Source organism: Erigeron canadensis, chromosome 9 (genome assembly GCF_010389155.1).
Source record: "Erigeron canadensis isolate Cc75 chromosome 9, C_canadensis_v1, whole genome shotgun sequence".
Taxonomy (NCBI): Eukaryota; Viridiplantae; Streptophyta; class Magnoliopsida; order Asterales; family Asteraceae; genus Erigeron; species Erigeron canadensis.
In genome coordinates, this window is record NC_057769.1 from 29181843 (window position 1) to 29238235 (window position 56393).

Genomic DNA, 56393 nt, shown 5'->3' on the forward strand with positions numbered 1-56393 from the left:
TCATCCTTCATAGTAGGTTGTGCCTATGTATGGATTTGCATGGCCAAATCGCGTAATTTTATTGATCTTATTCTTGAAAAAAAGAACGACGACGACAATAAGTTTGAAGACGTAGAAGAAGCCTTTTTTTGTTATGCAAATTTGAGGGGTCGTTTCGATCCACCTGTTCCCGAAAGTTATTTTGGCAATTGTGTGGCGCCATGTATCACCACAGCTAAACGCGCCCTTCTTATAGGAAACAAAGGATTCCCAAAAGCCGTTGAAGTCCTAGTAAAATGTATAACAGAAACGGTCAAGAGTAACAAAGATTTGTTTGAAGATGCGGAGACATGGATGCAGAGGATTACTTCCTTGCGTAAACCGGCTATCAGCATGGCAGGATCTCCAAAGTTCAATGTTTACGACATTGATTTCGGATGGGGAAAGCCAAAAAAGCATGAGGGTATAAAAATAAACAGCAATGCGAGTGATGTGATCACAATTGATGCAAGCAGGGAATCACCACAAGATTTGGAGTTCGGTTTATCCCTTTGTGCTAAGCAGATGTCTGCTTTTATCGGTATATTTGACCACGAAATATCGAGCATCCTATCTCATCATCACTAATGATGGAGTTAGTTAATGATTTATATATGATGATTATTGTTTGTGTATTTGCTATATATTGATCTGTATGCATGTCAGCTAGCTCTCGATCGATCATGAGTGGTTTAATAAAGAAAAATTGCATTGTACTCATCGTATGATAATTAAAGAACCTAAATGGAAGCCAACCCATTGGTTTGAGCTTTAAAATTATAAAATGAAACACTACTAGACTATAAATAAAGCAAGCAAGACTTAGATCAATGTAGTTCAAACGGAGACAAATATTCATAGGTTTGATCCTTACTACGTACTCTTTCAAGGCCGAATGCCTTTTTTGTTTACCCTCAAACCCGAAAACATAATTCCTATCTTTAAGTAAGGATAAAATTTTCTTACATCTCAATTTCCATCCTTTTTAGACACTACCCGACTATCCCAATGCATTTGCAAATTCTCTCTCAACAAAACCCAAACATCCAACATATTACATATAGCGTCATAGGCTCATAGCCTAAGGCCTTATTGATGATAATGTTGGTCATCATTTCGTATGTGGTATCTCACCACAGCACACACACCATTTGTTTGCGATTTCTTCACTCTGACAAAATTGTTAGAATATGAACACATAGACATACATAATCACGAGTAAGCGCAACGGAAGAAATCGAAACATATATGCAATCAAATTAATTAACAAAGAATAGAATCGAAACGTGTACCTTATATGCAAAAATCCAATGAGTTAATAATAATAATGATATTATTATTGCTTAGCGTTTAAAGTAAAACCCCTCTACGATCGCACACTAGACACCCCGAATAATGTATGCTAATACCCCGATCACGAAACAAAAACAAATACCCTTAGAGCCGAAACCCATGTACATCGAAATCCCCATGAACTTCGAAAACCATTGTAGCCGACAACCAAACAATGAACAATTAATGCAAATCGTTCATTGTTGAAGTTCTATATGATTTCAAATCATTAATGCAAATCTTTATGTTATGTGGATTCGGCCGAACCAAATAAGGAGGAATAAATGGAGTATTACTTATGTGAATGAATGAAAAACCTAGGAATTAGCCTTTGTATTTATAGGGTAATTTTAGGTTAACATTACTTGGAAATTAAGCAACATTAAGGCTATGGAAAGCCTTGATGAAACCGTCCCATGTCATGGACCTAGGTCCAAGCCCACTTTCCAATTTTCACATTTTAATTCTCTTTTTTAATTAATTAAATATAATTAATACTTTAACTATGTTTAATTAATTATTTCATGATCAAACTAATTAATATATTACTTTAATATATCAATTGTTATTATCGAGTTACCGTGTCATTTCGTGTGACCCCGTAGGCTTAAATTATTCCCGAACATGCACATATAATAATATGATCATATGCCAACAAAAATAACATACTTCATTAAATATATATTCCAAGTAAAAACAATAAATGAAAGAGTAAATTACCGAGATGGAGCCACAGATGGTACTCGACAAATACTCGAAGTTACACCAGACATACTCCCCCGAGACATATACACCCACGATTTGCAAATATGCACACCCACCATGCATATTCCTCCCGTTAATGGAGCCTCACGGATCGTTAAGTTTAGTCATGTGCCGTTCACGTGAAGTTTGGTAATGCACACCAGACATATATATATTTTTTCTATATATATATATTTTTATTTTAATATCTCTTACGATACGAATCACGATACGATACACGATTTAAAAAGTCACAAAACGATTCGACAGATACACAATTAGATTGATATGTTATAAAATATTAAATTTGTAATTATATATATAATCTTTTTTGACTTTTAAGATTATGTAATGTTTTTATTTTTTACTTTAGGATTACGTATCTTTTTATTCTAGGACTATGTTTCTAATTATATGAAACAAATGATATATTTTTAGTTTAAAATATTATGTATTAAAAATAAATGTCAAAAAAATAATATGGAAATTGAAGAAGGATTACCGATCGGTAAAATCATTCCCACTATTTTGGTGAAGGTTCAGGATCTGGATGATTTGGATAGTTTTGAGTTAAAAGATCTTGTTTTATTGTTGATATACGTGCCAAATTTGATAAACTTCACGGATAGCTAACCCATTCCCTCCCACTACCAATAAGATTTATCGCTTTATTATTATTATTATTATTATTATTATTATTATTATTATTATATTATTATTATTATTATTATTATATTATTATTATTATGGTTTTGTTAGTGACAACCTTTAGGGTTGTCCGTAAAAACTAATTGGGTGCATTAAAATTTGTACCTTGCTGTTAGAAAAATCAGGGGGCGGTTTTTAGTATATAATGTACAAGTTTTTAAGCATGTAATATGTTGTTAGTGACAGCCCTAAGGGCTGTCATTATCATTTTCCTTATTATTATTATTATTATTATTATTATTATTATTATTATTATTATTATTATTATATAATTATAAGAGGATATATTTTTTTATTATATGACAATTATGTTTATTTGACACTTAGGATTTTTGCTTATGTGTCATTTTATCATGTTTTTTGAATTTTCATTTTTCCTTTTTATTGTAACATTAGTTGATTTAATATATATCATGCATGTTGCCATGTTGTAGTTATTTATTAATTATCAATTACTTTTGGAACATAAAATCCCAACCATTTAGTTAAATTAAAATTTTTTATATCCATGTGTGTCGTCATATTGTAACTAGGTTATAGCCTGCGTGAAACGCGAGATAACTTACAAAAACATTACATTTATACGTATAAAAAGCTAGCATAATGATATTAAAAAAAGACTTAAAATCTATATAAACCGACACAATAATAAATACTCGTAAATTAAGAACAATCACAATTAACCAATTACTTTTTTCATAAATCAAACATAGTATAAAAATAACTTTAAAGACTAAGGTTTGACACTGATTTCTCATCCACCTGTCAAGTGTATATTAATTTCGATGTAATATCACAAATGATTATATTTTTACATATTACGACATGTGCTTTTTTCCATTGAGTTGAAAGCTAAAAAGTTTGGCCCAATGTAAAAATGTAGTTAACTACGTATAGATGTATAGTCACAAAGTTATAAGGCACAAGCATGTAAGATGGATCCATGGTATAGATGTATAGTCACAAAGTAATAACTATATTTTTCAACCTTGATCATATATCATCAACTGAGTATATAGTTATACTTTAAGTTAATTTAAACTATAATCCAATACAACATTATTTGTTATTAATTATTTGTAAGAAAATCAATTATGAAAAATAAACTATCATGGAAGATGGATCATAATATTACTTGACACAAATCAAGAAACTCTACATATAATTGCTAATGCTTGAAAGAAATTTTTTGAAACAATCACTATTTGATAACAAATCAAGAAAATATAAACTTTTTTTATATAATATTAATCCATACAAAGATTTATAAGAAAATCAAATATGAAATCCAAATAAAATTAAAAAAAGAAAAGAAAAGAAGAAGATAGATAATACATGTCATATGAGATTAATAGCCAAAAAGGGTAACAAAAGAATTAGACATATTAATTTTAATATGATTAGATTAGTAGAATATATATTAACATTAATTAATATATGTATTGTTGGAGCATTTTATATATAGTTGAAGGACTAAAAGAGTATTTGACTGAAAGTTAAGTCAAATATAATGTCATCATGTTGATCTAAGGGTGGATAACGAAAGAAGGAAATTTAATAAATGGTCTAGATTACTTCAATTTTTATTTAAAGTTTCTCTTTTAATATTTATTATAGATTATATATTAACTAACAATTACTTTTGGAAAAATTAAATTTCAACTATTTATTTAAATTAATTTTCTTTTATTATATAACTACGAAAAAATAATGTTGCTCTTAACTGACATATAAAGTTAATTGTCACAATATTTATTTTATTTTTATGTCATGTGTATAGTCATGTCATGCTCATTAGTCCAAGTCATAAGTTAATTAGTTAAAAAAAATTTCAATCAATATCAATATAAAATCTTAAAAAACTATTTAATATAAATCCCCCCCCCCCCCCCCCCAAGTTTTTGTTTATTCACATACTAACTCAATTATACGTCATTTTTGCAAGAATTAAATAAGAAATAATTGATTTTTTTGGTAAAAAATGAGATCGTTATCAATTATACAACTAAAGTTATTTTTTCTTTTATAAAATATTAACGGATTTATAATTTGTATCATTATTTTAAGGGTTTTATTAAATTCATTTATTTTTTGTTTGTTACTTCTTTAATAATGAATTTAAAAATTCAAAATCATCATTTCTTTCTATATAACTTAATTATGTGACATTCCTCTTCTTTTGCCATGTAATATTTTTACTAACGTTTTGTTGTTAAAACAAATTCTTTTAAGTTATATATATGTAGTTATACGTGTAGTATAAAATTCAAATATCTACTGCTCCTTTATAATGATTATTCACCCCCTATTTTAGGAAATGGTTAGAAAATAGTTAGATAAGAAATTACTAGATTGCCCTTAATAAACAACCTTTAAGGAAAGGGTTAATAGATATTACCAAAATTACCCTTAACGAATTAATTTACACTTTAAATCTTTATCTTCTAAATTATCACTATCACCATTGTATCAACTTAAACGGTTAGACCACTCGACACCAATTGTCGATGTCATTGATCACCACCCGTCACCGACATCACTAAACCACTGTCGCCGTTACCGCCGCCGCATTGCGCGGGTACCATGCTAGTATTTAGTAATCATTCTAATGTAATAGATTTATTTACATTATAGTTTTTAATGACTGTAGGTATTAAATATAATATATATTATCTACAATTATAATATTTCCGCTTAGTTATTATAATGTTACCATCCAATGGACGGGTCTAATCTAGTTGAACCAATTTTCATATGTAGATATCCATCTCATTGAGTTGTAAGCTAGTTAACGAAGAGATAAAACTTATTACAAATTACATCTACAATTATTTAACGATTTAAAAGCTCAATTAGATTTTATGTCCGTGTTCAATATACCAAATTTGAAACGTTATCAATTATAAATGTTAATTTATTATGTTTTAAAATTTAGCATACTACTTTTAGTAACAAAAAATTGATCTTTATATTAAAACTTTGAGTTTTATATTGTGATTTTGATTAAAAATATGTTCATATAAGTTGTTTACTGTGACATACTTAATGATATTTAATAATTACAAAACTATAATATGTCCATCAAGATTGTACATTGTGGCATAATTAACAATATTTGAATATTATAAAATCATAACATGTAACTATCATTTTATTTTCTTTATTGTTATACATGATGTTTATATTCTTATTTTACACCATTAGAAATAATAATATCTTATTTTAGAATAAACATATTACTAAACTATGACAATGTTATATGTGTTTTCTATAGAGAATATATTTTTACATATTTTGTTTTTTTATATATGTCATGGCAAATATCAAAAAACTTGATAAAAAAAAACTTTAAAAAAATATAATAACACAATTACTTTTAAATTCTTAAAAGTAATATCATACTTTGTAAATCTTCAAATCTATTTACAATCAATTTTATATATTTTTGATTAATTAATATTATATTTTTATCATAAAAAATATGATTACGATATATATTAGCTATTTTATTGAATATACATTATTGATCTTTTTGTTGGATACATATTAACTATTATTCTATTGAATATATATTATTTGTAAATCTATTAGATATATATTAACTATTATTCTTTATTTATTATATTGAAATTATTGGTTAAAAAATGTAAATTTGTAATAGAAATAAAAAAAATATAAATTAAAGTTAAAATTTAAAACAACAGTCAACTTTAAAAAATCGAAAGATGTAATCTTAAATCAAGTGGTCAACTGGGCCCTCTTTGGGGTTTTTGGGGATGGAGATATTGACTTGCAGATCAGGGATCGAATATCAATTTTTCATAGCTTTGGGCATTTAACCCTTCAGACGTGTGCGGGGCGTGGTATCGCACCATTGGTCTCCAAGGGTGCCTTCGGGTTCCAATCACTAACTTTCTAACGTGCCCTTTTTTTGAAAAAAAATTGATTGATAAATTATTTAAACAACTATATTATATTATATTATAACCTATTTAAAGTATTTTCATGTTAGCAATAAAATACAATTACATAAACATAATGTACTATAGTCTTATTATTAGGTGTTACTTTTAAATTTAAACCCTAACTTTTTAAAATAAAAAACTAAAAGAGTCAGAGTCGCCGATGTTTTCTTGTTGTAAGGTTTTTATAAATGTACAGGGAAAATATAAACTAATGTAATGTTAGATTGCTTGGTATACAGTAGATGGCATGCTAGAAGTCCACAATTTTGAAAGAACAGGAGTTCGAATCTTGCTACCAATACAATTCATTAGATTTTGAAGAAAAAATAACTTTCTTTTCCTTTTTTTTTTTTTTTTTCATTTGCTCTTTCTTCATAAGCGAGCACATTTGGCATTATTTTTTATTTTATTTTTATGACAATTTTATATGTCGGAGGTCTCGAGTTCGAGACATAAAAGTCCTCCAGTGAAGCAAGTTTGAGTCCTGCAGAGACAGCGAGGTTTTATCCCACTTAAATATCATGCCATTGAGCAGTTTAATTTAGAGTTTCTCCTCCTACTATGTATTAAGGGTGAGGGGCTCTCTTGCGCGGACCCAGTTAAGACAACTTAAGCTAGATCCCCTGTTGCGAGCAAATAATCCACACCTTTCAAAAAAAAAAGTACTATGTTTTATAACACATATAAATTCGATGCTAAAAACATATTATGTGTTAATATAGCAACTCTAATATACTGTAAATATGTGTTTCATCATCGACTTTATAATCAAAATTGTATTTCAAGATTTACAGTGTATTAACTAATAAGTTGATAATTATTGACACGTTAAAGTGTAAAGGGTAGATTCGAGTCTATATCTTACGGTTATTTCCGGCCAACAACCGGGTATAACACTAGTTTTAGTATATTACAAAATGAAATGTCCATTGATGGCTCATGGTTATGTGTCAAGGTTTTTGCCACACATTTCTTTTGGCCATTGATTTCGAACGGACAGCTAATCAGAGTTTTTGCCACACATTTCTTACGGCCATTGATTTCGAACGGACAGCTAATCAGACGTGTTGGTATGCTCTTTACATTTTCCAGTGGCCTTTATTTTGATATGAACCGCTTCATTTACACTTTTACAGTGCAAAAGAAAATTTTTATCTTTCTTTAAAGCACGGATAAATAACCCCAATATATCCCTTTGTACAACAAAATTGCCTTGCACCTTGTACTTTTGATGCACGTCTAATTTGCATAATTTTAATGGACAGTTCAAGTTGGATTATATGTTTAATTTCTCAAGTTGGATCAAGTTTTTATAATAAAATATTATAAATGAATTAGCTAATTTTTTCTAATTTTAAAATCGGAGAGAACTGTATTAATCAAAATGGTACTCGCACTATAATTTTTAAGGGGTTTTTAAAATAACTCACTCTTGTATCTATATTATTCATCGAATTTTGTTTATAATGTCATTTTATCCTGTTAAATTACATGCATGCTTGTAATGAAACTCAAGACTTTTGAAAAAATCTCTATTAATACATCTTCACAAATTGAGAAGTGAAACTCAAAACTAAATGTATCATCTCAAAATCAATGACCTTATCAATGAGTTATCAATTCCATTGACTCATTCATCCACAAACATGAAAAGTGAAACTCGAACCCAAATGTATTCTCTCAAGATCAATGATCTAATCAATGGACCTTCAAACCCCATTAACTCATTCATCCAATTTGTTAATAAGAAAACTAAAGTGATTTGCATAATTAACATTATTAAAAAAAAATCAATCAAATTAATTCGTCTAATCAGATCTTATATATATGGTAAATGTACAAACAATTTATGCACCTTAAACACAGCCCTAAGGGCTGTATTTAGCAAACCTCTTATCAAAAATAGTAACACTAGTTTATGGTTTGATATATCTTATAGGAAAGGATATATTAGAAACCTTAAAAATTACAAAAACTTTAAGAATTTTTCCTTAAATTAAAACTAAAATTGTATTTTAATAAAAAAATTGTATTTTAAGAATTTTTTTGTAAAGTGTTCATATGCTTATCTATGTACATTTGATCATCAATTATCTTATAAAATATTTATTTACAAAATACTTGCATTATATGCTCATAACATTCTTTATACATGTATGATCATAAAATCCATGTCTTCACATAATTAAATAACAACAAATGATCCATGATTTTACATAATTTTAAAATATAAAATTTCACTTAAATAACTCAAAAAATAAATTCTATGTAAATAACAATCAATAGTTGAGGTTGATTTAATTTTATTATTTTAAGAGTTCATATATATTTTAGGAATTTTAATATAATTTTTCACTATTTCAAATGACTATAGTTTGCTACGTTTGATAATCAAATCTTATATATATATTCTTAATACTTAAAAATAATAATATAAAAGTTTATAGTTTTAACTACATATTGAATTTCGATACCACAAAAATGTGGTCCAAAAAATATTGTATGATAAATGCTTTCTAAGGTCCAGTATTACATATTTTTAACTTTTATTGTATTATTTATTTTATTATTTTCTTTCTTAACAACAAGTTAGAAGTTATTAGTTAGCAGTTAACATTCGAAACACTACAGTAACATCCAATTGGACTGTATATGAAACTCGAAACATGCATGTCTAGGATAAAACCCAAGACTCCCGAACACCCCCCCCCCTGACCCAATAATCCACTACTACAAATGTACGAAGTACGACTCGAACCCTAGTGGATTTCCCCAAAGCTTAAGACCTTACCAATAAGTTACCAACCCTTTAGCAAAAATAATAACAAATATTTATATTTGCTAGATTGTTTTCTCTTATGTTTTTACATTTAATGGTAAGAAAAACACTTTGTGACCTTAAGGTCTCAGGTTTGATCCCCACTTGGCACGAAAAATAATACCCGTTATCAATGAAATCTAGGCCTACATGTGAAGTTTAAACACGCGGGTTTGATCTTTTGGAGTGCCCAGATCATATTGGGATTAAGATGAAGGTGTTATACTTATATCATATGGCTCAAATGAAATGAATCGATGATTATCTAATTGAAATAACAGGGCTAAAATTCCCTCCATTATCCTTTTATTTTTAAAATCAAATATTTCGTAAACAAATTTTATATTTGACACGTGTTATATTTAGTATTTAGTACATCATTAAAAGTGATGATAGTACAATTTGGTTAGGGATCACCACCGACACTATATCTTCAATGCATGATACCAATTTATATAAACAACGTTGGCAGTACATAATAAAGTTTGATCGATACGTATAACTACCGACACCATGTACATACTCACTTATATGCGAGATGCGTCTTTTATATAATTTACTAGTCTTAATATCCCGTACGATATACGATAGCTATATAGATTGTAATATAAAAAATTCAAATATTTCTCACACATGATTCGTGAATATGTAATAAATTATGATTAAAGTAACTCGATGATCAACAGTAATGATAAATATAATATATGTGTAGTTAGAGTTTTGGATTATTTTAAATTTTTAGAACCACACATTAAAATCAGAACTTGTAAACATAGTGGATAATGACAAATAGTTTTGTGATTTCAGATCATAAACTAAATTTTTGAAACCTTAATAACTTATTATAATTAATATAAGTAATAGGAGTTGAAAAATTGAGAAAAAAAAAGATAATTTTGTTAATGAGAAAAAGATCAATTAAATAAGGTTGTTATGTATTTTGTATTAGTAAGCCAAAAATTAGAGTTTAATTATAAGTCTAATAAGGAAATTGCCCTATATACAACTAAAAAAAAAGCTAATTTAAGAAAATAAATAAATTAAAAAGACACGTGTCGATTAAGGAGTACGCCACGTGTCGATTCAAGAACATGTCAATCAAATTACTACTTATAACGACACATGTTTTTATAATTTATTTAATTTATTAAATTATCTTTTTAAATAGTATATAGATTCAATTTTGTTATTAGACTTAGACTTAAACTCTAACTCTTTGATTATAGCAACAAAGCACATTATAACCTTATTTGATTGGTCGTTTTCTCATTAATAAAATTGTCTCCTTTTTTTTTCTTAGTTTTTTTTAACTCCTATTACTTATATTACTTATAATAACTTATTAACATGAATACTTCAAAATTTTGAGTTTACGATCCGAAATTAAAAAACCATTTGTCATCATCCACTATCTATACTATATTATAAAGCAAATAGTCCATGTCTAAATTTTAAGTTTCAACATTTACTTTCCCAAAATAACTATAATACCCCCTTCTCTCTCCTCAAAATCTTAGCCACTCATTTTTTTCTCTCTCTCCTTTATAAATTATTTTATTTCTCTAATTCATTCAAAAAAATTTATATCAAAAATCATATATAGATAAATTTATAAAATTTATATGGGTGTTTTTAAAATTTCATGCTCTTTCATTAGAGAGGTTATTCGATATACTTTCGACGAGTTCCGATTTTGTGTCCGTACGCCTAAGGGCGGAGTCCCCATTATTGGCACCGCCATTACATCACCACCGCGTCATCACCTCAACAACGCGCGACTATCTTTCTCTCGTGCTTACAAGTTCCGATTTTGATGTGATTTTAAAAATTTAAGGTAAATCCAAAACTTTAACTAAACATATATTGTATTCATCGTTACTGTTTATTATAATTTAGTTTCGATCATGAGTTTACTTTAGTTACATTTTATTTCATACTTACAAATCATGTATGAGACATATTCGAATTTTTTTATGATACAATCAATATAGCTACCGTACATTTTACGGGTATTAGGACTACTGTATATATATATATATATATTAGGACTACTGATCCAAGTGTAACACCCCAACAAGGCGGAATTATGAGGGTTACATACTAAGCACAGCACAACATGAAAATTATGTAGAGTAAGTCTAAATGCATAAAAAGGATCAAGTAATCCATACGAACCATTCAATAATGCAAGTATCCAGATCACACATAAGCATAACCCCTAATTCGGGAAATGAATCACGGATCCAAGAAGTCCAAGTCCAAGGCTAGCATGATCAAGCAATCAACCATCCAATACGTCTATGTGCTAACCTATTCACCTGAAAAGTGTACTAACACGCGTCAACATAAAGTTGGTGAGTTCGTCGGGGCAAGTAATAGGAAACAAGTGTGTCGGGATATCAACCATTAACGATATACGAGGATTAGAATACCTAATCATGTTCCAAGGAAACCCTAAAAGGTTTCACGTTAGCACAATATCAATACAATCAACGTTTAACAACAACGATTTATATAATGATTAGCAACGTTCAATAACGTGGGCTCAACAACCCATAACGTGGATATAAAGATACCCATAACGTGGATATAGAGATACTTATAACGTGGATTCAACAATCCATAACGTGGATATAAAGATACCCATAACATGGATTCAACAATCCATAACGTGGATATAAAGATACCCATAACGTGGATTCAACAATCCATAACGTGGATATAAAGATACCCATAACGTGGATTCAACAATCCATAACGTGGATATAAAGATACCCATAACGTGGATTCAACAATCCATAACGTGGATATAAAGATACCTATAATGTGGATATAGAGATACCCATAACGTGGATTCAACAATCCATAACGTGAGTATAAAGATACCCATAACGTGAGTATAAAGATACCCAAAACGTTGCGACTTATATAATGAATAATGCGCTATATAACGTTGCGACTTATATAATGAATAATGCTCCATATAACGTTCACAAATCCATCATACCACAAATCATCCAAACCACCATGAACATACATTTCATACGACTTTACATTTAAGGAATCTTTGATGCTTATATATAGGGTCACCCGCAACCTTCCCACCACATCTCCAACTCATAAAATGTATCATCGTCTTCCATGTATGTACAACTATCCTAATCACATCACATAATCCAACATCGTATGCATATTCAACCAAATGACATATAAGTATACGTTGCACAACAATTACGTGTAATGAATGAACACGAGTAATGTCAATATCAACCCGTGTACCATATGTTTACGAAAGTCATAATGCATATCATAAGTGTGGCCATCAAGTCATCAACCGTCAGGTAATCAATCAAAACCATATCTCAATCAAATGATCAATCATACAATCAATAAGTCGTCAATAAAATCAACCAAACAGTCAAAACAAACACGTATGCGTACACTTTTCAGCCCGAATCTCAATTGAGTAGGGAGAGGTTTACGAAACTCACCTTTGTCGGAAAAAACAAGTTAAGAATGATCACAAGCGCACAATATTCGTCACACGATCCCAACCTATAGTTATACATATATGCATATCAATACACTTCATAATTTCATTATTAGGGACTCGTTCGATCATAAGAATCAGAATGATGTTTGTTGGATTGATACGAGATTAAAAGGATGTTAAGAATCGACTTGACAAGGATTACACGAGTTAAAGTCATAAAGGAAGGAAACAAGCAACAACATGGGTAAGAATGGTTTGACTAAAAAGTCAAACTGACCAAGAACATCCAAACCCTAATTCGACACTTAAATTCCGATTTTTGTGAGGTTCAAGACTCAATTTAACATATAATCAACATGATTGAACATAACAAGCATAACCCCTTTCATAATTTCGTTCCATAACATCACTTTAGACTCAAGAATCGTTCTTGACCCATTTTGGCCTCACAAAACCCTAATTCGACATAGAGCTTGATTTGAAAAGTGTTAAGACAAGTTTTGAGCATAATTTGACATAATTAATGTGTATGAAACTAACCCATACTTTAAAAATCATTCCATAACCTCAATTAAGCCTCAAATCCGATTTTGAACTAAATTATCCAAGTTGTCAACCCTAAAATCGACCCATTAAACTTTTAAATCAAAAATTGACTAAGGGTTGTTTTGGTTAGACTTGAAACATGATTATAAACATAAAATGGTGGATTTGAGATGAGTTTTACTTACCAAAATTACCTTCAAAGAGTCAAACCCAAAATGGAGTTAGATGAAAGGATTTCTTGGACTTTGACCTTCAAATCCTTGGTATGATGACCCAATAATGATGGAGATGGTAAACTTAATGTGATTCCAGCTTAAAACCAATTAATGATTCAAGAAATTTAGAGAGAGAAAGAGATGATTCTTGCAAGAGATATAAAGAGGGAAAGATAATATGGAGGAAATGAGTGGATAATTTTGATGGAAGAGTTAGGGATAGGGCCAGGGGTAAAATTGACAACTGCTACACTATTACCTTACGTAGATAGTCTCTTTTCGTCTCCAACTAGTCTAATTCCTTTCCTAACACTTTTAGACTATTACCCCTAGTAAGTAGCCTCTTTCTGTCCACTTTTTTCTTTTCTACCTCTTTTAGACTATTACCCCATGTGAGTAGTCTACTTTTGTCTATTTCCCATTTTCGCCACTTTTAGACTATTTCCCCAGGTATGTAGTCTTATTCTGTCTATTTTCCATTTTTGCCACTTTTAGACTATTATTAGAAATATGAGTTATACACACGAAGGATAAATCTGAAAAGAAAAGGCAAATGTTACATGCATAATTAACGAAAGTCAATTGGTCCATCACCACGAGTGTTACAATTAATCACATAGTCAACAAACGTCAAACATCGTCAAATAGGTCAAAATTCGCGAATGTTACACCAAGAATGTCAGAATGTAAGGTGTACTATCCTGTCCCCTTGTCCCCCACTAACTTTTTTGTCTTTTAGTTAGATCTGTAAATGTCAACACGATCCGCAAATCTTGAACATGATCCGCAAATCTCAAAAACGAAGGGAAAATGACGATTTGAGTGTAGTTTTTGGAGATTTTGGGATGTAAAAGGGTATTAAACAACTAGAAGATGAAATAAACTAATTTAGCTAGAAAATAAGGAACAAAAACAAGGAAATGAAATGATTTTGAGGTTTTGGCGTGATGAACAGTAAAGAAACGCGGATTGATCCGTGAATCTCTAAAACCGAGCAAATATCATGAATTTCAACCAAATTGAGACACAATTAGCTCACTCAGATTTACTGATTATGCTCTGATACCAATTGATAAACAATGAAATTCATGATCGAAGAGTAAGGATATGTAAATGTAAATGAACCTTTGTATATTTGTGTGTTTTAGAGAGAGAAATGATAAAAGATGGTTGGTATTATAAAGTGACAAAGGTTACAAAAGTAAGGAAGGGAAATGTATTTATACTAGTCTAGGAAACTTATTACATATAGGCCCCCTCATCTTTTCAAATGTACAGGTACATCAAAAGTTACAAATCACACACTTTATTATATCTAACATTAACACCTTTCTATTTCAAACGATATATATATAACTAAAGTTATGTAAATCAACGAACTTTTTTTCGTCATCCTAAAGAACCAGTTCACTTGACACAACTGAATATACATGACTTACAAGAATAAATTCAATGAGGGAAGTTGAGATCAATTGTTAAACAAACCAGAACAAATTGTTGTGAGTTGTGACCTTCAAATTTAATAGTAGCTAATAGTTTTCTGTTTGGGTTTGTAAGGATGATATTAAGTGAACGTATAATATCTCACTTCACGGTGTAACCCAGTTGCGATGTGTATACATATGTCTGTGTAATCAAAATAGCAGCCGATAGAAGTTCTTAGACTATCTTCAGTGTAATGCCCTTACAATGTCATTAGCTATTTATGAATATCTTTTGCCATTGAAGCTTCTTCAAAACTATATATTTGTTTTTTTGTGTATATCCTTACTTAAAGGCATGCCTCTAGGCTATCAAATACTTTTTTTTTATTGTTCGTATATGGATGTAAGGATATGTAAGGATGTTTGTACGGTTGGAGGTAAAAGTAAAAGATTTTAAGAATGTGTAAAGATTTGTATGGATATAATGTGAAAACTGAATGACGCCTAAAAACGTCTTTAGCATTGGAGATAACCTTATGTATTACTTGTATAACATATTTTACCGTTGTGGCCAAATAATTAAAAAGATCGGGTCAATATCAATTCCCTGTTTTCTAACATTTTTAGTGTGACACCCCGAGCTAGGGCTCGAAATATTACGAAAATCACATAGCACAAGAAGGGATTATCGTAGGCAACTAAATGAAAATAATGAATTTCGGTGAATTCATAACTAGTCAAATATTCATACAATGCACGAGGAGCAAATGACCATCAAAGTTTACAAAAGAATATTCAAAAGATGGCTATCAATCCTAAGCATTAGTCAAAAATGGGCGAATGAATCCTTGATCCATATAAGTCCATGCCCGAATCCCAAAAGCTAGTCACGGTCATACAACACGAGGTTGGTGAGTTCGTAGTGGTGGCCCAAAAGGAACCACCGACATTAACCACATATCATAGAAACAAGAACAATCATCGCATACAAGAAGTCTTACACGTCATCCAACCAATGCTTCACAATATCACAACCCGATAAGAAAACCCATGCAATGTCAATGTCACGATGCGAATGATATGTATGGCCATCATGCCATCTATGCAACGATACTCACATGTCATCACCATGACCAATGTGGCATCTCAAAAACATCAAAGAATATACGTCTATAAACCCGGATGACCAACACCAGGGTATACGTCTATACCTGGATAAACACATTTATCTCAATAGACAACCAAATCTCCTCAATGCAACCATCACAATGCAAATCCAACAATCCATCAATCCAACATCCAATAACCCAACCACATGAACAAACTATACATACATACACTTGAGAGGGCTTGCTTTCAAGAGTCATTGATGTATGTATACAGGGTGTACCAGCGGCTAACCCTCCACATCTCGAACCTTTTGAAAGCGAAGTCGACTTTCATGTATGTACACCTAACCTAAATATAACCTTTCTCAAAACCAACATGCACAAAATAATTCAATTCAACCATCAATCATCATTCGATCAACAAACAACTAATGCAAACAAATAAACACACAATGCACACTTTTCAGCCCGAATCTCAATAGATTAGGGAGATACAAACTCACCTTGATTGGCTAAGAGTAGATAATACAAGTTAAAAGCAATTAAAGTTGTCTTGCGTTCACCTCACGTCCACCACCTATAATTATAATATTATATGCAATTATTAATACGATTCATTCACGTCCCAATAAAGCAAGTACAATCCTACCGACTCCCGAGACTTGATAAAGTTGTGAAAACGCCTAGGTGAGATCCATATCAAGTTTAGGTAAAACTACAACATGCCAAAGCGTTAGTAACTTTCCCTGAATAAGACTTAGACTCAAAAGATTCGACCCTTTTTGAAATGGGGAAGGTTTCAATAAAAAGTAAGGTTACTACAAGAAACTAGACTCATTTATGAATCCAACAATAGGTCACATGACTCGATTGGACTTTCGGTTTGAAAGATACAAGCGTTTGAAAACAACGAACGAAAACTGGCGACCAGAAAAGCCTTCACTGCGCCGCAGTGAGGCTTGGCACACCTCACTGCGCCGCAGTGAGGTTCGAGGCCAAAAACAGACGCAAGAAAGGGTTGCGCCGCAGTGAGGCTTTGCCTCCTCACTACGCCGCAGTCCCACTCCCTGCAGCCCAAAACCTGCACTTTCTAACATCAAAGTCGACTCAAATCACCATTTAACCTCAAAATCTATTCCGACACTTCTCCAAATTAGTTATTATCCCACAAAATCAAACATAGACTATATTTAAACATAACCCATCTTACAATTTCATTCCATAACTCGATTTAAGCTCCAATTCATGAATCAAACTTCTTAAAAACCCTAAACCACACATGCAAGCTTTTCGACTCGAATTATGACCCAAACCCACTCGACATCAACTAGAAACAGGTAAATGAAGATAAAATAAAGGTTATTGAACAAGTTTAAGTTACCAAGCTCACCACCTAGCACCCAAATCCGAATTTTAACCCTAATGTGGTATGTTCTTGCACTTTGGAGCCCAATTCTTTGATATGTTGTTTTTATTATGATAAGGTTTATTAATCTTGAAATTTCCAAGCTTGAATTACCACAAAATAAGGATTAATCTAGAGAGAGAGAGTTAAGAAGAAGAGTGTGTGTTCTTTAGAAGAATTAAGAGAGAGAGAGAGATAAGAGAATGAGAGGTGAAAGGGATAAGGTGGGTGGGGAGGGGGTTGGGTTGACTAGATGTGTCATGGGTCAAGACCTTGATCCATGGGTCGACCCATCACTAACTAACTAGTTCACAATCCACGACATATCACTTAGCATATCGACAATCGACCCAACGAGTACAAAGTTAATCATTTAATCACAAACTAGACTCAACGATATCATTAATTTCATTAATTTATCAAATTACATATAGAGTCAACGGGTCAAAATTTACGGATGTTACATTATTCCCCCGATAAAAGGATTTCGTCCCGAAATCTAACAAAACACTAATTTCTAAACAAATCCGGGTACTTGGACTTCATGTGATCCTCACGCTCCTAAGTGAACTCGACCCCGCGTCTAGCATTCCATCTAACTTTCACAATTGTGTAACGCTTGTTCTTGAGCTTCTTGGTTTGACGGTCCAAGATCTCTACCGGATCCTCCACAAAATTTAAATTCTTATCCACCCGAATCTCATTCATAGGTACATGTTGTGTCGGGTCCGCCAAGCATTTGCGTAGGTTGCAAATGTGGAAAACATCATGTACTCCACCAAGTTCTTGTGGCAATTCTAATCGATAAGCGACCTTCCCAACACGTTCAAGAATCTTAAAAGGACCGATATACCTTGGTCCGAGCTTGCCTCTCTTCACAAAACGGATAACACCCTTCCATGGTGACACCTTCAACAATACATATCTCCCGCTTCAAACTCTAGCGGTCGCCGTCTCACATCGGCATACTTCTTTTGCCTTTCACGAGCCAATTGCAATGTCTCCTTGAGTTTGGAGATCACCTTCGTTGTTTCCACCACAATCTCCGATCCAATGAGTTGGCTTTCACCAATCTCCGCCCAAGCTAGGGGAGATCGAAAACCCTACCATATAATGCTCTAAAAGGTGCCATTTGGATGGTGGCATGATAACTATTGTTGTATGAAAATTCCACCAAGGGCAAGTGATCTTCCCAACTCCCGCTAAAATCAATGGCACACGCCTTTAACATATCTTCAAGCGTTTGTATTGTTCTTTCGGTTTGCCCATCCGTTTGAGGATGAAACGCCGTGCTCATATTTAGTCGCGTCCCCATTGCACGATGAAAGGCCCTCCATAAGTTTGAATTATAGTAACCGAAACTCCATGTTTAGACACCACTTTCTTGATGTACAAACGAGCTAAAGTGTCTACACCATCGGTCTCACGAATGGCCAAGAAATGAGCCAACTTCGTCAACCGATCAAACTTATGAAGTCGGCTGACGAAGTCGGTAACTTCGTTATGAAGTCCATGTTTAGACACCCAAATCGTATCGCGACCACTTCTTGTCTTCGGTAACTTCGTTATGAAGTCCATTGCAATGTGTTCCCATTTCCATTCGGGGGCCTCGGGTTGCACTAACAATCCGGGTGGCTTTTTATGATTGGCTTTCACTTGTAAGCAAGTAAGGCACTCACTCACATACTTAGCCACGTCTCGCTTCATACCCGGCCACCAATAGAAATCTCTTAAATCAAAATACATCTTATCCGACCCGGGCTGGACCGAATAAGGTGATCGATGAGCTTCATGCATGAGAAGTGTTCGTAGATTGCCGAAAATGGGAACCTAGAGCCTTTCAACTAGATAGAGCCCGTTATCACTTTTTCTATCAAATTGTTGCTCCATACCATCCAAATTCTCATTTCCAAAATTTTCCGGTCGAGTGGCTTGTACTTGAGCCGCAATGATCCTATCGCGAATGTTTGGTCCTACCGTGAGGCTCATAACCCTAGCACGTCTTGGCTTAATTCTTTCCTTTCGGCTTAAGGCATCGGCTACCACATTTGCCTTGCCCGGGTGATAGCGGATATCACAATCATAGTCTCTAAGGAGTTCAAGCCAACGCCTTTGTCTCATGTTCAATTCACTTTGATTAAAGATGTGTTATAGGCTTTTGTGGTCAGTATAAATCACACACTTGGTGCCATGGAGATAATGCCTCCAACACTTCAAAGCAAATACTACCGCTCCCAATTCCAAATCGTGTGTCGGATAGTTCTTCTCGTGTACCTTCAGTTGGCGGGAAGCATATGCAATAACCTTGCCCCTTTGCATAAGGACACAACCCAAACCTTGCCCCGAAGCATCACAATATACTACAAAATCTTCAACTCCATCGGGAAGGGTTAGAATGGGTGCCTCACACAACATGTAATTAAGAGTCTGGAAGGCTTGCTCTTGTCTATCACCCCATTTGAATTTTCGTTCTTTTTGAGTCAAGAGTGTAAGAGGTTGTGCAATGCGGGAGAAATTTTCGATAAATCTTTATAGTAACCCGCCAATCCAAGAAATTGGCGAATTTCAGATGGTGTTTTGGGTCTCCTCCAATTCTTAACCGCTTCGATTTTACTCGGGTCAACATGAATACCATCCTTACTCACCATGTGACCAAGAAAATGAACCTTCTCCAACCAAAACTCACACTTGGGGAAAATTTGGCATACAATTTCTCCTTCCTTAACAACTCAAGTACTTCTCGCAAGTGTTCGGCATATTCTTCCTTTGTTTTAGAATAAACAAGTATGTCGTCAATAAAGACAGTGACTGACTTGTCCAAGAAAGGGCGACACACCCGGTTCATCAAATCCATGAACACCGCCGGTGCATTGGTCAAACCGAAAGGCATAACGGTAAATTCAAAGTGCCCATACCGAGTTCGGGAGGCCGTTTTATGAACGTCATCTTCATGAACCCGGAGTTGATGATAACCCGAGCGGAGATCGATTTTGGAAAAGTGCTTGGCACCCTGAAGTCAGTCAAAGAGGTCATCGATTCCAGGAAGAGGATATCGATTTTTCACCGTAAGCTTATTCAATTCCCGATAGTCTATACACATTCTAAACGATCCGTCTTTCTTCTTGACAAATAGAATGGGAGCATCCCAAGGAGATTGGCTGGGACAGATGAAACCTTTCTCTTGGAGTTCTTTGAGTTGAGCTTCGAGTTCTTGCATTTCGGTTAAGGCAAGCCGATAAGGAGCTTTTGCCACGGGTGCGGCCCCCGGAATAAGGTTGATGCGAAAGTCAAGTTCACGAGATGGGGGTAATCCCAGTAAATCTTCCGGAAAAACATCAGGGAATTCACAAACAATAGGAACCGTCTTCAATTCTACCTTTGAGACGGTAACACTAAAGACTTTAGAATTTAAAGAGTCGAAAGTTTCACCTTGAACTCTAAGAATTTTACCGTTAGACAACGGTATTTTAACCACCCTTTCACCGCAATCAATAGTTGCATTTACCTCTGTCAGCCAATCCATTCCCACAATAACGTCAAAACTACCGATTTCAAAAGGCATGAGGTCGATGTAGAATTCGATATCGTTTAGAGTCAAAATACAATCACGAAGTATTTGACTAAGTTTTGCTTAGGCGCCATTTACCATTTCTATATCAAGCACATAGTTTAGAGCACACGGATGCACATCAATCAAAGGAATAAAGCGGGTGGACATAAAACTAAATCGGCTCCGGAATCAAATAAAACCGTTGCATAGTGACCATTAACAAGAAAGGTACCTGCAACAACATTGGGATCATTACGGGCCTCATTTGCATTGACCGCAAAAGCTCGGCCACAGGGTTGCACTTGGTGACCTTGTTGTCCCCGATTTTGGTTAGGCCCGACAATTTGTAGTTGGTTGGGGTGGACGACCACTTGAACTTGTTGTCCCACCCATTGAGGACAATTGTTACGGTAATGATTAGGGCTACCGCAAACATAGCATTCACCTCTTCTTTGGTTGACTTGAGGAGGAAGAGCTTGAATAGGGGCTACATTGAGTGGACCCACACCCATCCTTGGTGCCCTACATTCTTTCGCCATATGACCCATACGGTTACAATTGAAGCATGCCCTACATTGAACATTGGCGGGGTGGTGTCTATTGCATCTTCCACAAAGTGGGTGGGGACCCACATAAGGCTTCTTTACCGGCTCCACCACCGCCATTACCCTACCCCGATTAGCATTCTTGGGGTCAAACCTTCCCATCTTCCTTACACTACTAGCTTCCCTAACCTCCTTTCTCTTTGATGATGTTGATGATTTACTCAAAACCCCACTTCTTAACAAGTCTTTAGTAACACTATCGGCGCGGTTAATAGCCTCAACCATAGAGTTAGGCATAACCGGGTTGATGAGAGAACGGACTTGTGGAGTTAAGCCCAACACAAACTTCTCAATGGCCCGAGACTCATTGCTCACTAGGTGAGGAACAAGGGTGGACAACTCTTGAAATCGTCTAACATAACCCTTGTAGTCGGCCCCGTCCATTTTGAGATGGACAAACTCGATGGTCAAGTTTTGGAGCTCATAAGGTAGGCAAAACTTCTCTTTCACTTTGTTCTTGAAGTCGGTCCATTCCAAATTGTGGGTCCGACCCAAGGCCTTCTCTTGGTTCCACCAACTTAAAGCATCTTCCTTGAACATACCGGAGGCATAATAAATTCGCTCATTGTAAGTACAATGACTCCTTTCAATCACCGCCTCAATTCTCTCAAACCACTTTATACATTCCACGGGCCCACCCAACCCATCAAACTCCGGTGCCCCACAATTCTTGAAATCTTTAAACTGACAACCTTGGCGGTATACTCCATGTTGGTTATACATGGCCCTATAGTTCTCTGCCCCTTTCGGGTCCCTCTTCGTCATTCACCACTACATGGGCTTGAGCACCCTCAACATTTACATTTTCCGGGTTTCCAACATTTAGATGATCATTTGGTCGTGCCCCATTGTTCCCATCAAGAGTTGCCTCGACTTAGGCAACAATAGTTGGCATGATGTTGGTGATCGTTTGAGCGATCACATCCGCCAAATTTGGCCTTGGAGCCTCAACATGACCCCTACCTCGGCCCCTAACACGACCTCTACCACCACCTCTACCACCACGACCCGTACCTCTACCTCCTTGAGCTTCTGGTTGAGGTTCTTCCGAGTTAGCCCTATAGTTAGCCCCGGCTCTCCTTGGTGGTGCCATTTCTATAAAACAAATAAGATGTTGACCCGAAAGTTAGTCTCAATGCTCACATGTTAGTCACACAAGTTGTCAATACCCTCATGTCGGTATAACATACACATTTCATACCAATAAGCTAAGGCAAAGCGATAAATTTCTAAGGGCGGATTATTACTTAACATGCCAATCTCACTACAACCATTCACCACACAATCCAAGAAGCTAGCACGGATGGTTCAAAGTATAATCCGGATCCAATATGCTTTCTAGTTATCGATCGAGTTTGTATACAGGGTGTACCGGCGGCTAACCCTCCACTCAATCAACTTCCCAAAAAGCATATCGATTCCTTATTATGCTTTAACCCAAGCGTGTGCAATCCGTAATGTCATTAAGTTGCTATAACAACGGGTAACCATAAAATAGTTGATCACGCTCTTTTAGGGTTGCCACAATGTTACATCAAGTTAACGCCATAACTTCACTTTGCCCTAAATCAACAATTATTATCAAACAACAAGAATCCCTCTCAATCACAATCAAACTCAAACCAAAACCATATCGTACTCAAATCATCACATAATTGGTCTTAACTACGAACTCCCAACTTACACTTTCCAGGGTTCACACAAATCAAGTTGCACACGAAACTTCCTAGCCATGCATGCTATATGAAGAGTTTAACTTAAGCCGTAGTCTAGGTCAAACCACCTAATTCTCTACGATCTCGCATGGGCCACCATTCTGTAACACCCCGAGCTAAGGCTCGAAATATTACGGAAATAACATAGCACAAGAAGGGATTATCGTAGGCAACTAAATGAAAATAATGAATTTCGGTGAATTCATAACTAGTCAAATATTCATACAATGCACGAGGAGCAAATGACCATCAAAGTTTACAAAAGAATATTCAAAAGATGGCTATCGATCCTAAGCATTAGTCAAAAATGGACGAATGAATCCTTGATCCATATAAGTCCATGCCCGAATCCCAAAAGCTAGTCATGGTCATACATCACGTCCTTGAACCACTTGATCACCTGAAAAGTGTACTAACAAGTCAACACGAGGTTGGTGAGTTCGTAGTGGTGGCCCAAAAGGAACCACCGACATTAACCACATATCATAGAAACAAGAACAATCATCGCATACAAGAAGTCTTACACATCATCCAACCAATGCATTACAACATCACAACCCGATAAGAAAACCCATGCAATGTCAATGTCACGATGTGAATGATATGTATGGCCATCATGCCATCTATGCAACGATACTCACATGTCATCACCATGACCAATGTGGCATCTCAAAAACATCAGAGAATATACGTCTATAAACCCGGATGACCAACACCAGGGTATACGTCTATACCTGGATAAACACATTTATCTCAACAGACAACCAAATCTCCTCAATGCAACCATCACAATGCAAATCCAACAATCCATCAATCCAACATCCAATAACCCAACCACATTGAACAAACTATACATACATACACTTGAGAGGGCTTGCTTTCAAGAGTCATTGATGTATGTATACAGGGTGTACCAGCGGCTAACCCTCCACATCTCGAACCTTTTGAAAGCGAAGTCAACTTTCATGTATGTACACCTAACCTAAATATAACCTTTCTCAAAACCAACATGCACAAAATAATTCAATTCAACCATCAATCATCATTCGATCAACAAACAACTAATGCAAACAAATAAACACACAATGCACACTTTTCAACCCGAATCTCAATAGATTAGAGAGATACGAACTCACCTTGATCGGCTAAGAGTAGATAATACAAGTTAAAAGCAATTAAAGTTGTCTTGCGTTCATCTCACGTCCACCACCTATAATTATAATATTATATGCAATTATTAATACGATTCATTCACGTCCCAATAAAGCAAGTACAATCCTACCGACTCCCGAGACTTGATAAAGTTGTGAAAACGCCTAGGTGAGATCCATATCAAGTTTAGGTAAAACTACAACATGCCAAAGCGTTAGTAACTTTCCCCGAATAAGACTTAGACTCAAAAGATTCGACCCTTTTTGAATGGGGAAGGTTTCAATAAAAAGTAAGGTTACTACAAGAAACTAGACTCATTTACGAATCCAACGATAGGTCACATGACTCAATTGGACTTTCGGTTTGAAAGATACAAGCGTTTGAAAACAACGAACGAAAACTGGCGACCAGAAAAGCCTTCATTGCGCCGCAGTGAGGCTTGGCACACCTCACTGCGCCGCAGTGAAGTTCAAAGCCAAATCCAGACGCAAATATTGGCTACGCCACAGTGAGGCTTGGCACACCTCACTGCGCCGCAGTGAGGTTCGAGGCCAAAAAACAGACGCAAGAAAGGGTTGCGCCGCAGTGAGGCTTTGCCTCCTCACTACGCCGCAGTCCCACTCCCTGCAGCCCAAAACCTGTACTTTCTAACATCAAAGTCGACCCAAATCACCATTTAACCTCAAAATCTATTCCGACACTTCTCCAAATTAGTTTTTATCCCACAAAATCAAACATAGATTATATTTAAACATAACCCATCTTACAATTTCATTCCATAACTCGATTTAAGCTCCAATTCATGAATCAAACTTCTTAAAAACCCTAAACCACACATGCAAGCTTTTCGACTCGAATTATGACCCAAACCCACTCGACATCAACTAGAAACAGGTAAATGAAGATAAAATAAAGGTTATGGAACAAGTTTAACTTACCAAGCTCACCACCTAGCACCCAAATCCGATTTTAACCCTAATGTGGTATGTTCTTGCACTTCGGAGCCCAATTCTTTGATATGTTGTTTTTATTATGATAAGGTTTATTAATCTTGAAATTTCCAAGCTTGAATTACCACAAAATAAGGATTAATCTAGAGAGAAAGAGTTAAGAAGAAGAGTGTGTGTTCTTTAGAAGAATTAAGAGAGAGAGATAGAGAAAGAGAGAGAGAGATAAGAGAATGAGAGGTGAAAGGGATAAGGTGGGTGGGGAGCTAGGGGGTTGGGTTGACTAGATGTGTCATGGGTCAAGACCTTGATCCATGGGTCGACCCATCACTAACTAACTAGTTCACAATCCACGACATATCACTTAGCATATCGACAATCGACCCAACGAGTACAAAATTAGTCATTTAATCACAAACTAGACTCAACGATATCATTAATTTCATTAATTCATCAAATTACATATAGAGTCAACGGGTCAAAATTTACGGATGTTACATTTAGTTTTAAGTTTGAGGAATAAATTAACTTGGACTATTAAAAATTAGCCTAGCTAAAATTTTGACACATGACAAGTTTAATTCACTAATTTTTTTTTGTGTTCCTGATTTTTTATTGATCAAACTTGTTTTCCTTGTATTGTTAAGCTGATTTTTGGAACACATTTAAAAGTTGATTCATCATTTTCTAACAATTATTCAATATAAGTGATGTGATGTTTGAATGATAATCCACCACTCATTGAGCAGTCCATATTGCAATGTTTTATCACGTATATATGCATCTAACTTTACCAAAATAATTGATACAAGTCTGTCTAAATAAATGGCTACAAGAGGAATCTTCAAAGAAGTAAAATTGCCTGAGCAAAAATGCTACGAAAATGGCCTTGTCTTCCCAATGGTGTTATCCCCAAACACTAACAACACTAGTGATTTGAATGTATTTGAAGAAGCCATCAAAGCCGAGAAGCCATGGCTGGAATCTCATCTTAAAGAAAGGGGAGTCATTCTCTTCCGTGGCTTCAAACTTGAGTCCCCTTCCGACTTCAATGACGTTGTTGAAGCTTTCGGATTCCCTGAATTGGTGTATCTTGGTGGTCGAGCCCCCCGAACCAACGTTGTTGGCCGAGTATTCACCGCAAATGAAAGCCCTCCTGATGAAACTATTCCTTTCCATCATGAGATGTCTTATGTAAGTAATTAATTCAATAAATATGCTTTACTTAAGAAACTTCGATTTTTTTTTTATTTTTAAAACGTTCGATTTTGGTCAGAGACTGTTATTTGATATTTGTAGTTTCATATCATTGTTAATTTATTGTACTGTACAAATGGTACCATTGTTAATTAATCTTTTGGTTTAACAGATGCTAAACTATCCCTCCAAGGTATTTTTCTTTTGCGACGAAGAGCCAGAAAGCGGGGGAGAAACTCCAATACTATTGAGTCCTATCTTATATGATAAGATGAAAGAGAAACACCCAAAATTCGTCGCGAAACTTGAGCAACACGGAGTCACATACGGAGGTGTAGTAGGCAACGAGGATAACCTATCCCATGGAAATGGAAATAGCTGGAAGTCGATATATATGACTAATGACAAGAAAGTTGCGGAAGAAAGGTGTATAAGTATATATTGAAATCTTATATTATAATAAAAGTTATTTTATATTTGATATAATAATAAAATATCCACAAAATTAATTAAAATCTCTAATTAACAGGGCAAAAAAGCAGGGGTCAAGGCTAGAATGGATGGAAAATGGTGTAAAGGAAATAACCGGTCCTTTACCTGCCATCAAAGTATTACACGAAGAAAGCCAAAAGAAATCATGGTTCAATAACTTGACAAATAGTTACCTATCGAGAAAAAAGGGTATATTTTTCGAGTCGACGCTTGGGAATGGGGAAGGTGCTCCTGATGATGTCATGGAAGATTGCTTGAGGATTATGGAACAAGAATGTGTTGTCATTCCTTGGAAGAAAGGTGATGTCATGCTTATTAATAACTTGATGGTCATGCATGCCCGAAAGCCACTAATAAAGCCTCCACGCCGGGTACTTGCAGCCTTGTGCAAGTGATCCATCGACATGAAAAAAAAAAAGAGATTGATTTCGCTTTGATATATATATATATATATATATATTTGCCTTTGTTTGTTTCATTAATTAAAATAAAGAAAATGATTAATGTTTGTCTATCTGTTTTTAATCTACATGTCTAAATATGTGCCTAATAAGAGATACTTCAATTCGTATTGTGATTGAACAATGTGGATGTAAGTTAAAGTATTTAATTATATTATTTGTTGGTCATGACTTTATTGGCAGCTAAATATCGATTTTGGTGGTCAAATATTTATTTTTTAAGTTTTGTGATAGCCTGTTTAATTAATTAAATTGGTTGGGTTTCCAGAAATCACAAACTGACGTCAGGTCAACCTGAATCACAGCCCTAGTGCCGCGGAGGTGATCATCATAGCTTTGTGTGTCTAAATTACTACAATACTTAATACATATGGATATTTATTCTTTACTTAAAAAGATTTTTGGTAAAATACAAAACTCCGTGTGGCATATAATTTTGGCACTGCACGTATTAACCATTTTGCAAAAAAGAAAGCACAAAATCATCCCTATGGCATGTATATTTCCACCTTGCCTAGCTTGCTATCTGCCTTTTATTTGGGTTAACGTCACTCCATTAACTGACAATGGTGAAGAAGAAACTACAGTGGAGACGTTTTCACTTCTATGGATATAGAAACCGGGCTGTTTAGGAGAAGGCAATGAACTTTCTCCACCCAACATCGAAACAACAGACGGTGCGCTAGGTCTATCTTCCGCCAGTTGTTGGACACACAATAAACCAATGTGTATTGATCGCGACACTTCAGAAACGGAATACGATTTACCAAAAGATGTGTCAACTAGATCAAGAGACTTGCCTTCTTTGTAAAGCCTCCATGCCTAAATGAACCAAAAGTAAAACAATCACAAACTTAATTAGCAAAATAAATGAACTTACATGTTCGATATATGAACTTACATGTCCAAGAAGGTTATCATGGTGGTCTTCATTAACAAAACCTCTATTTTTCATCCCACTCACTATCTCTAGCACTAAAACCCCAAAGCTGAAAATATCTGACTTCACTGAGTGCATACTCTGGCGATATGTAGCCCCTGCTCAGTAGAAGTAATTAGGAACTAATTAGGACTCTATATGTAACTCAATAGACAAAAGAGATATGTAGGTTGTATCAATATATCAATATATATTCTCACAAAGTTCCCACAACTTTCTTTGTATTTGCTTCACTCTCGTGTTCTTTAAACATTCTAGCCAAACCAAAATCTGATATCTTGGGCGTCATGTTATGATCAAGCAAAATGTTGCCTGCTTTTAAATCTCTATGAACAACTCGAAGGCGGGAGTCTTGATGCAGATAAAGAAGACCACGAGCAATGCCATGGATTATATGGAAGCGTTGTCGCCAATTTAGTAATGACTTTCTGTTTTCATCTGCTAAAGTTGAAAAACATGAGTTTAAATTCATATTGTGTTCAGAAAGCAATTTTATTATAAACAATTTAATACAAGAGCAAACCCAACCAAATATAAAACTGTCTAGGCTATTGTTAGGCGTGTATTCATAAATTAACATTGTCTCGTCTCCCTGAATGCAATAACCTAAGAGCTTCACAAGATTCCGGTGTTGTAGTTTAGCAATGCAGATGACTTCATTCTCTAATTCGTTAAGTCCTTGTCGAGAGAACTTGGAGAGCCGCTTTACAGCAATCTCTTGTCCACCTTCTAGCACACCCTGAAGACGTACTTGTACCTCTATTATTATGTACTTATGTCATGTCTTGTTTAATACACATGTACTTTATCCTATCACTTACCTTGTAAACTTGACCAAATCCACCTTCTCCCAGCATGTTGTCGACAGAAAAGTTATTGGTTGCCTTAGAAACTATAAATAAGCTAAACAACGGCACCTCTATACAAGTTTCGTTGCTACCTCCGTGATTTTTATCAATGATCTTTATCGGTCTCCCTGGAAAATTATGACAAGACGATAAATCTTATTTCCAAAACTTGATAATAAAAGAAGTACTCCGTTTAAGCTTAGCTAATTAATTTTATGTATACCATTCAAATAACAAATAGCAATTGAGATTGATATCACTTGCCTTGTCTATCTGCATCTGATCTGATCATCTTCCTTTTACCCCAAAAAATGAGGCCCAACAAAGCCAACCCTGCTGATATCGACAAAGTAATTGTAACAGCTAGACGTTTCTTTCTGTTGAAGCTGGAACGGAGGCCTAAGAGATATATATTACAGAGTTCACGCAAACAAAACTTGTCAATTTCACGTTACTAATTAAACTACATATTCTTTGGAAGATACAAGTTGCAAACTGCTACAGTCTAAGTTTGTAAACCATAATGCTCCATCCAACATAAACAAATATAGAATAAAAAAAAAATGTAAGAACATGATTGAAAGTTGAAACTGAAGAACATAACTTTTTCCCTGTATATGTATAATATGTTTTTTTTTTTACGGCGAGTTAGTAGTTAGTGGTTAACATTCAGTGACATCCAATTGGTTAGGCAGTATGCGGAGCTCAAACTCCGCATGTTTGAGATGAAACCCAGGACTTCCCTCACCACACACCCACCCCACCAGTCACCACCACCCCCATCGCACCCCAATAATCGCTCCTAAATATGTAGAATGTGGGATTCGAACCCTGATGGATTTTCCCAAGGTATAAGATCTTACTAATGGGCCCTTTGGCATAAGCATTAAACATATTAAATTGGTGTTAAAATACGAAGCGTGCAAAGTGTCTTATATAGGGCTTACGTAATAATTCTGCAGCGGCAAGTCTGACATAAAGATCTTGTCCGTTTTGGGCATAGACTCGGACATCAATCAAATCGCCGAACCATCTCAGGCATCCAACTCCACCTGCAGTAACATTTGAATTTGCATAGGCCGTGCACGAGCAATTATCCTTGCAAGCCACCTCGCATTCCTGGAGGCTCATGTTGTCATTATATACGGCATTCTGTGTGTCTGGCAATTTTATACTTGAAACCTTTAAAAAGCCTTCTCCAGGCCCACAGTCCAACTCTGTACTCCAACGACGACAACCACTAGTATTATTATCAGTACTACTTCGTTCGAATCCTTTCAAGCACCCACAATTAGGACTAGTTGCAGTACTGCAGGTTCCATACGGTCCGCATAGTCCAAAGTTGTCACAATAATCTATAGGATAAGTGAGACTCTGAAACCATTCTGTGTTTGGTAAACTTAGTACGAAAATATCAAATTTCCCTCCAGGAGTTGCTACCATTCTTATGAATTGTGTAGTGCTAGTCGGGCTATAAGCAAAATACATCTCGTTTTGATTGATTACCATTTTAATGTCATTAATTTGAGCCGGGTCAGGTTTATAGTTTGGCTGGCCTGAAAACGCTATGCCATTATAAGGCCCGATCCTTGTTTCAATACTAGAACCTTTCATAATATATACTTCTGGATACTTGCCTTTAACCATCAAAAACTTGAATGTATAGTCACCTGGGGAAGGATCATCTGGACTCTTCCATGATGTCAGATACGTTTCTTTTCCAGTAATGAAATTCTTGCCCAGCTTCATGTGTTGTAAATAGGTGTCGCCCGGGTGATCAAAACTTTGCCAAATGAAATTTTCCATGTTGGCATTAGTTTCATCCCTGACCACCAGATTTCCAGTATCCAATATTTGGGCTACGGGCTTGGTGTTTGGGCTAGACGCCGAGAAATTGGATGACCACATAATGGTGCCACGACCATTTACTATAGATAGGATACCTTGGCTGTCCAATTTGACCATGCCAGAGGTATCGTTAAGGGGATGTTCCCGATTAGCAACCCAGGCAATCGTTGGTGGTGATGTGGCCGCAAACCATATTCCTAAGTATCGATTATTGGAACTGCCCAGGCTAAAGAAGCCTAGCTCAAAAATTGCATTCTTTGAGATAATAGTCTTACCATCCGAGATGTTTTGATTCACAGCTATGGTGTCTAATGAACCGTAAGTTCTTGTTAGTATTATCAAGAAGGTAATTAAAGGGAGTAGCATTTATGTGTTATTTTTCTTTCTCCTAGAAACTGATTTGGCGATTTTTATGAATTAAGATAAAGGCATGTATCATTGTCTTTATATTCCTTTGTTATATGTATGTTGCCCCAAGCATGTCTCTTATATTTCAAAGTTGAAAATTATTAAGAGTTGTCATTGACCTTCACAAAAAGCTTATACTTTCAATATCAAAAACTCAACTTTTAAATTATTATTATTATATATGATAAAAGTATAATTAGTGAATAGTGATTAGCAAACCCAATAATAAATACCTTTAAAAAGCTTAAATGTTATTATGTAATTTCTTTGCATATTTAGTAAACTTGTTTATTTTTATTTTCCAGGATACTAGCAAGTCTAATTAATATCAAACAGGACCAATGCCCCGTCCCAAACGCTTGAGTTTTGACATCAACACATTGGACAATTCAACATTTCGACCAATTTAAATCACTTTTGAGAATCTGTTATCACTTTCAACTATTAGACCAATATAAGTCAAATATTATATTATCAATTCAACTTTTTTCTTAGGCAGGTCAAGCACTAACTCAACTATGCGGGTCAAGTACGTTATCAAGAAACTTATTCAGTTATTTATCCCATTTGCCTTCTTGTTGGCAAGAACAGAGTTAGAATTTTAGAATTTATAAAGAAAATTAAAAATGTTTTTTAGCAAAGTTCAACAAAATCATGGAAAACAAAAAAAATGAGTTAAAATGTGATTTTTCAAATTACTTTTATTAAAACAATATTAATGTTATCCGGTCATCTTGTAAGAAAATAAAGAGAATTTTGGTTGAATGATTATATGCACTCCCTTTGGAGAACTCATTTTCATAGTTTTGAAAATATTTTCATTTGAGAAATGAAAAGCTTTTTATGTTTTTCAAACTTGCAACCGAACAAGTTTTTAAAATTCTCAAGAGTTTCTTAGAATTAAAAAAGTTTTCTCATATTTTAAGAAAACGAAAATGGAAAATTTCGAACAAAGTTTTTTGTAACTAAGCTACCAAACGCACCCTTGGAAATATTAGGAATTGGTGTGTTGTTGATATTGGAAAAACTTGACACATATTAAGAATATTGCGGCGGATATGAAGAATAACGAGTTTGATAAATGGTCGTGAGGCATAACTCGTTCATTCTTCTCTACCTTGTCACTAAACAGATGACAAAGAGGGCGACTGGCCTAGGTCTAATTTTTGAAGGCCTTAAGGTTTTAGATTTCTATTTATAAATATATAATCAAATAAACTTATTAAACATGTGAAAACCCCATTTATTGGCAAATAATAAAGAATACTTCCCTACTGTTTCTTTATTGATAGAAAGTAACAATATAAGAAATGTTGAATCAAGAAGCCAACTAATTAAAAGTTACATAGAATTGAAATTTTTTTTATTGATATTTTATATTAAATATATGTTTATATCGGAAAAACTCTTGTTGTTTTTAAACTTTATATCTCTGAATAACTTTTACTACATTTATCGATGTAATATTTCTCGATTGTCGGTTAGAAAATTGGTTTACATAATTTAATTTGCTATGTATATTCTAGGAGACTTTTTTTTCCGGCTCTTCTTACACCTATAAATCTTCAGAAACGCCGTAAAAACGACCACAACCAAAGAGCTTGTGCCAACAGTCTCAGTTGGCTATGGCTCGCCGCACAACAAATGTCGTTGGGAAAAGCCTTGACAATCACCAACATGCACTATAAAAATGGATGTCGATGCACAGCAGGAAGTCCTAGATCCAACCTCATATTCTCTCTTATATGCGGTTTACACAACTTGCTAGCCATTCTTTAAAAGAAAAGAAAAAAAAAAAAAAAAAAACTGAAGTCGTGAGACTTGTGGCCCATAAGCCCATTAGATATCTTGGAGGTTTGGACCAAGCCTATTTAACTTAAATAATTTAAGTACTTGAAAGTTCAAATGAGACTCGATATTTTCTCATATAAATTTCTATGTAGTAAAATGAATTAGTGTAAGTGGTAAACTGGTAATACATATCAAAAAATTAATAACAACAATTTTGATTAAAAAAAAAAAATTACATTCACACAAATGCTACATATCTTTACAAAATGACTATAGAGGGACAAAAAAGCTATGATGAGGATAGTTCATCGCAAGTGCTAAAGCTTAGGGCATGTTTGGTTGGGAGAAATTCAAAGAAGAAATGAAATGCGGAGAAATGAAATGATTGAGAAATCTAATAAATTCATGTGTTTGGCAACAACGAAGAATTGGCTTGAGAAAATATGAAAGAAATCAAATCTTCTGTTTGGCATCACAATGAAATGAAATGAGTTTCATTATTTTATTTTTTTATATATGTTAATTTGAATAAAGGCCATTGATCCAATAAATCAAAACTATCACAGCGACAATGCCACAAAAGTGATGATGAAGTAATTAAATGGAGTCCAAATAAAGTTGAAATATTCATTACATATGGATCTGCCATGGGTTTTATTTTGACAATATATTTGAAGATCATTAATCAAAAGAAGATTAATGCATTAACAAGATTATAGCAATTAGTATTATATTGAAAAAAAATACAAAGTGATTGTTTATAATACCTATATGGATGGCAGCAAAGGTGGTGATAACGATTTGGATAAAAATATGGAGGAATAGATAAAGGAAAAACAACAATGATTATAATTAATGGGAGATGTGAAGAAGGGGCTAGATGAGGGGATTCAATAGCTGAGAGATAGGGTTTTGAAGAATTTGTAATTTGGGAAAGAAAATGTGAATGTGGATGTCACGTGATGTTAACATTTATACTCTCCCTTTTTTAGCCTTTAGTCAAATTCTCTGTAAATGTACACGGAGAAATTTTGCTTCATAAATATGATTTCTCCCCATTTCTTCACAATTTAGATGGAAATCAAAATATAAAGAAACTAATTTCTCGAGAGTTTAATTTCTCCGTGTCCTCCAACTCCCTTGGCTTCCAAACAATGGAAATTAAAACATTTTCATTTCTCTTGTGCCATTTCCCTTAACCAAACATCCCCTAAGAATACAAATATCTGCTACTTGATCAAGCCTATTACTATTACTAGTTTTAAGACCCGTCTAACGGACGAGCAATTTCAAAACATAAATTTTATAGTTTTCATTTCATAAACTAATACCAATGAATTTCTTTTAATGATGGAAAATATATATAATGAACATATATAAACATTTATAAACTTATTATTTTAAAATATTATAATGTGTAAGATATTATCTAAGTTAATATTGTAAATATTAAAAAAAACTATTATTAAATAGGAGAGAGAAACGGGAAACCAAAAAGTTTTATTTAGTTAAATATTAGATATTAGCTTACTAGCAAGAATCATAATATAGATATTTTTATTGGAAATGATCATAATATAGATATTCCAATGTTTAGTTTTCTTTGTCGGAGCCAAATAACCCACATAAGTAGTAAGACACCTTTGTGGTTGCTCATAAGATGAATGTTTAATCTTTGACTTGGCCTTTATAGGACTTTTCCTCGAATGGTTTCATCTTGGTGGGCTTGGCTTCCCATTCGGCTAGAATAGTGGCGAGCTGGGAGTGTCGGCCCACAATAGTGGTAGCTTTTGGTTATTGGGCTATCCCGGATAAATGCCTGGGTTTTGTATTTGTTGGTCACTTAAAAAAAAAATATTCTCGTTGTCCTATATATTATTTTGAATCTCATATAAGTTGTTTTGTTACTTATGGACTTACAATTTTTTGTAAATCGTAAATAATAATACCCCCTTTTTTTCTTTCTTTTTTTAGTTTATATATATATATATACACACTTTTTGTGAAGATTGATTTTCCGGGATTTTTTTATTTGGTTTTAGGGTCTTAGTTTGTTTTATCTTCATGGGTTGTAAGGATTTGTTTTATCATAAATTAATGAATCACAATTTAATGTCTTTCACATAAGTTTACAAGGCTTTTTTGCTTAATTATGCTGCTTTAGTGTTTATAGTTCATCGTAGTGAGTACTTTTGTATTAAGATTGAAGCTTTATGTAATATAGGTTAATTTGTCAAGTACTGGATCTTTAGGTGTTGGAATTATATGGATTGTACATGATATAATTGTTAAAAGATTAAAGTTTGATGCGATTTCCGTTAAATTTGTAAATGATGATAAAGAGTTTAATGATCAGTTGTCGAACTTGCTGTTAATTTATTATGAACAAAGGTTATCTTTATTGGTTTAATATGTCCAGGTGTATGTTTTCTTAGCATATGAATATATGATAGGAAGATGATATATATATTTGTTTTAGTTGTTATTGTTGGTGTTTTCGTGTGGCCAAGAAAAGCAGCACACATGAATTAGCAGGTTAACAATCAATACTAGGTTACATTAATTAAGAAGGAGGTGATGGTTTATATAGATATATATATATTATTGATTTGAAAATGTATATGAAATATTTTGATTTTGTTGTTAGATCTTAAAAAGAATGAGAAAAAATGAAAGAGATCTTATTGTTAGATCTTAAAAACAAAAGGAAGAAGAAGGAATGAATGTTATAGAGTCACATGGTCCCTGTGGTTTATTTTTAGTTTATTTGGACGATTTTACCCTCACATGCATGTGAGGGGCTTAACGACTCAAAATGGATGGACGTTTGAAGCAGGGACATCTGGCAATGAAATGGAAAAGCACAAGGATACTTAGTGATAAAAAAAATCCAGAAACGAAAATGCTAATCGAGCAAATCACAGAGACGATTTGTGATAATTTTTCTTAATTAAATCATTATTTGAAGCGGTGGTATTTCAATGTCATAAAAGTCAAAGATTAACATTATATTCTAATCAATTGATAACATAGTTAAATATGAAAGGTAGTTAAACGAAAGTGATCATACCTCATAAGCGAACTTTTGTAATAAAAAAATTTAAAATATTAGAACTTTCACTAATTTTATGTATGTAAAATCCATGGAATTTTGTAATACAACATAAGATTGCAATATAATATCTATAAATTGAATTATAAGTTATCCAAGAACACCACACGGCTACATTTTATATGTTAAGTGGTTCTAAATTGCAGACAAAAATCATTTAATTGGTCAATCAAAAAGGTTATTCTTCGACCACGTTGTTACCCATTTAAAACTGAACGATATGAACTCGAAAGAAAATGAACCAATTTAATTTATTATCTTTTATGGTTTTATATTAATTAATAAATAAGATTACTGATGATTTAATGTGATTTATTCATTTGCGGATTTTGTTTTTTGGATTGTCAATTTTGTTTCCTCTTAGTTATATTTATATATGTATCTGCTTGTATATGGGACTCTTATTTTGAGAACTCATTTTTTTATAAGAACCATGTTTTTTTCTGTTCATTCACATGTGAAACATTATAAAACATATGTTGCAGAAGAAAATTTTTTTCAAAACCTTATATATAGCCGTTTGTTACATGTGAACAGAAAACGTGAACAAATTCATTCACAAGTTTACAAAAGACTATTTTGAAGGTTTCTTAAAAAAGTTTCTTCTACAACATACATTTTTATATCATTTGACATATGAATGAACAAAAAAAACATGTGAACAAATATATAATTAAAGAGTTCTCATGGTTCTTATAAAAAAAAATGGTTCTCAAAATAAGGAAACTCTGCTTGTATATGCATATATATATATATATATATAATATATAAGGTTTTGGTGGGATATATATGAAGAAGAGCTCAATCTGCTGGTGTTTTGTTTGTGGATTGGAAAAAAAATAGCTAAAAATACTAAAGTAACCTCGTGTGCATTACACATGAGAGGGTTAACGGAGACACACAACGTCTGTTAGAGTGAGGGGTATATAATGATATGAAAAATCACCATAGGGGTATATAATGATACGAAAAAACGAGAGGGGTGAAACTTAATAATATTGTTGGTGCATTTTAGGCATTACGGTATATATAAATGTCTCCATTGTTTTGATAATGTGTAACAATACATATAATGTTTGTAAACTGATATAAAAGCTAATTTAGGCCTACATACGCTGTTTCCGAACCTAAAACGAGAGTTTTGTATAGCACTTGTCGTAAATGTTTGGCACGACCTCACTTTGGTCGGACGGCCGCTGGGGACGGCCTCAGTGTCCTGCAGCTATATATTTTTATGTCAAGTTTGATTATGCATGATATATATTTTTATTATGTATAATATATATATATATAATATAAATTTATATAAAACTCGGTTCAATTGCGGTCTAACCGATCCGACCAGTTCAACCAGTAAAATATTCTGAGTCCGGTTCAGTCTCCGATCCGGTTTTCAAAACATTAGTAAAATCTGAAAGGAACATATATAAAGTAAAATCTAAAAAGAAAAAAAAAGAATCATATTATATAATGTCTTTTAGTTAGTTTTAATATTCACTGAATATCTACTGTAGTTTATAAAAAATAAACAATTATTAAGTTAAATCAAGTGGTTTGTGTATAATATTAAAAGTTAGAGGTAATTAGTTTCAATCTTGTATTTGGCTTCTTTTTCCTTTTTGCTATTTAAAACTGATTTTCAAAAATAAAATAAATGTCCATGTAGACAAATGATGACGAGGCAAATGAAGTGTCACATGAGCACTAAAAAATATAGATTTAAATGTCAATATATTTTTAAAAAAATTTAATTACCAGAAAATGTTACCTAAGCAAAAAACCTAGTTGATACTTAGTTATATTTAGAGAGATGAGGAAAAATATAGGATTAACTAGTAGCGTTACCCAAGCTTCATCCCGGGAAACATAATGTTACATCTTATACACATGAAAAATACATTTGTTTGTTTATTATTTAAAACACGTATCTTATCGTGTACAAAACGTTGAATATAGTAATTTATATGATCAGCTCTATGAATAGTCGAAGGAATAAAAAAAAAAGTAAAAGTTCATCATGTAACTATATATGATTAATTGGGGAAAATGTGATAAAATGGGAAGAAAAGAAAAAAAAACGCATTAAAATTATACTATTATATGTGAAATAAAAAAAGAAAAAAAAATACCTTATGAATATTTTAGAAAGGTTATATAGTTAACTAAGAATATTTTAGAAAAGATAAATATATAAAAAAGAAATATTGCGTAAATATATATTGATATATTAAAATAATAAAAAAACAGATTAAACAAAATTCCCGAAGTCTTTGACAACTCACATTCAATACTGAATTTGCACTAACGAATGAACTACACTTATGTTTCACTTTCCCCGTTTTATACTAAATTAGTGTTCAGGCTCGTTCTTTGGACGAATAGTTTCAAGATATATAAATCTTATAATAATTGTGAAATAAAAAGTGTATGACCAATATCATAACTTAAAAAATGCGAAAGCTAAAGAAAAAAATATATGAAAATTATTCCATATAAATATTAATTCCAGTTCATCCCTTTTGTTTCAACTTTAGTTAAATTGATTCTTTTTAAATTAGGTTAAAGTGTTAATTGGTGATGGAAAATCAAAAAGTGTAAGTTAATTATTTTTTAATTGGGTTAAAGTGTAAATTATTGATAAAAAACCAAAAAGTGTTAATTAATTATTTTAGATTGGGTTAAAGTGTAAATTGATGATTAGTTATTTTAGATTGGGATTAAAGTGTAAATTGGTGATGGAAAACCAAATGTGTAAATTAATTTAAATAAATATTAAAAAATAGATGATTAATAAAAAGAAAGGATTAGACTCAAGGAGAGGAATTAGGGGTGTCAAGTGTACCATCAACCCCCTCTTTTAGTTATATTATAGATAGCAAACACTAACATTAAAGTGTCATAAAAAAAATTTAAAATTCTTTTTAAAAAAAATGATAATACCGGAATGATAATCCCAAAAAATACCGGGAATACCGGAAATACCAGCCGATATGAAATAGTGAAAATATCCAAAAAATACCGGGAGTAAAATACCGGAGTACTGTTAAATACCGGTATTACCGGTAATACCGCGGTATATACTGGTATTTAAAACAATATTTCCCGCTAAGAATCTTTTATTTCCCTATGTATTCTGCTAATCTGTTAACTGACCAAATATTATTTTCCTATTTCTAAAATCATGTTTAATCTAAGATGTTGCACATCTTACGACACAGAACCCCTTAATTTTCCTAGAGATGCCATCGCGACTCTACTTCCGGCCATTACTACACATGTGAGGTCTCCAGTAAGATCTCAATGATTTAATCCAAGAGAATAAAAAAAATAATAATTTATGTGTGTATGTAACTTGTCTTCAGCTATTATTGTAAGAAAGAAACTTTGTTTTGGTTCATTGTATGTAAGTACCTGCTAAATTGAACGAATTGTGTAAAAATACTGACGTGGTGGTCTCTCATTGGGCCACGTATCAGATGTTTGATGGTGCCACGTTAGTATCTGGCTGATTTTTTACACAATTCGTTCAGTTTTGAAACAAACTTACATACAATGAACCAAAACAAAGTTTCTTTCTTACAATAGTAGCTGAAGACAAGTTACATACACACACAAATTCTTTTTCCTAAAAAAAACAAGTTAAAATATGTCTAGTGGTCCAACCCTAAGATCAACGGTGTTCCGGTTTGCCCACCGATTATCGAGTCAACTGGCCGGCAGTTTTCGCGAACGTTTCAACAGCAAAAGAATAGAGGGAAATTAACAGCGATATTGAAGGTGATTGTTAACAATTAACGGTGATGCGATATGTTGAGATGCACAAAAATTAATGGTACTGTTGATGGTGGTTACCAGTGTTGGTGGTTCCAACAGCTTGTATAAGCCGCTTAAGAAGTTGTATGTTGAAGCGGACAGGGGTTGATGCAAACTGCCGTTGGTGGTTTCTGGTGGTGGTTGAAGATTTATGATATATATGTATATCTATACTACTTTAAAAAAAATATATACCTCATGTTGAAAGTTAAACAGGGGAATTGTCTAAAATACCTCTCCCCGCAAAAACAACTTTCCCCTTATTTGAAAGTCGTAATGAACCATTTACTGTTTTCGATAATCACTACATGAGACATCTTGTTAATGGTATTTACTGTACCGCACGGATACCATACTAGTGTTTATGTATATGTATAGAAATTGTACATCTGGCTTAACAGTATTTAAAAAAAAGGAATAAGTAGAGGCTCTGAGTTGCACGCAATTAATTATTAATGTATATCAATTGAGAAGAAAAATAAAATAAAATAAGAAAGAAGATGATGGAAATTAAAAGAATAAAAAAATAGGAGGTTGTGAGGAACACGCAAAAACAGACATGACTTTTAAAAATATATATAAGGAATGGGTATTTTGGGAGGTTTTTATTCGAGTGTTAAAAAAATTAAATAATTACACTACGAATCTTTATTTTTTAATGAATTGAAGCCAAGTAGCTAACCACCAAGAGGAAATCATTCATACAGGAGTATAATTTTCCTATATATAATGAGGGCAAAGGTGCTTTTGTAGATATATAGAGAAACATACAACAAATGGCTGCCACCAATAATCACGGGTTGTTGACATATCTTGAAAGATGTCGAGTCTCAGCACCACCAAAAACCGTGGGAGAAAGAACTTTGACACCAACTTTCATGGATTTGCTAAACATATCCGTCCATCCGGTTAACCGAGTTTACTTGTATGAGTTTCCACATTCTACATCTCATTTCATTAAAACACTTATTCCCAAACTCAAACACTCGTTGTCCATTACTCTTCAACATTTTTTTCCTTATGCAAGTAAATTGGTCATGTTTCCTAATAATGTCACCAAAAAGCCTGAAATCCGTCATGTTGAGGGTGATTCCATTGCGTTAACATTTGCCGAGTCTAGTCTTGATTTCGTTGATCTTGTAGGAGATCATCCTCGAGAGTGTAACAAGTTTCACCTTCTTTTACCTCAATTAGAATGTCCATGTAATGAATATGATCAAAATGATCATGACTACTTGACAAAATTTCCTATTTTTGCTCTTCAAATTACAATTTTCCCACACTTGGGCATTTCAATTGGTCTCACCACTCACCACATCCTTTGTGATGCAAAAACCGCGCAAGATTTCTTAATGGCGTGGACTTCGATAACTAAAAATGGTACGGATGAGGTATACTTAGCCGGTGGATTCTTACCATTTTATGATAGATCATCCGTTATCAAATACTCTAATACTACCTCTATAGATGAAATTTACATGGCTGATCAACCATGGATCCAAATTCTTGAAAAAATGTACCAACCCCGTCGTTCTGTTGTAACACAGAATGATAGAGTTGTTGGCACGTTCCACTTGACAAAAACACAAATCAATTTGCTTAAAAAATGGGTCTTGGTTCAACTTCCAGCATTGGAATACGTATCATCCTTCATAGTAGGTTGTGCTTATGTGTGGATTTGCATGGCCAAATCACGGAATATCATTGATCTTCTTGGAAAAAAGAAGGATGATGATGAGTTCGAAGAAATAGAAGAAGCCTTTTCTTGTCATGCAAATTTGAGGGGTCGTTTGGATCCACCTGTAGTTCCCGAAGGTTATTTTGGAAATTGTGTGGTGCCATGTATCACCACAGCTAAACGCGCGCTTCTTATAGGAAACAAAGGATTTCCAAAAGCCGTTGAGGTCCTAGTAAAATGTATAACAGATACGGTCAAGAGTAACAAAGATGTGTTTGAAGATGCGGAGACATGGATGCAGAGGATTACCTCATTGCGTAAACCGGCAATCAGCATGGCAGGATCTCCAAAGTTCAAAGTTTACGACGTTGATTTCGGATGGGGAAAGCCAAAAAAGCATGAGGGTATAAAAATAAACAGCAATGCGAGTGATGTGATCACAATTGATGCAAGCAGGGAATCACCACAAGATTTGGAGTTCGGTTTATCCCTTTGTGCTAAGCAGATGTCTGCTTTTATCGGTATATTTGACCACGAAATATCGAGCATCCTATCTCATCATCACTAATGATCGAGTTGATGTGGGGATCAATTAATTAATGTATATATGATGATTGTTGGTTGTTAATTTGTTTGATATATATATATATATATATATATATATGAGACAATCAAATAAGAACAGTTTTAAAATAAGAATGGTGAGAACACTTAAAAAATATCTTTTTGATGCATTAAAAGTCCATAAAACTAACATAGTGCTTAACTAATTATCATTATTTAAGTGTTTAACAACACGTACATTGATCCGTCAAAATCGAAAAAATCACGTTTTTTGTTTTGTGCATCAATCTTGGATGCATATTCATCAAAATGATGCATCCAACAAAAAACGTGATTTTTTCGATTTTGTCAGAACAATGTGTTGTTAAACACTCAAATAATTATAATTAGTTAAGCACTATGTCAGTTTTATGGACTTTTAATGCATCAAAATGTAGTTTTTAAGTGTTCTTATTTGTTCTCATTTTAATTTCATTCTTATTTGATAGGTAACCTCTATATATATATATATATATACTCTGTAGTATGTCAGCTCTCGATTTCAATAAAGGAAATTGCATTGTACTCGTATATAATAAAGAACCACAATGAAAGGCAACTGGTTTGAGCAGGCTTCCTAAAGTTATAAAATGTAACATTAATATCAATAAGAAAAAATTGGATCGAGTAGTTAAAACCGTGACATATATAGGTTATGGGTTTAATCCTTACTACTTAGGTGGTGTTTGATAAACATTTAATAAATAATTTGTGACTTAATCAAGAATACTTAATCCATTAAGTCATCAAAAGTGTTTGTTTTTTTGACTTAATAAACAAAAAATAACGTATTGACTTAATTTATACAGATATTATTTATCCATTCAGTCACTTTATCAATTCAGTCATATGACTAAAAAACAAACAGGCCTTTAGTTTTGCAAGGCCGTATGCCTATTTCTATGTTAAATCCGACCCGAAACAGTCTTTTTATTTTAACTAGGAGTAAAATTGTATACATATTAACTATAGATAGGCGATGAAAAAGATACCCAGAAGGCTTCAGGTCGGATCGAGGTCTCATTAGCTGAAGAAGATCCTGGCCAATTCACGTGGCCCGCTTGACGAATGTCAGCGACCGATCGAAACATCATATACGTACCCACCGACTATCCAAAATGCATTTGTAAATTCTCTCACAAAATAATATACTTTATTAAATCTCCAAAATAAAACAATAAATGAAATCAACATACGTACAGTAGAAAATCAACGTTAATCACGTTTCATTATATATATTAATACAAAAAAAAATACAGTGTGATAGCCAAATGTCTTATCCATACGGGCTCCACAATTGGATTTAAAAATTCGTCGAAAGTATATCGAATGACCTCTCTAATGAAAGTGCATGAAATTTTATGAAGACCCATATAATTTTTATAACTTATCGATGTCCGGTTTTTGAGATAAAAGATTTTGAATGAATTAGACGAATAAAATGATTTATGAATGAGAGGGAAAATGAGTTGTTGAAATTTGAAAAGAGAGATGAAATGATGAAAAAATGAAAAGTTGAAAAAATTCAACATGAACAAATGCTTTATAATATACGAGAGCAAGTACCCGCGCGTTGCGGCGGTAAAATGATAAGGGTGATAGTGATAGGTCAAAGGAGGTGATATGTCATAGAGTGTCATAGTCAAATGCCTTAGCCACACGGGCTCCGTCCTTGGATTTAAAAATTTGTCGAAAATATATCGAATGACATCTCTAATGAAAGAACATGAAATTTTAAGAACACCCATATAATTTTTATAATTTATCGATGAACGGTTATTGAGATAAAAGATTTTGAAAAAATTAGAGGAATAAAATGATTTATGAAGGAAAGAGAAAGTTGTATGCATTGATGTATAGTATATCATACATTATCATGTGTACATTGAATGTTAAAAGTTGAAAAGTGAATTTATTTTATAATATAGTATAGAATACTAATATATCATGCTATTGGACATGAGCAGTAAAAGAAAATTTTTTAAACTATTAGTAGATGAGATGGGTACCCGCGCAATGCGGCGGCGGTGGCTGCAACTGGTGGTGCTAGTGGCGATGGTGATATCGATGTGGTTATTAATCTAAAAGTTTTTGACGTAAATAATAGTAATGTAGTTATTTTATGGAGGATATGGAAAATTGTAGGCATTGATGTATGCATGAATTATTTTATGTACATTGTTGAAATTGAAAGTTAAAAGTTAAAACCTTATTTGCTTTATAATATAATACTAGTGCTTAGACCCCGTGCGATGCACGGACAACCCTAAATAATTTTTCTTAAACTTTATTTTAAGATTGTATCAATGAATAAATATAACTGAGTTGGACATAATAAAAATATTCTTATGAGTTGATTAATTTAAAGAAGAAGAATGCTAGATATACCTTGGGATTTATTAATGATACACGAGAGCTTAAAACGCGTACATTGCACGCCAAAGAGAAATTGTAAAATGGATTGCCCATAGTAGGCGCATATAAGAAGGATTATGTTGGTTACCTGGATGTGATAGGTATTATGAATTTTCCCCCACTTTGATATATAGACCCATGTAAATGCGTTATAACCTTAAATAATTTCTTTAACACCAGTTCAAGCATGCATTTAGCGAATTAAATGTACTCCTATTACAACTAATGACCATTTTAAAAAAAATTAATGACTTAAAATGCATTAGAAAAGTCTTATTTAGCACTAAAATAAACCAAATATACCTCATAATTTTCATCACAAATTTGATAGGCTGTTCTTTGTATAAGATTTAAAATTTGTTGATCATTCATTTTAACTCCAATAGCACCAGTGGCATCTACAATCCTAACTTGCACATTAAACCTACAAAAAAAAAAAAACAGAGATACAATTTTACCACACAACTTAATGATTATAGAGTTTTAATATGAAATATAAATATATATATATATATAGGATTGACGAGAACTCCTTCCTTGTTACATGAACAACAAATCCACATTTTGTTGTCCCTTAAAGCATCAATAATGTCGACTGCATCCATGTAGAGATCGGTCAACTTAACTTCTTGAGAACAGTTCACACATTCCATTGAATACCATAACTGGTCGGTTGGAATAAAACTGATTGTTGCAACAACAACCACTTTATCAAACTGTCAAAATGAAAATGTTTATACATTAGAATGTTAAAAAGCTAGTTATAAATTCGAAAGAAAGTTATGTTAAAAAGTAATCTAATCAAAAAAGAATTTTCACAAACAATGAATACTTACATGTTCGTCCATCAGGATCATCTCAATACTACCTATGTTATTAACATCTCCATATAGAGGTTGCTTCCATAGCCGCAAATTTTAACCGTTATCGTACATGGCTTATTATTTGGACGCAAATTTCTAATTGAAACATGGTTTAGTGAAGCCATGCTAAAATTGATCTGTTATGTGTTTACGTTTTGAAATGCCTTAAAACTGAATGAAAGTGGCCTTATATAGACATAGACATGCAAAGAAGTAACCGCCACAAGCAATACATGAACGGTTACATATTCAAATTTTCGAAAATTTGAACTTCTTGAAAGCATAACTAATCCGTTTTCGTAAATTTGAACTTCTTATAAAAGTAACTAATCCGTAAACCTTCCAAGGAGCAATATTGTAATAATTTTTGGGCTTTCTTGCATTTTTAAGCATGTCGCATAAGCAATAACTAACAAATTTTGAAGTGAGATTTATATAATGTAGGGATAAGTATATAGATATAGATATCAATAGTATTGATATTGTTGGGGATAATGAAGATATATAAATAAAAAATCGGATACTCCGAAAGGTTTGTAATCATATCACTTTCAGATCAAGAATATTTGACGATTTAACCAAACTAATTAGTCAAATTTATTTAATTAGAAAATTGAATGTGACCAAGTGACAAGAAAAGATGAAGAAAAAGATTGGTAAATCAAGTTAATTAAGTTGGACCAAAATATACGAATGCGAAAAACATACATGCGTATTGAAAGCCAATTTACTATCGAGTACCATTATGCACTGTTTAATGAAGACTTTTTGTATAGTATATATTTTTGTAAAGCTTTATTATTTTGCTATGACCATACAAAATTTTAAAAGGTTGTAGAACAAAATACTTGTCATACGAGTAAATCCTAAGGGGTATTTAGTTCATGGAATTTTTAAGATTTTCTTGGAATTGGAATGTTAATTCCATTCATGAAGGTGTTTGGTTGGCAAAATAATAGAATTTGAATTCAAAACTTTTCTATGAATTCCTTAAAATAAAGAATCTATAATTCCATCACTAACTTGATGGAATGTTTAAACATTCCATGGAATTCACCCCTTTTACTCAAATACCCTTTTATCTAAAACAGAAAAATCTTCTCTGTATCGTTGAAGAATGCTGCCTCCTTTAAACAACCATCACCATCCGCCACCATCAATGTTTCACTATTGTTGGCTGTCGGATTTTAACAACCATCATCATCCGCCGTCATTGATGTCTTGTTGTTGGGGCATGTTTGATTATAACAGAAATAGATCTATGCGTATATAGTATATTATTATTATTATTATTATTATTATTATTATTATTATTATTGGATGAAAAATGAATTAGAGGTAAAGGATAGATAAAGTTGAATGACGGAAAAAAAGTGTTGTCGATCATGATTCAAGATGGAGAATTGGAGATAGTGAGTTGTTGTGAAAAGATGTGTACATGGTGGGTGTGTACATCATAGACTAACATATATTTGTTTATTATTTTATTAATATTATTATTTTTATTTTTATATTTTATTATTAATACAGTAATAATTTTGAAGATCAAGTCATATGTTTATAAATAATATACGAGTATAATTTTATGATGATAATTGTTATTATTTATATTTTATTAAGATATTATAAAATTTTAATGATAAAGGGTAATTTTGTCATTCGTTATAATTTCAATTCAGATTCCTTAGTTGAATTCTGTCAACCAAACACATAACAAGTTTTAAAACTTTCCAATTCCAATTCTTTCAAATTCCAATTTCTTTAACAGATTACAATTCTTTCAAAAACATTCTGCGAACCAAACGCCTCCTAAGCATCCTTTCCCCTAGTGAGGAGTGAATAGTATTTAAAATAGTGGTTCCATCATGTGCAATTGTGCAATGCTGTCTCACATCAGGGGCTTTTCTTAAACTTGGTCACATGTTATTGAAGATGGGATGTGAGAGCAACAACACGGTGTTGTTGTTGTTTTGACCATTATCCAATTTCTTAAATAAGAAATAGAGGCAATTAACAAACAACAATATATATATATATGGACAATAAAATAAGAACAGTTTTAAAATAAAAACGGTGAGATACCTTAAAAACATCATTTTGATGCATTAAAAGTACATAAAACTAACATAGTGCATAACTAATTATCTTTATTTAAGTGTTTAACTACACATTGATTCATCAAAATCGAAAAAATCACGTTATTTGTTGGATGCATCATTTTGATGATTATGCATCCAAGATGGATGCACAAAACAAAAAACATGATTATTTCGATTTTGACGGATGAATGTGTTGTTAAACACTTAAATATAGATAATTAGTTCTGCACTATGTTAGTTTTATGGACTTTTAATGCATCAAAATGATGTTTGTAAGGTGTTCTCACCGTTCTTATTTTAAAACTGTTCTCACTGGAGTGTTACCCTATATATATATATATATATATAATATTATATATGTATATATGGGTGAGATATTTTGAGACCACCTCTTATTTTAGGACCAACTAGGACCATTAATTTTTGTACACCATCATCATCTACTACGATATACAAGATTTTTTTGTAAAAACACTAAGACTTTCCGGCGACGGGCCCACCAGAAAATCATGTGTAAGTTAACTTACATATGTGTAAGTTACCTACACATGATTTTCCGGCACATGTGTAAGTTAATAGAGGCAATTAACAAACAACAATATATATATATATATATATATATGGACAATAAAATAAGAACAGTTTTAAAATAAAAACGGTGAGATACCTTAAAAACATCATTTTGATGCATTAAAAGTACATAAAACTAACATAGTGCATAACTAATTATCTTTATTTAAGTGTTTAACTACACATTGATTCATCAAAATCGAAAAAATCACGTTATTTGTTGGATGCATCATTTTGATGATTATGCATCCAAGATGGATGCACAAAACAAAAAACATGATTATTTCGATTTTGACGGATGAATGTGTTGTTAAACACTTAAATATAGATAATTAGTTCTGCACTATGTTAGTTTTATGGACTTTTAATGCATCAAAATGATGTTTGTAAGGTGTTCTCACCGTTCTTATTTTAAAACTGTTCTCACTGGAGTGTTACCCTATATATATATATATATATATATATATATAATATTATATATGTATATATGGGTGAGATATTTTGAGACCACCTCTTATTTTAGGACCAACTAGGACCATTAATTTTTGTACACCATCATCATCTACTACGATATACAAGATTTTTTTGTAAAAACACTAAGACTTTCCGGCGATGGGCCCACCAGAAAATCATGTGTAAGTTAACTTACATATGTGTAAGTTACCTACACATGATTTTCCGGCACATGTGTAAGTTAACTTACACATGATTTTTCTGTGGGTCCGTCGCTGGAAAGTCTTAGTGTTTTTACAAAAAAGTTTTGTATATTGTTGTAGATGATGATGATGGTGTGTAAGTTACGAAAATCAATGGTCTTTTTTGGACTTTTTTTAGTTGGTCTCAAATTATCTTTCCCATATATATATATAGGGTCGCTTTCAAATGAGAATAGAATTAAAATGAGAACACTTAAAAACTACATTTTGATGCATTAAAAGTCCATAAAACTAACATAGTGTTTAACTAATTATCATTATATAAGTGTTTAACAACACATTGATCCGTCAAAATAAAAAAAATCACGTTTTTTGGTGGATGCATTATTTTGAAGAATATGCATCTAAGATGGATGCACAAAACAAAAAACATGATTTTCTTGATTTTGACAGGCCAATGTGTTGTTATACACTTAAATAATGATAATTAGTTAAGCACTATGTTAGTTTTATGGACTTTTAATGCATCAAAATGATGTTTTTTAAGTGTTCTCACCGTTCTTAATTTAAGACTGTTATCACTGGAGTGTTATATATATATACTAGGTTTTTGACTCGCGCGATGCGCGATACTTTTGAAATTGATGTTCAATTAATTTGGTTAAAAAAATTAGTGAATAAATGTGTGACTTTTTAAAACTTTGTTTCAAGAATAAAATAGTGTTACATTTTTATCAAATCTTTTCAAAAAATACCAAAGTTTTGATTAAAAAAAACAGTTAACTAAAGAATGAAGTTTATTTCTTATCAAATGTTGATTATGACACAAATAGCCAAAAAAGAAGCTACAAAATATAATAGAGATCACTTATAAAACACACAAATTCTTGGTATTCAACTGTATAGAGAAAAAACAAATTATTGGATATCAATCACAATAAGAGAGATAATTCTGACCATTTAGCTAACCCGTTCAATTTATCCGTTTGGCATGATCACATAATTTTTTTCTGTTGATTGGGTTGGTGGTCCATTGATAAGGTATTTGACCTTGAGATGATACACATGGATCTGAGTCCCACTTCCCACATTTGTGGTGGTGGATTAATAGGGGTTTTTTCGAGAGTCCTTGTTTTCAGGCATACGTATAATTTAGTAGTATGAGTAGAATAAAAATGTCGTTAAAAAAAATGATCACATAAATTTACATGAATGGAGAATTCATTTTGCAATAATATGAAAGTTAAACCTTATTTTTTAACAAAGTAAAAGAAAAAATTAGTCGTTTACAAATTTTATCAAAAACATGCCCTGTGTTTTACTGAACTCTTGTTACTCTATCAAAAACTTTTTTTAATATATAATGAAATAACATAAATGAATGGTGATTGAGTTATTTCAAAATCAATAAACTAATAATCTAATTGCAGTATAATCATCATTAAAAATAATATAAATAAATGAAATACATTACAAACTAAAATAAAAGGAAATCGAGCTTTAAAAAAAGGTTAAAACATAAATGAATGGTAATGGACTTATATCAAAATCAATAAACTAAAAACCCGTTTGTAATATAATCATACAAACTAAAACGAAAGAAAAAAGAGTTACGTACCAAATTAAAAAGATTTAAAATTGACACATAAATTCAAGGTGTAACTATGTATTGTGAAGATTTAGATTTATCATTTTCTATGTAATCTTTTGATTATATAAATTTAGTTTTTTATATGGAATTAGTTTTTTTTATTTTGTATATACATATACATAGGTTTAATTTAATACATAATATTTAGTTTGAAATAATATGGAGATGACACATAAGATAAATCTTATGTGGCAATTTTTAAGGATGGTTTTGAGTTGATGTGGATGTCGGATAACTACTATTTTATAAATTATATATATATATATATATATATTTAAAGATGGTTTTTGTCTCGTGTCGTTTATATAACATGGCCAAAAACTGCCAATCATGACATTAAAGATGGTACGACCATACAAAATTTTAGGTACTTTTGCAAATAAAGATGATTGAGATAACAAAGATGGTACCAACTAAAAGATACTCCGTATCGTTTATCATGTATTTCGTATATATCTCTATCAAGATATTGTAGTATAGCCAAATATCTGACATATATAGGAAACTTGATTAAGTTTGTGAATGGGTCAAAGACAGTCAATACTAAATGTAAAGTTTGTTGGGTCAAAAACTATGATCTTCCTGCGGCTGCTTGGGCCATGGGCCAATAGGCATTGTAGATAGGGAACCCGTTTGTTCGTTAAGTTGAAATGACACAAACACAATGGTTAAAACTTAACTTAAAAGAATCGATTATTTCACAACGATTCAATGGACCGTTGCAACCATTTAGTAGTATCTATTAGTTGTTAGTTATGTACAGTATATATGTTTGTGCCTGTGAACAACTAACAATCAACCCATTACATGATATATTACTATTATTATTGAAAGTAATAGCTCTCTCCGGCAACTTAATTACCTTGTTGGCTTGTTTATTACCAAGATTGTGATTCAAGGGCGAATCATAGTTCAGTGACTTGAATTCAACATTTGGTTAAAGAACCTTTGATTCCGATATACCAAGAAATAAACAATAATGATAAAGCTAAAATATTTAAAATGTGAACGTTGCTCTTCATTTCTACCTTGCGCTAGGTTGCTATCTGCCTTTTATGGGTTAAAAAATAGGGGTGGTATAAAAGCTTTAAGTTTTTTATGGGTTAAAAATAGGGGTGGACTGATTGTAATGTCTTAGGAACATTGGAAATTCTTTAGAGTTAGCAGATTTGACTTTGTAGTCTTATGTTGTTTTGGTGTTAATGTTTGTAAAAATGCTTGTATATTTCTGTCTAGCATCTTGCCGTATATTAATAAAATTTGTTAGTTGTTCTCAAAAGAAAAAAAAAAAAAAGCTAAAGTCGTGAGACTTGTGGCCCATAAGCCCATTAGGTGTCTTTGCAGGCTTGGACGAAACCTATTTAAGTGCTTGAAATAAAACTCGATATGTTGGGTTGAACTTTCATATAAATTTCCATGTATAGTAGTTAAATGAATTAGTGTAAGTGGTAATACAAAACAAAAAAATATCTGGTAATACATATCAAAAAAATATTATAACAACTTAGATACTTCCTTACAAAAAAAACAACTTAGATACTTCCTTTTTAATACAAAACACTTACATTCACACAGATGCTACATTTTATTTACCAAATGACTATAGAGGGACAAAAAGACTACGATGAGTACGATCTATAAATCGATAGTTCATCGCAAGAGCTATAGCTTAAGAGTAAAATACCTGCTACTTGATCAAGCTTTATTACTATTATTACTAGTACTAATCATTTATAATATAGAGATTCTGATGGTTACTTTCCTTTGTCCTAGTCAATAACCCACATAAGTAGTGAGACACCTAGGTTGTTCATCATAAGGCCGGTGCTTACAATTGCGTCCCCCCTGCGTCCCCAATTGCCAAGACTCCAGACACTATAGGCAGCGAGCTTCGGACGCTCACGTCTTGGAGCCAGAGTCCTCGTGAGGACTACGAAGGACGACCGATGGTGGGCCACGTGAGGGGCGGATATGAGCAAAAAAAAATCTATTTTTTTTGTTTTATGTATTGTAAGTCGTGAGGAAGTTTGTCTTACAGGCAGGGGGAGTCTTGAGAGGAGTCTTGCTGACGTAGTAGTGAAGAAGATGGAGGACTCTAGTCCTTATAAGCACAGGCCATGGATGTTTAATATTTGCCTTGGCCTTTATGGGACTTTTCCTTGAATGGGTTTATCTTGGTGGGCTTTGGCTTCCCATTCGACTAGAATAGTGGCCAGCTGGGAGTTTCGGCCCACAATAGTGGTAGCTTTTGGCCATTGGGCTATCCCGGATAGATGTTTAGGATTTGTATTAGTTGGTCGTTTTAAAAAATATATATATATTCCCGTCGTTCTATATATTATTTTGAATCTCATAGAAGTTGTTTTGTTACTTATGAACTTACAATTTTTTTTATAAATAGTAAATTATAATACGAAGCCTACTATCGAGCACCATTATGTACGCTATTTGAGGCAACTTTTAATAGGTTGTAGGTATTTGAAGTATTTTCCATGTTATAGGTTTCATCTTAAGCATTCGGATAGTTTACAAATAAAAGTATGATAGTTTACCGTACCAAGAGTACAATGATGAGCAACTACAAATTCCGCAAGACTCGCGTGGTTGCTAAAAGTTTTTAAGATAAAAAACACCGAAAAAATGTTCAATATTCTAATTATATTTTCCCTTAGTGAAAAGTCAATGATACTTAAAGTATAACCATCATAATGTGAAATAAGAAATAGAGGCAGATGGCAAAAATGGATTAAAAAAACAGATAGTTTTTATGTTCAAAGATGGTGTTTATCTCGTGTCGTTTATATGGCATGGCCAAAAACAGCCAATCACGACATTAGGTATGTTTGCAGATAAAGATGATGGATAACAAAGATCGTACAAACTAAAACATATCGTTTATTATGTATATACATTTGATATATCTCCTCATCAAGTATTTGTAGTTTAGCCAATTATATGACATAAGATACTTGATCAAGTTGTTGTCATGGTTTTGGTAATTTGAGCCTTGAGGTATGATTTTTGGTTACGTTTAGACTCTCGCGTCTCAATTTTATTTTATTTTTTTACTTTTAACTTTTGATATGTAAGTTTAAAATAAAATTTAACCCTGATCTTCATGTTAATTACCAATGCTATTCAGCCGCTCCTGAATTATCTAATGCTCAGGGCATGATAGCCAGAATATGCCCATACAAAAATAAAACCAAAATGAGTCGATAATCAAGCCGAGTTATAATTACAAACATTAATTAGATAGTCATATTATGTTGATATATTACTATATCTTACAAAATTTCAAACCTAAAATAATTTAGACACCATTTTTTTAATCCTTTATTCGTTTTTTATTTGAAATATCTTACCGGGGTTTTATAACTTTAAGGGTTTTCACAAAATAAGTTTAATGGAGTTTTACATGCATGGAGTATGATTTTTTAATAAATATATATTTTATTATGATTTGTATGTGTATGTAATTATTTTTTGAGTGTGAATATCAAATTAATTAAACAAAGATCTTAAAATAATTTTATAGAGTTAATTAGAAATTTAGGATCTGAGCTTTACAATGTGTAAAAGTGATGCTTCGATTTTATTTTATGATTAGCACTAAGGCACCTAGTTTATGCTTTATTATAAAAAAAAATAAAAATAAAGATGACAACATATTTAAGTTCATTTAAGAACACACTGAAACATATAACATTGTGTGTTTAAAATGAAAAAGCTTTTTAGTTTGAAGGGTTAGATTTAACAAATTCAAAAGTATAGGGCTTCAATTAAAAAATGAAAGAAAAAAAAAGCATCATGTTGCTTTGTCTAGTTGTCTTCCTCGGTTCCTCACGCTTGCAATACGTTTCCACCATTAAAACTAATAGACTTTTTTTTTCTGCTTCAATATTAGCCTTTAAATAATGTTTAACTGAACAATACATACCAAGGCTTTGATGCCTAAAAAACCTAATATTACATAACTTCGACTGAAGATTTTGTTGCCTCAAGATTTTTGATTTTTTTGATGCTACGGGCTGTCGCCATTTTCGCTTGGCATCAGGGTCGGCCTGTTAATTACATCCAAGATCTTAACAGGTGATTGCCGATTGGTTTGTATGCTTTACGTGTCATTTCCAACTAATTCAGAGATAATTCTTCTAATCACTTTCATAAGCATTAGAATGTCGGCCAAAATTTACCTAACAATCCGTACTTTTAAACATATAAGAATAACATTACAATTGTAAATAAAATGTATGAGGTTTTCTTGTTTATGTTAACTAGAGAGAACGAGCTGAGTTTTTAACTCGGATTACACTTGGTAATAACGGGACGTTAAATACAACTATTATTTTTTGTAGCTCGATCATCGTTGTACTTGTTTTTTATAAACGCTTTTCTCCAAAAAAAATTTTGAGAAAACATTTATTTACGCACATGATTCATGTACTTAAAATCAAGTTAACTTACTCTTCTTCAACCACCAGAAAAGTTACACATCATCATATCAACTTTATATAACAACATTACATTAATTCTTGAAGTATATAAATATCTTATTCTTCAAATTTGTAACTCTATCGAATCTATCCCCACTTCGTTTGATTCTTATTCTCATACCTAAATTCCTTTTGACATATGTTACGTCTAAAACGAATTAGATTATACAAACAAGTGGTGACAAAAAAATAAGTAGAGCATATTCAGACTGAATTATAATGGAATGTGTCAATTTCACATGAACTCGATCTGAGCATATAAGGCTGATGAGCCTTTGAAAAATTTTTGCTCTTTCATATACAAATGGTATCTACAACTTTTATTATAGACATAGTCACATAGACCATAGATACGAATACAACACATGTAAACAATGATATTCTACTTTTCCTTTTTCAACAAAATATTCAATTTGAAGATTTCAGAAATATATAATACGTAAACTTTTCGAATTTAAATTTGACAAGTGCCGCCCTTTATATGTATGTACTGAATGGATGTCCATACGTTGCGGCGGCTAAACGGTAATGGTTTTGGGGATTTATGGTTGCGGTGGTAATGAACTGCGGCAATTGACGACGGTGGTTGGTGGGTGGTTATGGTAAGATATGTGTGTTTGTGTGTGTGTTTAGCGTGGGCAAATGAGCTATTATCCAGGAGTCTTGCTCGTTCGAAATCCGCCTCAACATTTTGGTTACTTTGGTT

At 32.8% G+C, this 56393-nt stretch overlaps 6 protein-coding genes and 1 pseudogene across 6 annotated transcripts in view; 3 read left to right on the forward strand and 4 right to left on the reverse strand.

Moving 5' to 3' along the window:
• LOC122582820 (malonyl-coenzyme A:anthocyanin 3-O-glucoside-6''-O-malonyltransferase-like) overlaps window positions 1-734 on the forward strand; it is a 1619-nt gene extending 885 nt beyond the window's left edge. The window contains exon 1 of the mRNA XM_043755254.1: window positions 1-734. This exon is cut by the window's left edge and continues 885 nt beyond it. Within this exon, the coding sequence (XP_043611189.1) occupies window positions 1-606 (606 nt within the window). The 3' untranslated portion in view covers window positions 607-734.
• Window positions 735-18338: 17604 nt separating this feature from the next.
• Window positions 18339-19074, reverse strand: LOC122583502. The gene is made up of 2 exons (XM_043755900.1): window positions 18880-19074; window positions 18339-18686 (listed from the first exon to the last, which is right to left on the reverse strand). The coding sequence occupies exons 1-2, from the start codon at window positions 19072-19074 to the stop codon at window positions 18339-18341; spliced, it is 543 nt and encodes a 180-aa protein (XP_043611835.1).
• Window positions 19075-19076: 2 nt separating this feature from the next.
• LOC122583503 lies at window positions 19077-19574 on the reverse strand. Its single transcript, XM_043755901.1, has one exon. The coding sequence runs from the start codon at window positions 19572-19574 to the stop codon at window positions 19077-19079; it is 498 nt and encodes a 165-aa protein (XP_043611836.1).
• Window positions 19575-26544: 6970 nt separating this feature from the next.
• On the forward strand, window positions 26545-28064 carry LOC122582442 (clavaminate synthase-like protein At3g21360). The gene is made up of 3 exons (XM_043754831.1): window positions 26545-26940; window positions 27116-27369; window positions 27473-28064. The coding sequence occupies exons 1-3, from the start codon at window positions 26572-26574 to the stop codon at window positions 27828-27830; spliced, it is 981 nt and encodes a 326-aa protein (XP_043610766.1). The 5' UTR covers window positions 26545-26571; the 3' UTR covers window positions 27831-28064.
• A 354-nt stretch (window positions 28065-28418) lies between these two features.
• On the reverse strand, window positions 28419-29976 carry LOC122583505 (annotated as a pseudogene).
• Window positions 29977-30718: 742 nt separating this feature from the next.
• LOC122583506 (G-type lectin S-receptor-like serine/threonine-protein kinase At4g27290) lies at window positions 30719-31898 on the reverse strand. Its single transcript, XM_043755902.1, has 2 exons — window positions 30831-31898; window positions 30719-30736 (listed from the first exon to the last, which is right to left on the reverse strand). The coding sequence occupies exons 1-2, from the start codon at window positions 31896-31898 to the stop codon at window positions 30719-30721; spliced, it is 1086 nt and encodes a 361-aa protein (XP_043611837.1).
• Window positions 31899-41432: 9534 nt separating this feature from the next.
• LOC122583507 (malonyl-coenzyme A:anthocyanin 3-O-glucoside-6''-O-malonyltransferase-like) lies at window positions 41433-42902 on the forward strand. The gene has a single exon (XM_043755903.1). The coding sequence runs from the start codon at window positions 41433-41435 to the stop codon at window positions 42900-42902; it is 1470 nt and encodes a 489-aa protein (XP_043611838.1).
• The last annotated feature ends 13491 nt before the right edge of the window (window positions 42903-56393 follow it).

Excerpts from the sequence above, each read along its gene's own strand:
- LOC122583502 (XM_043755900.1), bottom strand. The coding sequence starts at position 19,074 with ATGAGCACGGCGTTTCATCCTCAAACGGATGGGCAAACCGAAAGAACA. Across the intron at positions 18,687-18,879 it reads TTAGAGCATTATATGGTAGG|GTGTCACCATGGAAGGGTGT; the intron begins GTTTTCGATCTC and ends GTATTGTTGAAG.
- LOC122583503 (XM_043755901.1), bottom strand. The coding sequence starts at position 19,574 with ATGCATGAAGCTCATCGATCACCTTATTCGGTCCAGCCCGGGTCGGAT.
- LOC122582442 (XM_043754831.1), top strand. The coding sequence starts at position 26,572 with ATGGCTACAAGAGGAATCTTCAAAGAAGTAAAATTGCCTGAGCAAAAA. Across the intron at positions 26,941-27,115 it reads TCCATCATGAGATGTCTTAT|ATGCTAAACTATCCCTCCAA; the intron begins GTAAGTAATTAA and ends TTGGTTTAACAG. Across the intron at positions 27,370-27,472 it reads AAGAAAGTTGCGGAAGAAAG|GGCAAAAAAGCAGGGGTCAA; the intron begins GTGTATAAGTAT and ends TCTAATTAACAG.
- LOC122583506 (XM_043755902.1), bottom strand. The coding sequence starts at position 31,898 with ATGCTACTCCCTTTAATTACCTTCTTGATAATACTAACAAGAACTTAC.
- LOC122583507 (XM_043755903.1), top strand. The coding sequence starts at position 41,433 with ATGGCTGCCACCAATAATCACGGGTTGTTGACATATCTTGAAAGATGT.